The sequence below is a fragment of the Mercenaria mercenaria genome, chromosome 6, assembly GCF_021730395.1.
Source record: "Mercenaria mercenaria strain notata chromosome 6, MADL_Memer_1, whole genome shotgun sequence".
Taxonomy (NCBI): Eukaryota; Metazoa; Mollusca; class Bivalvia; order Venerida; family Veneridae; genus Mercenaria; species Mercenaria mercenaria.
The window spans coordinates 21349047-21421135 of record NC_069366.1 but is presented as its reverse complement, the minus strand read 5'-3'; the positions used below and the strand labels follow the sequence as shown (position 1 = coordinate 21421135).

At 35.4% G+C, this 72089-nt stretch overlaps 5 protein-coding genes across 8 annotated transcripts in view; 2 read left to right on the top strand and 3 right to left on the bottom strand.

Moving 5' to 3' along the window:
- Nucleotides 1–26615, top strand: part of LOC123549447 (D-aspartate oxidase-like) — a 26969-nt gene extending 354 nt beyond the window's left edge. Inside the window, exons 2-11 of one of the 2 annotated variants that reach the window (XM_045337556.2) lie at nucleotides 10414–10861; nucleotides 20436–20550; nucleotides 21165–21235; nucleotides 21750–21815; nucleotides 22804–22858; nucleotides 23108–23209; nucleotides 23575–23639; nucleotides 24101–24218; nucleotides 25008–25106; nucleotides 25937–26615. In XM_045337556.2, coding sequence (XP_045193491.2) covers nucleotides 10668–10861; nucleotides 20436–20550; nucleotides 21165–21235; nucleotides 21750–21815; nucleotides 22804–22858; nucleotides 23108–23209; nucleotides 23575–23639; nucleotides 24101–24218; nucleotides 25008–25106; nucleotides 25937–26062 — 1011 coding nt within the window. In that variant the 5' untranslated portion in view covers nucleotides 10414–10667 and the 3' untranslated portion in view covers nucleotides 26063–26615. Of the gene's footprint in view, nucleotides 1–10256; nucleotides 10862–20435; nucleotides 20551–21164; nucleotides 21236–21749; nucleotides 21816–22803; nucleotides 22859–23107; nucleotides 23210–23574; nucleotides 23640–24100; nucleotides 24219–25007; nucleotides 25107–25936 lie in introns of those variants that run through there. The other variant, XM_045337555.2, reaches the window with a different exon arrangement.
- Nucleotides 26616–29392: 2777 nt separating this feature from the next.
- On the bottom strand, nucleotides 29393–34033 carry LOC123549449 (apolipoprotein D-like). Its single transcript, XM_045337559.2, has 4 exons — nucleotides 33857–34033; nucleotides 33182–33306; nucleotides 31661–31746; nucleotides 29393–29695 (listed from the first exon to the last, which is right to left on the bottom strand). Exons 1-4 carry the CDS (start codon nucleotides 33971–33973, stop codon nucleotides 29466–29468), a joined length of 558 nt encoding a protein of 185 aa, XP_045193494.1. The 5' UTR covers nucleotides 33974–34033; the 3' UTR covers nucleotides 29393–29465.
- Nucleotides 34034–42170: 8137 nt separating this feature from the next.
- LOC123549448 (apolipoprotein D-like) lies at nucleotides 42171–48856 on the top strand. Its single transcript, XM_053545356.1, has 5 exons — nucleotides 42171–42218; nucleotides 46496–46597; nucleotides 47711–47835; nucleotides 48212–48300; nucleotides 48503–48856. Exons 1-5 carry the CDS (start codon nucleotides 42186–42188, stop codon nucleotides 48736–48738), a joined length of 585 nt encoding a protein of 194 aa, XP_053401331.1. The 5' UTR covers nucleotides 42171–42185; the 3' UTR covers nucleotides 48739–48856.
- LOC123549450 (apolipoprotein D-like) lies at nucleotides 42743–45648 on the bottom strand. The gene is made up of 4 exons (XM_053545357.1): nucleotides 45499–45648; nucleotides 44439–44563; nucleotides 43345–43430; nucleotides 42743–43023 (listed from the first exon to the last, which is right to left on the bottom strand). The coding sequence occupies exons 1-4, from the start codon at nucleotides 45616–45618 to the stop codon at nucleotides 42791–42793; spliced, it is 564 nt and encodes a 187-aa protein (XP_053401332.1). The 5' UTR covers nucleotides 45619–45648; the 3' UTR covers nucleotides 42743–42790.
- Nucleotides 48857–51565: 2709 nt separating the features above from the next.
- LOC123549451 (collagen alpha-1(X) chain-like) lies at nucleotides 51566–71684 on the bottom strand. Of its 3 annotated transcripts, none has more exons than XM_045337560.2 (6): nucleotides 71537–71684; nucleotides 68472–68522; nucleotides 64866–64936; nucleotides 60334–60734; nucleotides 54969–55213; nucleotides 51566–54593 (listed from the first exon to the last, which is right to left on the bottom strand). In XM_045337560.2, exons 3-6 carry the CDS (start codon nucleotides 64877–64879, stop codon nucleotides 54483–54485), a joined length of 771 nt encoding a protein of 256 aa, XP_045193495.1. In that variant the 5' UTR covers nucleotides 64880–64936; nucleotides 68472–68522; nucleotides 71537–71684; the 3' UTR covers nucleotides 51566–54482. The 3 variants fall into 3 exon arrangements, with proteins under 3 accessions (XP_045193495.1, XP_045193496.1, XP_045193497.1); XM_045337561.2 differs by having other exon boundaries at nucleotides 54969–55210; XM_045337562.2 differs by lacking the exon at nucleotides 64866–64936.
- Between the last annotated feature and the right edge of the window lie 405 nt (nucleotides 71685–72089).

The window sequence follows — 72089 nt, the reverse complement described above, 5'->3', positions numbered from 1 at the left end:
AAGCTACTCGCCCGCTACGGGTGTTGATTTCTGTCCTGTTTGACATAGATTGAAAAATGATAAGACATTGTCAGTAAGTTAAATTCTATGATGGTAAAAAGACTAGAATTTTGGTGATTGTCTTCATTTTTTCAAAATCATTACACTCGATCTGAACAATATTTTTGCAAATTATTCCAATATCTTGCAAGAATACCAAGGTTACTTTGTACCCGCGATTAACAAGTCGCTTTAAAAGTTAAGTAGTTCTACATGATCAAGGGTGAAGCGACAAGGGAGGCAAAACGTATTTCATTGCATATCGGAAATTCTATCTATTTTTATATGAAAAGAATATTTTTGAAAATAAAAAAGTGAAAAGTAACAGTAGTAAAGTGTGGTGATCTGGTACCCTGGTCATTTACAAAAAATAGATTTCTGGAGGGTCTTTAGCACCGTATGGGAATTTAGCACAGGGTGCCAGATCACCACCCGGGTGCCAGATCACCATTCGGGTACTAGATCACCATTCGGGTGCCAGAGGCCCCTCTAATTTTTAGTCCACTGACCAGGATTCCAGATCACCATCCAGGTGTCAGATCACCATCCAGGTACCAGATCACCATCTAGGACGGTACCAGATCATCATCCTACCTAGACTCAAGAAACACAAATAAGCTATTTTGACGTACACTTAATCGCACAGAAAAAGTGTATCGATGATGTCGTTTATAGTGCTCTCTATTAGGTTCGCGCGTCTTATATTTACATAGCGCAACGCTCAATAGGCTTTATTATCCCCCGACGAAAGTCGGAGGGATATAGTTTTGGCGTTGTCCGTCCGTCCGTCCTTCCGTCCGTCTTTCCGTCCGTCCGTCCGTCCGTCCGTCCTTCCGTCTTTCCGTCCGTCCGTCCGTCCGTCCGGAGCCATATCTAGGAAATGGTTGGGAATATTTATTTAAAACTTCATATACATGTTTACCACAATGAGTTCTTGCGGCCCGTCAAGTTTCAGTCAGATTGCCCAAGTAACACCAGAGTTATGGCCCTTAGAAGTTTCTAGTGTTAACTATATAGGGTACTATAAATATGGCAATTTCTGCATCATAACTTTTGATATATTTGACCTAGAACTATGAAACTTAAACAGAATTTAGATCACCATAATGTGGTTGTGTACACACAATTTCATTTGGATTTATTTGTAAATTAAGAGTTATTGCCCTTTAATTGTATAAAAATCCACATATTTGTACATAACAAACTTCATTTTGTAGAATTTCATTAAATTTCTTTCATTCTTTTCCATGAACATTTATTGTAAACATGTAAAGTTGTGTACCCACATCTGGTCGCCCCCTTCCCTTGATCACACCCCCCCCCCCTCTCCCCCCACCCCCCCCCCCCCCCACCCCCACAAAAAAAAACATTCATTCCTTATTTTAGACTTTTTCAAACAAACTTCATATACATGTTCACCACTATGAGGTTATGGGGCCCATCAAGTTTCAGACAGATTGCCCAAGTAACACCAGGGTTATGGCCCTTAGAAGTTTCTAGTGTTAACTATATAGGGTACTATGGATCTATAGATATGCCAATTTCTGCATCATAACTTTTGATATATTTGACCTAGAACTATGAAACTTTAACAGAATTTAGAGCACTATAATGTGGTTGTGCACAGACAATTTTGTACGGATTTTTTTTTGTAACTTCAGAGTTATTGCCCTTTAATTGTCTAAAATCCACATATTTGTACATAACAAACTTACCATTTGGCAGAATTTCATTAAATTTCTTTCATTCTTTTCTGTGAACATTTATTATAAACATGTGAAGTTGCGCACCCACACCTGGTCACCCACTTGCCTTGGTCACACCCCCTCCCCTCCCAACCCCACTCACCCCACATCCCCAATTTTTTTTTTTTTATTTTTTATTTATTTTAGATTTTTTCAAACCTTCCAAGTTGTACTATTCCCCCACCTCACCTCTCCACCCAGTCATGCCCACCACTGATCATGCATCCTCTGCCCCCCCCCCCCCTCCAACTTCACCCTTTTACCTTTTTTTTTTTCATTTTTAATTTTCAATCAATATTTATAATCAGCATTGAAATTTTGTTTCCTCTCCCGTTCCCTGCACCCCCACCCCCTTAAAAAATAAAATTATACATATATCTATATATAGATATATATATTTCCATCCTTTTTTTTTTTTTTAAATGTTAAAACCTTCAACACGTTAAGTTGTGACTGCACAAACCTTGCCCTCAGCCATGTTCAAGATATCTTATCTGTGTTCTCTTAAGGACATCTGATCTTTTAAGTTCAAATGTACATGTAAAACAGCAACACCTGGTGCCAAACCACTCAAAGACAATATTTCATTCCAGTTAAACTTCAAGCTCACATTTCAATTAACTGCATTTAATTTTAAAAGCTAAGCTTATTACAGTAAGCATATCCCATGCAAAATAAATTCTTTAGTCCGGATCAAAGTATCATACATTTATTGTGTACTCTTTCATTAAACATTTGTTTTCTGTTAAATTGATTTTGACTAATGAAATTATTTGCTTCTTATTAACATCCTTAACTTTTTGCCGGATATATCTTTTTGCCATTCCTCACCACAAACCCTTTCGGCGGGGGATACCAATTCATCGAATTTGCTTGTATAAGAAATAATTTATAGCAAAAGAGTGTTTTAACACTATTTATGCACAATGGGCGGTTATACGTCGGGCGTAATAATTCCACGAGGGCGCAGTCCGAGTGAAATTATTTGTACGACGTATTACCTACCGAGTGTATAAATAGTGTTAAAACACGGTTTTGCTATAAATTATTTTGATTCTAATATGCCCTTAATCTAAAACTGAAGATAAAATATATAAGCGCTCTTTCTTGATCGCAACAAAAAACATTGACGTCACCGCAAGTTAAGGTAGTTCTGCACGTTTGATATACCGGAAGTGATGCTGTAACGCCATGTATCCGGAAAACGTAGAATAATGCCTGGATTCGGCGTATGGAAACAAAAATCAGTTTATGTATTAAGGACAACCAGTGAATAAATGTATTAAAATGGCACTGTTTCTATCTTTCTAAAGTTAAAATATGATATTAAAACATCTTACACGTTAAATAATTCAAATTAATGTCTTAAAATTAGCTTGAAATAGCCGTTCACTTTAATCATAGCTAAGTATCTCAAAAATAAGCTCACGGACCTATATATTTTATTTCACCATGTTATAGACCATACGTTTATTTATGACTGTGAGAAGTTTCATTAAAATCTACATTGTAGAAAAAATTCTATTCGCGAAAAAGTTATAAACGTTGCGTTTTTCCCATAGACTCCCATTATGAAAAATTGCGTGAGGTCGAAATTTTTCAAATCAGTCTAGCAAAAAATCAAGCACACGACCCTATCTTTTTTATTTGCTGAATTTTCTTAGTACATCCCGAAGTTTTGAAAAATCAGAATTTAATCAAATTCTACATTGTAGAAAACATTTTGATCCTAACGTGCAGAAATACCTTAACGTTACGTCATTCTAGCGTGAGTGTTTTAGCAGAGACAAGCATATTAGAATGCATTTTCTGGCAGTAACCACACTGGCGTTCGAAGAAAGACTGAGCTACGTTGAAAGAGCCTGATGAGCATATCCTTACTCCGGCAAGTCATTGATAGCACCCTATGGCATTTTAACATAGGGTGCTATATTCCCATCCAGCACAGTGTCATTTTTAATAGATCAATAGATCTAGACAATATATGAAGAGCAAAATAAATGAAGTGCTGTTGAATTTCTGGGAAATATATAGATACAAGGCTTTTGCCCATATCCCTATTAAAATAAAGAAGTGAAAAACCACAGGTCGCCCAACAAATGTTGCAGGCTTGGCTTGATTGAGCCTGTTCATGGACGGCAGCGGAAGTGTAAGCTTCCGTCCACACCCTCTAGCCCCGGGTTTATAAACCTTAAAACAAAACGAGAATTTATTGAAATATAGTGAATTTCAAAACATTTTTAGCTTGCTGTGTTTGCACTAAGTGAACCTTTGAGGGTACAGTATGCGTTTTCGGAAAATCGATGGACCTTGAGCACTGTTGAACTAAGTATTCGTCGCAGAAAAAAAAAGAATACTTTCGTATTTAAGATAAATTCGTCTTCTAAACGATATTTATAATAGAGCAGATTTAGATCTAACTTGTTGATATCTCTTGTGCATTTACCAAATGAAAACAGTCATAAAAACCATCAATAAGCCGTGGAATGGTGGCCTGTATTGTATAAAAACGATACTGAACCAAGTCTTATCCAAATAAAACCCCTTCTCCTACACTTTTTCCCAAAACAAGAAAGACCTTTACTATTGAATGAGACATAGAACAAAAACACTGTGGGGAAACGGACACTGGATATAGCTAAGAAAGTGATATAAGTAAACAAACAAATGTGCAGTTGTTTTTCTTTACCAGAGGTAAGATCTTGCTGTCTTAAGTAGTGCTTATCTACAGTACTAGTATCCATAAATGAAACCAGTGTTTGAACTAATAGCTGAATGCTAAATTTAGACTATGGCATATTGTATAATGCTTACGATTTAGCAGAGCATGAAAAATATTACCTCAAATCTGAGATGATCTCCTCGAAATTCACAGCATTTCGACTCACCTCGAAATTCACAGCATTTCGACAAATATTGTTATTTTTTAAGAAATATTTGAATAATTAAAAATTCTGAATCGTATTATATTATCAGAAGCGGCAATGTAACTTTTAAATTGTTAAAGTTATACCTTTATAAATGTTCACAATACTGTACTGGGGATAGCCGTATTATGTACTAAGGACTGTATTCTGATTGATAGTAACACTGTTCATATACAATAAATGTCTATTTCGATTTTTTCATTTACTCCAGTCATTAGAAATATTTATCATATGTAGTATCCAAATGGTGTGCAAGTTGTAGCGAGACGTATCACATTTTATCAGAGGCGGATAGGGCCAGGGCGACAACCTTTAATGTCATCTTCGTTACCCAACTATTCGACTCTTGTTCAATTACGTACAAAATTACTTTACTTTCAGAACCTACACTTTATTTTAAAATTTAATTATGTTAATTTTTTTCATTGTGTAAAAATCGGGCAAAATCACAAGTTTTGAAAAAAAGAAATTCGAAATTTACATTTTATACGAAAACATTGTTTTTATGCATAGATATCCTTAAAGTTTCAAAAAAAATCTATTCATCAATAAAGTCATCGCTTTAAACTTTGTTATGGGAAAGGTTGATAAACAGTAGTTTTTTATTGCTGCATAGGTGATTTAGCAAACATTTCATGTTGCTGGTACTTTTAGAAAGAGAAGTATCACTAAAGGATATCGTAACTTTAAAAAGAAACAAATACAGAGAATTACCCATAGAACGGGTTTACGGTGCATTTTTATTGTACAAAATGATTTCACTATTTTCTTTTTTACTGAAATTATGAAGCTGAAACTGTTTACATATTCTGGTTAAAAGCATCTCAATTTTAAATGAAAATATTGAGCAAAAATCGTACTTCTACTTTAATCAACAATGACTTTGGTTCATGCTCTCCAAAATCAACGTGTATATGCAAGCTGCTTAAATATAAAGGTTGGTCGCAATACATAATTTCTCTCTATAGTTTAAGAGCAGAGACCATCTTTCTGTCACTAAGTAACAACAACATCGACCCAAGAGACCAAAACGCGAAGTACGGTCTTAGAAAAAACGTCAAGTGTACGAATTTGGTCAGACAAGCGGACGGAAAGACAGACAAAGAGGTCAGAGAGAAACTGTTTTAAGTACATACAGATAAAAAAAAAGGCTCTCACCCCTCGAAATAGACAACAATGAAACCATATCCCCCGACTATACGTTGAGGTAAAAAGTCGTAATCATTATCACAGTCTCATTATTCAAAAAATCCTCAGTCCACTTAATAGCTATCCCCTGTGCAGTTATTTATTTGCTTCGTTTCTTTAAGACAGAAGACATGTATCTGTTAAATAATTGTTAACTATGTTTATTGAAAAACTTTTATGAACATTGTTGAATAATTGTTAACTATTGTAAATATGTGTTTTTGTGAACATTGAAAAAATGTTATTTGAAAAAGATGTTTGTTGTCATCAACTAGTATAAATAAACATGTAAACAGAACAAAAATGTTATTTGAAAAAGATGTTGTTGTCATCAACTAGTATAAATAAACGTGTAAACACAGAATATGTTGTCCATTATGGAAGAAGGTAGTTTACTTTTTCAACATTCTTGCAATATTCTTATCTTTGGACCAAGTGGTTCTGGTAAAACACAGTTTGTCAAATAATTGATTGAGGTTAAAATGGAAGTGTTTAAAACTGTACTATCAAGTTTGTCAATGGCATCCCAGGGGACGACGAGGAGATGTCAACAATACCAGTATTCCTTATTGGTGGTGTTTGATGACATGCTTGGCGATAAAGATGAAGAAAAAATCAAACTTTGGTTTACAAGAAAAGAACATCATCATAATGCCAGTGTGATTTTTATCACCCAGAACATGTTTCAACATTCCGAAGCAAGCAGAACAATGAGTCTGAATGCGCATTACATGATTTTGTTTCAAAATACTAGAGATAAAGGACAAATCAAAGAGCTGGCAAGTCAAAATCAATTGCCACATTTACTCCATTTTCTCGAGGTCTGCGAGAATCTAAGGTTCCTCAGGAATAACTTGGCAACAGACAACGCTGGTTATGGATAAAGAGAGACGGGTCAGAGAATGAAGATGATGGTAAACTTCCTTCCAATAAGTGTAAGAAAATCAGTGATCAGTACACGTTTAATTGCTGCATTAAATCTTGGGTGTATTCTTCCCCAGAGCGTCTCATTACTGAAATAGATAATACCATTCAAGAAGCACTCGAAGACACTTTACATAGGATTTCCATGGTGTTTCATATTGGGTATTCCAAACCAAGGAGACGAATCGAATTAAATTCTGATACATTGCATGTGGGTATACATTTCCATCCTAGTTTATTACTTAAGCTAGGAGGACATACTAGTAGTCAACATTTGGGAGATGTTTATCCGAGGGATGAAGATCCTTTTCCTAACGGTGTGGATTTGAATGTTGTAACTAATCATTTATTCTTTATTCTGATCTGGCAGATTTTACTTTTCTTGGAAATATTGAGGCACCAATCCTTCGTGTGGTTCCATTTGAACCGAGCAAGAGAGATTCAAATCATGTTCACGAAGAATTTGTCAATTTGCATTACGTCCCAATCTCCAAATCCAGTTTTGATAAAATAGGTATAAATATAAGGGGCGACATTGGACAAACCATTCAGTTTGTTGTTGGCAAGTCTATGGTGAAGTTGCATTTACGAAAGAAATCACGACTTAACTTATGATCACAATGTATCCCGTGTATCGCGGTGTCCCTCGCCAATATTGGTCATGGACTTGGGTCTATCTTTAAATCAAAACAACTTCTCCTTTTGTAAAACCCATGGTTAAATCAGCAATTAAGGCCCTCAAACATGAAGGTCTGTGTGCAGTCAAGGATATCATGTTAGGGAGAAGTCCAAAACAAGTGTTAAAGTCTCGTGGAGAAAAGGCGTTAAAGTCTGTTGGAAAAGCAACAGCTTTATCCTTGGGAGAATCTTTAATGAAAAGTATAAAAGGTTCTAAAACAAACTCTCGTCGTCAGTCTCCATCTAAACCTCGTCGAGAAAGGACGTTGAGACGTAGTCACAAAGGGTTCAGACATTCTAGACCTCTTGATATTTTCACATGATTTTTGATATCTAAAATTGATGATCACTTGTTTCTTGGACAACTTCCAAAACGACCCATCATTGGTATGGTGAGGAATGCAGATATGAATGGAGCCCCAATCCATTTGATTTCAGACATTTCAATTTGTCGAAACTAGACGTCAGTCTCGACGGTAAAACCATTCACAACAAATTTTGAAAATGGAGAATGTATGTGATCGTACATGTCACTTTACCAGGCAACAGGAGCTCTTGGACTCAACCAGTCGATTGGATTGACCTTGGCAGAATATAAAAGTGGCTACACTCTGGGGGTTTGATCTAACCGCAGATCAAGGTTGCGAGGAAGGCCAACTTCATCCTATAAAAACGGGGAACCTGAGAATAGATCTTCAGTTTGCACAAGCACTTCCTACCGTCGTGAACGTGATAGTGTACACAGAATTTGACAATCAATTTGAGATCAACGGGCTGAGAGAAGTCGCCACAGATTATTAAACATGGATGGTCATGCCTATGCCAGAAAACTCAGAAAAGATGCTGAGAAAGTGAAATATCACGAATCGATATTTAAAAGAAAACTACAGAATATGCGAGACACCCTAAACGATCGTATTGTGGAAGAACTTCAAACACTCATCTTCGATGAAGTACATAAGAACTGTTTTGGATGTCAAGCGGATCGTCCCAGTAAATTACAGCATCAACTGTGTTTGTTTACATCTACGGACGAGTGGGTGGAGTTGTACATTGAAAAAGCTCTAAGTCAAATAAATCTCTACAATGGAAGTCCATGGCAGTAAGGAAGTACACGCCCTAAATATGTGGGTAGATATAAAGGAGACGTTAGCCCGTCATCAATTAGATCCAAGATAAAGCTGGATGAGTATATGGGCAGAACAAGTGAAAAACGCCTGGAATCATGAATACCCATGAACGTTAATACATTTATATTGAGAACACTAAATTGAGAAGTGTGCCAATAGGATCATCTGCCAAAGCAGAAACCCTGTCATGTAAAAGCTTACATAATGAACACACATGACTAAGATCAACCTGGAGAACATTGGGTGGCTATCTACTTCAGAGCAAAATACAGCCATCTGCTTTGACACTTTTGGATTACCGCCCTTTGAAGAAGCTATTCGACTCTTCTTGGACAACAATACCCGAAACTGGACAAGGAACAACATACGACTTCAAAGTAGTGCTATGTGTGGTGTTTACTGCATATTTGCTCTTGACGCTTTAGTCAGAGGATGTGATTTAGAGACTATTTTGATTAATCCTATGGACACTTGTATGTAAAAGCTAGATCATTATCTAAACCTGAACATTGTCAGTGTTGTACAGCAGGTCAGTCTGATAGACTTGCTTTACAGTTGTTTGAATTGTATGTGTTAGAACATGATTATTTTTATCCTTAATGTTCTTTTGTTAATACAGTTACTTGTTCATTAAAATATGTGTACATACAAAATTCTTGTTTTGTTATTTTTCCCTATCTACGGGTAGTAGTAAAATTAAGGTGCCATGAAGTTTCCCCGTACCGTCCTGGATGGTGATCTGGCACATGGATGGTGATCTGGTACCATCCTGGATTGTGTTCGCGTACCTGAATGGTGATCTGGTACCCGATGGTGATCTGGCACCCGGATGATGTTCTGGCACCCTCCAGCATGGTGATCTGGCACCCTAAGGCTATGCTAAATTCCCATAGGGTGCCAGAGACCCTCCAGAAATCTATCTTAGTAGCATGACCAGGATTCCAGATCACCACCCTTTACTACTAGTAACATGTTTGATATTGGACAGAGGATATAGACTTGCTATATTCTTAATTTTGAAAATTAAAAAAGTACTAAATCATAGTCTATGGGCTACTGCTGCTCTATCCCTTTTCTCCATTTACTTTAATGAACTGACCTGTGACTTTTTTTCGCAAATGTATCCTATAACTTTATTAGATACAAATTTGTCGTGAAAAAGAGGATTATTAACAAAGTTTCTGAAAACTGTTTTTTTTTTACGATATCTCTTAGACATAGACAGAAAGTTTCCGTGTCAGCACTAAGTTATTTATTAACAAAATAAGAAGATTTTATTACCATGTTGTACTCTTCAACGAAAGAGCTCAGTTATCTGGGTGAGACAGAAAGTGCTTTGATACCGTGTATAGTCCAATACATAGGTAAAGTGTACAAAATTTATGCAAATTATGAATTTAAGTCGAAAGATAGACTAGCTACCAGTCTGATAATAAGATTATTTTTTATATACTTCTGTTTCCTAGTCAGAAGTCTGCTCCCGCTGTATCATCATTACATTCGGCAGCAGGAAAACGTAACGATTTTATAACTATGAAGGGAAATAATTTAACATAAAATATGAGAAGACAAGGAGGATTTGTTGTCGATTTTTAAAGAATTCTGTATCTTTCAGCCTCATCTTTTGTAACATGTTTATTTTAATCATAAAATCAGTCATGGTGCCCTTGTTAAACATGTACGTGCAGTTTATAAAATAAATTCGACACATTCAAGCTAAGCAGGTGTCCACAAAACACATTTTTTGAAAAGCTGTTACTAAAAAGGATATTACAAAAATAGGTCACAGATCCTTATCGGACTGAGTGTTTCATCGCTGTGCGCTGGGTTGCAGTCTACTAAAACACGGATGTTATTGAAGTATGTTCTACAATTCTCATTATATATATGTTAATATATTCGTAACGCGAAAAGAACTCCCGTGAATATCTGCCATGTGTATATCAGAACTCAACCTTGCACTTTCGTGAACTATACGCTGATAAGTATTGATGTATACTACATCGTTACCTGTATGGACCAGTTGAAAGTGAAATATGTACGACATAGTGATTCTAGGGGCGGGGATAGTGGGGTTATCGACAGCAGTAAACGTCCAGTGTCTGCTTCCGGACCGGAGAGTTACTGTTATAGCGGATAAATTCACCAAGGACACGACAAGTGACGGCGCTGCAGGAATATTCCGCCCATCAGTGGAGAAAACACCGGTAAAATCGCTACAGCAATACAGGTATGTCATTATAGGCTTGCTATTTCTGTAAGTTATTACTGTAAGTCAGGTCAATTTCTATTTGTTCTATTTTGGTTTATTGTTGAATTTATTAATATGAACTTGCAGCCCCCTTTAGAAGCAAGAGGTAATATTGATATCTCTTGACATTTCCCTTTTTCCATTTTGAACAACTTGAAACAGTGGCATGATTTAGAACTGTTTAAATAATAAAATCTGTAAGAAGATTGATTAAATCTTAAAATTTGATTAACTGCAACAATGAATAAAATCTGTAGTTTAAAACTTTAGAATGAATATTTTTACCTCATCTTGCAACCAAAATAGAAAAAGGAAAGTAATTTAACTGATCTATTAAATTGGTACTGTGCATATTATGCTGGGTATAGAAGTCTTTTTAAGTACTCTAATGAATACCTTACGTGTTTCAAATACTCTGTGCATATGAATAGATGTAGTCATTCGTTAAAGTTTCGAACAAACACTATGGCTATGTATTTTTCATTTTTCATAGAGTATTATTGTTGTATTCAGATTTATAACAGTATAATAAAATGTGTAAAGGCAATATAGGCAAACGTATTTATTTAAGTACGTACTTGACTTCCATTTATACAGGATCTTGTTTTTATGTACTTAAGGTTATAACACACTAAATAGTTGTTGTTCTTTATTCTATATAAAATTGACCTATTTCCAATGGCCACAGCACACATCAGGACCCATTTTAAATGTCTGTAACCTACATTTTCTTTTGAAGAATATTGTCAGTGCTAAATAAAAATCGAAAGAAAAGTGTGTGTGTGGGGGTCATGTTTGATGCAAGAAAAATAATTTCAGTCAAACACACAAACTCCAAAATCAGCTAAAAAACGAGACCCCAAATTATACTGGTGGTGTATGATCTAAGTTTCCATTTTTGTCATGTTGTTATTCCATTATGAAAATGCTACCTACATGTCAAGCATAGATCTGTCATGTGATTTTAGCAAAAAAATTGCAAAGAAAATAAGGAAAATAGCTCTACAGAGCAAAAAAAACTGAGGACTATTTGTATCCGCCATTATGCGACTACCATTTTTTTCGCGCCATTTTTCTATTTAGTGTCCGTGTGCCTATAAGGTACGGTTATTATTATAAAGTTAATTAGTTGAAATGTTTTCCCACATTTTGTTTAGTAATAAAATATGCACATATCACTTTGGTTTATTTGTAAATATCTGCTAGAAATATGAAATGATAAACATAATATTAGCATATCTCTCATAGCTTTTGAACAAACATGATCTCAGAGGACTTATTTCAATTAGCCATTTAGTTTTATTTTAGTTTAGTTTTATTTTGATGTTATTGCATCAAATTGCATCAAAATTACTAACTAAAGCTTTTTCACTTGATCCGGGCATGTTGTATTAGCACAAAAAATTCGTGCATAAACAAATTAGATTCTAATCCATGTGCTGTTATACCTCTGTTTTCTTATTTTTCAAATGTTGTGTCAGGGCCGAATATTTATTCTTGCGCAAATGAAATGTCTTGTATCTACGTCTTGTTTTTTTTCCCTTATAGTTCAAACATCTTTTTCAACCAATGATAAGCGAAGGATTTTCAAAAAAGTAACCAACTTATTTTCATATTATTTCATAACGGGGAAAAATGAGTCACTTAATCACGAAGTGGTTCAAAATTAATGGGAATTCATAGATACGCCTACTTTAAATCAACAACATTCAAGGAGGCGGATCAACTGCCAAATATCACGGGGGAGGAAGTGTTACACGAAGGATGGAGTTCTTCTAATAACCTGTCATGTTTTCGTCTGATAACTGTTACGGAGTTCCTGGAAAACGTTACAGAGTTCTTCTGATGTCTGAATGACGAGCCAAGGAATCGGTGGATAAAATGGTAATTATTTATCTTTAAATAGAGAGAATGGGGTGTAAAACTAAAGTTTGATGATCAAGGTTGCCTGATGTCTTGTGCTATGCGTCAGAAAAAACTGTTACGTCTAATAATCATCACCACTTCTTTGAAATGAAGACATTTTTAGTAAAATATCGAAATTGTTTGCTTATTCAAACATATTATTCTTCTTGTTCACGTTCTTAATCCTCTCCACGTGCAATAGAATAATTTTAGTGCAAGATGCAAACATAAACCACTTTCTAACAATTTTATGCCCGATTTTTCAAATGTTACGGAATTCAGGTGATAACTCTAAAGATGTCACAGAGTTCTTATGATAACTTTTATTACTGCCAGGGTGTTTCTTGAGCTATGTTAGGATACTTTTTAGCTAATTTTATTATTTACAAATGGTGTTAATGATCTTCTAACGTAATATATTTATCCAAGGCAAGTATTGTGGTTATATAATGTATGGTACGAGCCTTTTGTAATGTCTAAAACTAACTGCAGTATAATGACAAGTATAGTAAAATACGAATAGATAACAAAATTAATGCAGTAAATTGTATTTTTCGTTCTATCAATTAATGTGCCAATGTTCAGTTCGCGAAGAACGGTTTATTGGTTTCCGTTTTGATTGATCACTGATTTGAAAACAAATCCGTTGTAGGGTACATCTAATTGCTCATCTGCAGATGCTGTCTTTTTCTGAAGCGGTTTATCAGATTAATATATATGACTGCTGTTGTCATCGCATGCAATTCAATTGCTTGTGTAGTTATGCATATTCATATTATGACCTTTACGCTGAGTTAATATGTGGTAGGTTGAAAAGGCCAATATGCTAGGTAAAGCTTTAGATAATTGTCCTTTGTTTCAGGATGCGACAGTCAGATGTAAATACTGTCACAAAATATTCCTGACGTCTGAAGCAGTTGCTCATGTTGTAAATATTCATCCTGAAAGGAAAGTCGCAATTACAACATTGAGGCCATGTGGCAAATTTAAAAGAACTGTTTATGCACAGTCTTGGTTGGTGTATTTATTCTTTTCTATTTTTGTACAGGACATTCTGTAGTATCTTTCGTCAACACTTGTATCAAACCACTTTCTTCATCATAGGATATTTTTGATTCGTCCTGTCCGATGTCTTCGCCTAGTAAATCAAACGTACGTGTTTTAAATTTGCCACAGTCATACATATTAATCCGATAAACCGCTTTAGAAAAAGACAGCCTCTGCAAATGCAGCAAATAGATGTATCCTAAATTAAAGATAACGGATTTGATTTCAATTCAGTGATCAATCAAAACGGAACATTGGCACATCCATTGATAGAAAGAAAAAAATACAATTTATTGCATTTGTTATCTATTCGTATTTTACTATATATGTCTTTATACTGCACTTAGTTTTAAACTTTACAAAAGACTCATACCGTACATTATATAACCACAATACTGTGCCTTGGATAAATATATTACGTTAGAAGATCATTAACATCCTTTTTAAATAATAAAATTAGCTAAAAAGTATCCTAACATAGCTCAAGAAACACCCTGGTAGTAATAAAAGTTATCATGAGAACTCTGTGACATCTTCAGAGTTATCACCTGAACTCCGTAACATTTGAAAAATCGGGCGTGAAATTGTTAGAAAGTGGTTTATGTTTGCATCTTTACACTAAAATTATACTACTGCATGTGGAGGGGATGAAGAACGTGAATAAGAAGAACAATATGTATGAATAAGCAAACAATTTCGATATTTTACTAAAAATGTCTTCATTTCGAAGAAGTTGCGTTGATTGTTAGACTAAACAGTTTTTTTCTGACGCATAGCACAAGACATCAGGCAACCTTGACCATCAAACTTTAGTTTTACACCCCATTCTCTCTATTTAAAGATAAATAATTACCATTTTATCCACCGATTCCTTGGTTCGGTATTCAGACATCAGAAGAACTCTGTAACGTTTTCCAGGAACTCCGTAACTGTTATCAGAAGAAAACATGACAGGTTATCAGAGAACTCCATCCTTCGTGTGACACATCCTCCCCCGTGAATATAGGAACTGCCAATAAAATTATGTTTTTGTGTATAAAGGATCAAGTTCAACAAAATAAAATATAAATAACAAATAGAACGTGATTTTTTCCCTTTTAATGTTTGCAATTAGTACATTCAAAGCTCAAGCTTTACCTTCTTTGTGCCTTTCTTTCAATTTCTACATTTTTTATGTCCTCCGGCACAACAATTTTAAGAATTCCAATGTCATTCGATTTTATGTTGTTATTTAGGTCCAAGTTTTCCTCATTTTCCTCACTGTCATGTTTAATAACTTTGACATCTTGTTGCGGAGGTTCGCGTTCTTCAAATGTTCCTTTTCCAGAAATATTTGATTTGTTTTCTGGCAATACTGGCTCGATAGTATTTGAAATCGAAGTCCTGCCTTTGGTAAGTTCGCACCGCGTTTGAACAGTGCTTGGTTCTGCTCATCACCGATTTGTCACTGAATTGGTTATTGTATAACGTTGAGCAAAGTGTAACCCTTCCAGAATGATTTGAAATGTTTCTATTATCCATAGAAATTCCGGCCTCATCGTTTCATCATACCTTTCCAATCACGCTGCGAAATGTTACCTGCGCTGAACCTTAATCCTTCCAGTGGTTTTTTGTTAAATGGCACACTACGTGGTATCAAATTTAAGTAAGTTTCAAAAATTCTATAAATAGAACACTCGGACCCAGGCTGGTCAAAATAAATAATTGGAGTCAATATAGCTTTCACAGTTTTTAATTGTTTAAATCCTCCTTGCACATTTTTTCTTATCCATCCCCAGCTATTGTTATATTTGACTGGCTTATCATAGTAGGTTGTCCCCCTTGAAAACTATCCGATAATCAATATTGGTTTCCCTACTGATATTACTTTGAGCAATAGATTATATAGGAAATTTATTTTCAATGATTAATTTCAAATATTTCTTTCGGTTTGTGAATAGTTTACCAGATATGACAGTAAACTTCAATTTCTTCTCTTAAATTTAATGTGAAAATATTTATTCTAACTGAACATCTTCTTGCTTCCAATTTTGTTTTAAAAGTATCACCATCGCTTATATTGAACATATAGTGAAAAACACTAAACTTTTCAATTTCTTTTACTTTAGATGCAAATAAATTATATTTTTCAAAGCATGACAATTTATTATCACATATGTAGGTATTCTTGACTTTATAAACAATACAATAATATAATTATAAGTGTAATAGGGTAAAAGCTTCTTGCTTCCATTTTACTTCAAAGTGTATCAAGAAATAAAAACAAAAAACTTTAATCTTAAAGTTCTGATGTAACTTAAGCCGTGTTAACTTACGGAACTGCATATACAAACAACTGATGTACGATTCCATATAGTCTTTTGAAATAATAACATTCATAATTGTCTAATTAATAAAAAAAAATAGAAAAAAATGAAAAGAACAGAATAGAACAGAGCTTTGATTTTTTCACCAAACCGTTTATGAGAACAATATGAATCAACATAAATTACATAATTTCCGACTGAAAACTAAATATCTTTGGAATATTGAAACATTCGACGACAGGAGTAAAACTACTTAAAAGAATAATTTTCTTATGCAATAGTGTAATTTGCAAGTTAGGCGCTCATTGAAAGCTGGTGAGAGGAGGGTGGGGGTGGGGGGGGGGGGGGGGGGGGGGAGGGAATGTGTACATTTATTTAAACAAAAGACACAGCATGTGCAAAGAAAGGGTGAAATTAATAGACGCGCAATATCATGTCTATTTCAGAAATAAAATCCAAGATTGAAAAAAAAAATGACATGCTTTCCATGATTTTGCACGGTAGGATTATCTCTTTAGTACGACCTACATTTTTGTCACGGTTTTGTTCGTGAAAAGCATGCAAAATAGCCACTTTTACAGCTAAAAACTTTAGTTTACACGATAAATTTGATTTCATGATTGAATTGTACGTATAGTATGTGCAAACACATATCTGAATGGCATATTTGATTTATGTATATCATTGATTATACAAGTTAGACACTATAAATAAGTAGACAGGGTGAATCAGAGCTAATTGTTTAAAAAAAATGAGTTCGGATCTCTATGATACACAAAAACCAATGCTGATCAGAAAAATCAGAAACTTGATTCATAATTAAATAGATTCTTTCTTTCTTATATTTCTATGGAAAACCTTGGATCAAGGCCACTTAATAAAACATGTGTGTCTGTGTTTTGGTAACATGTATGTTTTTTAAGTTTGTTAAATTGCTCGGGTTTTTCTTTGCCATTGCCTGTCAAATACAGTACTGCTTAGTTTATTACTTCATTTTATCATGTTTTAAATGGTAAACTTCTAGGCATGAAAGTTAAACAAAAGTACCGTTATATGGACAAGAACAATCAGACAAAATGGAAATACACGTATTTTTACACAAGTTTCGTTTTTCTCGAGGAAAACTATTATACATGTTTTTGTGGGAAAGCTCGTTTATGACATAATTTTCGGATTTCAATGTTTAGTGGGATTCAAAGTTTCAAAAGAAAAGAAAAGAAATTTATTTAAATGTTTTCATTTTCTGTTACATGACAACACGAATTTCGTAATATCATATGCTAACATAATGTGTTTTTTTTTTACAGAAATGGTTTATATCTTTACAAGAATATTATTTCTTTATGAATCTATAAAACAACATGATTTATATCAAAAACTGGCTACTTGTTGCTTTCTATGGAGTAACATTCGAGCTTAATTTCCGTGTATTACCTAAAGCAAAATTTTATATCAATGCAAAATCCATGACAAAATATTATTGACTTGGGTCATGAATGACATGACTTGAGCTAATGTAAGGGAGGCAATGCAATTTGAAGGGAATTGCTTTAACACAGTCAATAATTAAGGGAGAGAATTCTTGCAAATTCTCGTTAAAAGCTGACCATGCGTGAAATAAACTTGATGAAACGGCGTTTATTTTCCTCATTATAACCTAGTTCAAATTGTTCTGCCATTACCTATATGTTCCATTCCACCCCTGAATCCAAACACTTTTCCATTATTAAAAAACCGCATTTGATAATCCTCTAGTACTGTTCATTGAGAAAACACCAGAACTCCAAAACTGTTTTTCGTCCTGTGAAGAAATAGGATCAGAACTTTTCTTTTCTACACCTACACCCTGGTTAGTCAACTCCCTCATTCTCGTGTCCAAAGCACGGCGAAATCCAGCAAAGGTAGGGTCTTCCTTCGCGAAAAAAATGACATGAAGATACCGCTGAAGTCCGGCGGATATTTGACACAAAGTATCTGGTGGATAAGGCTTACTATCCTTCCTACGAGTCCCGTGAACAAACCTTTGTAGCCAATAATCCATTATTTCAAATCTTTGAAAACTACCAATATCCCCGGGAATAGGATACCCCGGCTCATTAAATGACTGTGGCTGTAAATTTCGAAATACAGCCCAATCCTTCCATACGGCTATAGTCCAATTGTTTGACGACTGAGTAGTGCTTGGCGTAGTTTTACGCTTTTTAGCCTCGAGTTCTTCTGGCGCAACAGGCGCATCATAACGTCCAGATCCTGTCGCCAATGGCTTCGAATCTTTCAAGACCGTCGGGTTTAGGTGGCACAGATACTGGCACCGTCGGCACTGTAAAGGAAGTGGATGCCACAGTCTCAGGAGCAGTGATTTTTCTGAAAAGAAAAATTTACATTTATTAGATATATTTCATCATAATAAAAATTATCGTTAACTAAATAATAAACTTTCAGCACTGGTTGGCACCGAAATGACCATGTATTAGTTGTAATAAACATGTACTTCTCGATCGTGAGTGAAGATAAGACTAGCCAATGAATTCCAAGAGACTGAAGAAGGCTTTTTGTTGCTTTAACCTGTCAGTAAAATGAAACGTGGCGTTTTAACTTTAAGTCGGTTATAGATACACTTATTGAAATTCTAATTTATACATACAATCTCGCCAGGCATACGTATGTTTCTGACAACACAGAAAATGAGTCAGATGACGTTCAGCTTTTCCCGTAAGTAAAGAAAATGAAAGTACACAGGCTAAACGTCGCATTTGCATTGGTCACTGGTTCATGCGCAGGGGTCACCCCGTCTAAATGTATGCGCGTGGACTTTTTCTTTTTGCTAACGAGAAGTCAATTTTCAGCAATTTCTAACGATTTGAAAATACCTGGGCTTTAGCACGACATGTCAGCTTTTCATCTATGAAAAAAATTTTGTACCCGGAATAAACACAAATCCCACAGGGGTCCGTAACGGAGCAGGGGTATTTTTGGAACTTCTCAAATCGTTCAAAAGGTCCTTTTTGATGTTGTCTAAAAGTGTCAGTATATGTCTCGGATGTCAGGTATATCCGTATTTGAGAGCTGCAGACCTAGACTTTTCAGAAATATTTTCAAAATGAATTTTGTTTAATAAATGTTGATTCTACGGAAGCGTGAACGGGCATTCAGACGCTAATACGTTTTAAATTAAAACGGCTTTATATCCTTTCCGCGGCCTTAACGTATTAAAACTTTTAATACGTTAAGGCCGCGGAAAGGATATAAAGCCGTCCTCTCTGTACTCTCTTAGAAAAAGAAGAGCACTGAGTTTTTGCCAATAATCGTGAATATATTGAATCGCAGGTAACATGTGCGATTACTTATTTTTAGGAATCATAGCAACGATGCTGTGAAGTATTAACCCGTGTACATTTTTTTATGTTAAACCGTGTCACTTTTTAATGATTTGTTTTTTAAAAAATGCAAAAATATAGTGAATCTTATGATTTTGATTAAGAGAAATAAAAACTATCGATTAAAAACATTATTACATGCATTTGGTAGTGTCGTTGATTTGTGCACCCCACAAATGGGTTGTTAAGATTCAAAAAATCAACCAGAATGGTAAGGAATCGTAAAGTTATCACAAATAAAAACGATACATTTAGTGTTTATGAGATGTTTTTTTTTTGTTTTTTTTTTGTAAACGAAGATGGGGCATGATGGTGACCTCGACTTTCGGTCTCTGTCACTAACAATTCGTAGGGCGTCTGTAGACATTAATACAAAAAAAAAAAAAAAAAAAAAAAAAAAAACAACGTGTATTGTCCTTATACGAGTAGTATTATAATGTTTAAGTTTTACCAACATGGTGATTTTCAAGCTTCTGTAATGTATGGAGATATCGGTACCCGTCCTGGTAAGTTATCAGACACGCATGGTAGAAACTCCAAACTAACTCGATGGCTAAATTATATGAAATAATTCGACTTCTTTGCTAGGCTCGAACCCATAGCAACGAGGAGCCACTGATTCGAAATGAGCCGCACCATGAGAAAACCAACATAGTGCGTTTGCGACCAGCATGGATCCAGACCAGCCTGCGCATTCGCGCAGTCTGGTCAGGATCCATGCTGTTCGCTAACGGTTTCCCTAATTGCAATAGGCTTTGAAAGCGAACAGCATGGATCCTGACCAGACTGCGCCGATGGTTTTCTCATGGCGCGGCTCAAATAATTAACATTAATCTATAATCTTAATTTCATCATAAGACTGAAAAGCGGATAGAAAACAGTGTTGACACGAATTGTTTTTGGAACTTTCTGGTACAGGAAGTGGTGTCAGGAGTCATTCCAATGGTACCACACGCTGAACAGAGACAACGATCCTGGAGAAACAGGCGTTATAAGGCTCTCAGGATACCACTTTGCTACGCCGAAATCAAAGGTTAGAACCTTCACTTTAGATTTGCTATTCATATCATAAGATGTTTTAAAAGAAAATGGTGCAGTTTTCCTTCCAAGACAAGAACTCTTAACAATTAAATTCAGTATGTTTTGTCCATTTTAAGGAAGGAACATTTTGAATGTTTAAATGAATTAAGATGTTTCAACATGTATCCAGAAGTAGCACAAATGATGCTATTTGTTGGTAATATGAAATCTTAAATTCATTAATTTTCGAGATATTCGTGTCATAAAATATTTAAATTATTCAGACATCCTTACTTTAAGTGTCGAAAATTACACTCGCCAAACTTTATTACCACTACATCTTTGTTCACCATAAGGATTATAGGGAAAGTCAAATTTGTTTTTGTATCTTATTTTCCAAATGATACAGTATGGCGGTGATGATGATAATGATGATGATTATCATATCTCATGAACAGACACAGCCAAACCGAGTCTGCTATTATTTTGCTTGGTTGCATTTTATGCTTTCAAATGATCTTCTTATAATTTTTTAGTAACAGTTGGGTCATTAACAGTGGTTATACAAAAAGCTCGCTTGCTTGCTATGCAAGTGTTTGGTTAAATATTATTCCAAATCTATTTCAGCCTCCTGAATTTCACTACGGTATTACCGAATTAACGGAACGGGAACTAGCAGATCTGCCTGGAAACTATAGGTAAATAAACGGTCTTTGTTGAAAAGAATTATTTCTGGAAAACTTCTCAAAAAGATGGATTTCATAATTTTGTATTATTTCATTTGAAGAAAACTTGAAATTATGGAATTTGCTTTGGCAATTCTAAAAGTTAAAGTAGTATCATAGTTTATGTCACGAATACTTCTATATAACAACAATACTACAAGACTTTAAATATTACCAGCTGCATGTTTATATGTTGAAGTATTATAAAACATTGGGAAACAATCTTCCTTTTTTTTAATAAACATGTACTTTGTATCGACAAAATGGCTGTAAGTGTGTTGGCGATCACTTGCGTGGATGGGGATACGTCAGAATATAGTTACATCAATAATTTATGTCAAAATAATATTATATTTACGTTCTTCGATGGGACTATACTGCCGGACAAAAACACTGCGATGTTAAAATTTTGACGTAACGTTATTGTGACACAATACACATGAAGATTTATCTTTTACGTTAGGCTTCATTTTTCCCTTCTTTCAAGGTATGGCTGGAAATATACAACACTTATGATTGAATGCAGAAGGTACTTACCATGGCTTACGAAAAGGTATATCATCATTCATTTAATTGCGATCAATATTAAGTAAACCAGCTCAGTATTAACGTATTAACGTACTGTTGAAAAACGGCGTTAAACCCAAAACAAACAAAAACGTATTAACATATGATTCAGCAAACTTGACCTATTAGATATGCTTCGTAGGAACAAAATATATAATTGTTAAAAACACGGAAAACGACAAAAATGCAATTTACAACCCTGTGTGGATGATATTCAGGGTAAAAATGACAGAAATGATAAGGAAAGTGTTGATGAGGCTTTCAGGAACCAGAAAAATATGAAGCTTAGAGCGGTAGTTGAAAGAGTGTTTGAATGTGGGAAGGTATATCCTAAAGAACAGTTAAAGGATACTGATAGCGAGGGCATTATATACAGCTACAACACAGATAAAAAACGAATACTAAAGATTAAAGAAATATGTTATAGTATAAAAAGAAGAAAAAAATGTGAAAAATGAAGAAAAAGCAGCAGAATTTAGAAAAGATGAGGAAAAGGAAAAAGATAATAGCAAAGGTGGACCTTGTTAGATAAGGTAAACAGAGAAGATATGCAATGGAGTATCCGAAGAAGAACAGGTGAATGGAAATGTTTAAATGAACAGACTCAATCAAATCGACTCTGCTATTATTCCTTTTTGGTTGCATTCTGTGCTTCCAAGGGATCTTTTTACAGATTTTATAAACTATCACAACAGCAATCTTTAAGTGCCGTGTGGCGGCTGTAAAAAGTCTCCCCGTACTTGGATTCAGTATTGTTATATTTTCTGGTCCTTTGGGATCATGGAGTCCATCCAATAAATGTGTAATAGAGTTCCGCTTAGGCCGGCGCTAGGGGGCATGAGAAGTTTTGCACATTTTATAACCTCACATGAACAGACTCAATCAAACCAAGTCTGCTATTATTCTTTTTTGGTTGCATTCTATGCTTCCTAGGGATCTTTTTACAGATTTTATTAAAGTATGATGTTTTATAGGTTCATATCAAGAGGTGGTCAAATAGAAAAGAGGAACATAGAAAGTATACACGAAGTAAGTATTTCTATGTTTGATAAAGACAGTAATGTTAAACTTTCGTTTGCGTTAAAAAATTGATTCACAGCGGAATGAATTCATTTTAGCCAGTCTGGATATATGCTGTTTTATGTATCAAGACATGTTTAGAGCCAGACAATAGCGATAGTTTTATCTTCCAAATGCTTGAAAGGTTAAAAAGCTCGTTGATTTTCAAAACAGGATTTGCAACTACCTGGTTATCTGACTGTGTTTGTGTTTAATTAGTTTGCAGGCAGATGTTCAGTTTTTGTGAATTGTGCTGGGCTTAACTCGAGAACTCTATTCAACGATAAAGAAGTGTTTCCTGTTAGGGGTCACTTACTGAGGGTAAGAAAGTTTGGCCGACTGGCCGTTTCCGAGAGCGAATACCTTTGTAGATTTCTTCACATGTAGAATGACCTCTTGGTTTAAATAAAGAATAAAAATTGTTTAAACTGAGGGGATGTCCATTCTTATCCGCCAATGGAGTCTGAAAAGTCAAACTCATGGCTACCACTAACACTTTATTTCTGTTACCGTGGTTACGGAAAGTCTAGCGCAATTACTAGACAAGCAATGGTACCAAGGATGTACGAAAATGCATTGTATAATTTCAACTTATTTAATAATGTCAGGATGTATGTTCGCAAAAGTTGGGATATTGTAATGTCTGCTACTTCCTAGATGATGAAATATATCATATCATTGAACAGGTGAAAGCACCGTGGATAAAACACTTTTATGTTTGGGACGACGCCTCAAGCTACATTTACCCAGGGTAAGTCTGTATCACTTTAAAAAATAACAAGTAACCGTTACATGCCATTTACATAAATGTCTTTATTTCACAATTTCAAGTTCGTTCGATGTATTATTTTCATTACACATCACGGTTACTATTACAAAAGACACATGTACAAAAAGTGTGATCATATAATACCCAAAGTTGTCAGGCTGTTATTCAGTGGACATTCAGTACAATTGACGAAAGGGGCGTCTTCATAATATGATGTATGTCAGTGTATGAAAGCATGACATTTTTTTAAACATACAGCAGCTTGTTTATAAAAACATCAAGCTCCTCCAGACATCACGAGGACGAAAATAAAACGTTTCTTAATTGAAGCACCCAACATCCAGTCCAACAACATGTACAAATCTCTTATCCACTTACTTAAACACTGAAAACCTACATTTCTTTAATATGAAATAAGTAAAAGTCTCGATAACAATTTTCAGACAAGATAACGTTGTTCTAGGCGGTACACGACAGAAGGACCAGTATGGAACGTCAGACGGGAGAGTATGGTTTGATGACGTAAAAGCACGTTGTGAAGACCTCCTGCCTGGATTAAAAGTATTCTATTCAAATTTCAATAGAACTTATTGCATTAATTATGTCTGTTTTTGTCTATAAATGGCGATACTTTTATTTCATTATTGTTTAAGTTTATCGTAAGAACAAATGATCACTTGAATAATTTGAATGAGCCAAATTAACTATTTGCTGATGGTTGTGTTGATTAACCCTTAGCCTGCTGGCGGCAATTGGTTTTGCCTTTGCGACCAGTGCAGACCAAGATCAGCCTGCACTGTTCGCTATTCAGTTAGTAAATTTTCAGTGAACACCCCTTCGAATACTAAATGGTATTGCCCAAACTGAATGATGGAACAGTCCATTTCAGAAATTTAGCAGGCTAAGGGTTAATATATAACATATCATAGCGTAGTGAGTATATTATTTCCTGTCAACCGTCAGGACATCCGTTATTAGTATTGTAAGTTTTGGTTGTCAGAGCTAAAATTTGTTTGCTTTTAGATGTTATTGATATTTGACTAACCTAGCATGAATCCATCAAAAATGTAGCACAAAACCCCCCTTTCTGAATTTGACCAAGACGGATAAAATCCCCAGTTTGATTTTGTTGAATAAAAATCTTAAAATTGAATGATGATGAACAGAAATGAAAAATATAAGTATCAATTCTAAACGGAATGAAGAGAAACTTAAGATTTTATATAATTTGAAAAAAAAAGAATGAAAGGTTGGGGAATTTTATCCGCCTTGGTCAAACCGAGCTGGAGAGATTCCAGCAAGAAAAATACGCGGAAAAAAGAATGATGTCTTGTACTTTTATATTTTAAGAATGTTGAGGCTGAGAGAAAATGGGTGGGGCTTAGACCGCATAGAACCTTCATCAGATTAGAAGCAGAAAACATAACACTCAATGGAAAACAGTTAAAGGTAGGTTAGCCGTGCATATTGCACACATGTCCACGGTATATAAAATATAAATGTTGCCAAGTATACAAGAATATGTACTGCTGTAGAAAACACGACTACAGTTCTAATTATGTACAACAGTGCTATTTTGATGGGCGTCAACGGTGTGTAGGACGCATTAAGACTTTATACTGTCCTTCAAACATACCTGAAAACGGTATTTTGCGCATTTACGTAGATGCTTATGGTCAGGCACTGCTGTGGACTTTTCCATATTCCGTTATAAGAAAAGATCCCGTAACACACCCCAATGTTGAGAGATTTCTACTGAAATGTGATTTCTTCAATAAGATAGCATGCTAGACACTAAAAACTGGAAATTTTCAATAGGTTTTCCTGATCCATTTTCTTTTTAATTTTTCTTCGAACACACCTACCCCCCTTTCTTGAATGGCATTTAGAGGCAAATAAAATGCTCACTGACTGTGTCACCTATTATTCTAAAGTCACAACTAAAAAGTAGTGCATTAAGCCTGGCATTGTAAAATATTCCAGATTTCAGAGAAAACACTGAATTGCTTAGTTCTGACACACATTTTATTACTGTAAACATTACCTTTCTATTCCACCAGCTTATGTCAAATTAACCTTCAGGGCTTCACTGCATTTATTTTTCAACTACTAGTATTCCAAAGCTGTACAAAGCCGCTATTTGATAAAAAATTCTGGATTAAAGCCAGATGATGTAGACATGCCAGTGGATGGAAAAAGTAATGTCACATGATAACCTGATATATTTTATTATTTTATACAATGCTTTTACAACAATAAGATAGATACTCATGTTTTAGGTTGTCCACAACTATGGTCATGGTGCAAATGGAATAGCTTTAAGCTGGGGAACTGGCTTGGAAGCCTCACAGATGGTCAAGAAGATCGTCATGGAAACACGCAATGAAATAAAAGCAAAATTATAACAGAGTATTAAGACGTTTATTAGCTAAAATATTGATTGTGAACTTTGTTGCAGTTCACTAAAACATTGGTTATTTTGTAGGGGTAATCCTGACAGTGCAATTTAAAGAATATGTCAAATAGGATCATTTTCGGTTACCATGTAATCATAAATACTCCTGGATGAATAATTTCGTGTGTGTCATTGTTGTATCAGTCCTAATAAGCATATAAATTCCCTTTCATTTTATATTCAAAAGTTTAAATCCATGAATTCATATCCTCATGATATAACAGTTCTGACCACGAAATTTAAGACACCGAAATTAAACGAGTTCGCAGTGTTAAGTCAAATTGGTTGCTGACTGGTATAACATATTTATTTACTTTATGTTTTTCATGATTTAATGTGACTTACCAAACTACGAACTGTATCATCGTTTGTCTCCTGTTCGAGACTTTAAACACATTTACTTTATACTTTCGCAACTTTTTGTTTATACTTTGGCAGTTGATATAATTATGTATGTAGTAGTTTATTTCTGTAAAGCGTTAGATATAACACACCGACACGTTTACCTGAGTTAGTCTTCTTTTTAAAGTTCTCTTAACCTATGTTAAACACTTTCTACTTGTACATTACTGCTTACTATGGTGGTTGATTTCTGCCATTTCGTGTTTCGTGTTGGCGGGGCGAAAACACGACAATACGAAAACTCGAAAAAAACCTAATTTGTCGAGTTGTCGTGTCGGCGGGGCGAAAACACGATACATTTTACACGAAAACTCGACGTTTAGAGGGCGACGACATGACAAATTTATCTGTCGAGTTTTCGTGTTGGCGGGTATAAATATGTCGTGTATATTCTTAAAACGATAACTGACATCTGACATATTATTGTATTGTTTTATAATCTCAGATCTCCTAAAGCAGCTTTAGTGAATATAAATAAATTCTGAATGCTTCTAAAACCCTATGCCACTGGTTTCAGAATAAGTTAACTCCATGTTTTATTAGAGATATCTGAAAAGAATTTGTCGTGTTTCGTGTTGTCGTGTCGGCGGGGCGAAAACACGACAGCACGACAAATAAAGGGCACCAACACGACATATTTATACCCGCCAACACGAAAACTCGACAGATAAATGTGACGTGTCGGCGCCCTCTAAACGTCGTGTTTTCGCCAAAAATGTGTCGTGTTTAGTGTTTTCGCCCCGCCGACACGACAACATGAAAGCATGAAAACTCGACAAATTAGGTTTTTGTCGAGTTTTCGTGTTGTCGTGTTTCGACCCGCCAACACAAAACACGAAATGGCAGAAATCAGCCACCATAGTTAACTTATTCTGAAACCAGTGGCATAGGTTTTTCTTTCTATTCGAACGAACCGGCAATTCAGAATTTATTTATATTCACTAAAGATCTGAGATTATAAAACAGTACAATAATATGTCAGATGTCAGTTATCGTTTTAAGAATACAAAGTGTATGTATAACAGACCCGGTTCCAGAAATATTTCATTGGGGTGCGGTGATGGGCAACAGTTAAAGAATGAAGGCGGCATCGGCGTGCCGAGTGGGGTTAGGTACGGAAGGCGGTAACCCCTCATGTTAGGTAGGTCAGGGCGTGTCCGCCTGGAAATGTTTGAAATATATGAATAAAATGGTGGTCCCTGCTGCATTTTTTTAGTCCAAAGTTTGAGGTACGGGGGTTAACCCCCTCCTGACAGTGGAATCACAGGGTCTCTCCCTTGTCATTTTTGAAATAAAGGTATGAAATGGTGGTCCCTGCTGCATTTTTGTCCAAAATTTGAGGTACGTGAGAAGGTAAGATGGTATTCCCACGGACATTTTTGAAATTTAGGAATGCAATGGTGGCTTCTGATAGAAAGACCAGTCAAGTAAAGTACATCCTGTCTATTGGAAGATCATCATTAGTTCTTAAAACAGAATGAGGTTGCAAAATAAATTAAGAGATATCACAGCTATTTTCAGTTTCGTTCAAATTTCAGTTAGCGAGCACGCAGAGCTGGCCCGGATGACCTGCTCGAGAAGAGAGCGAGAATACTACCATACATTGATTGGTTGAGAATTTTCGCCTGGAGTTGTCAAGACTCACCTAGCGGATAGTTTGTCAGCTTATCTAAGACATAATCATCACAGAGATACATGAATTATTTCATTGCTCAAAATATAATTTAAGGCGTAGGTATATCCGTGCTATGGTAAATATGTCCAATACCTAGACATGGAATGTGGCAAGTCGCTAAAAAGCGGTGCTGCAAGTGGTTGTGATGAGTGGCAGGTGAACTTGGCAAGTACATGACGCGTAAGAAAAAAAGTGTGGTATGGAGTGAGATGGAGACAAAAGGGTATTGCCAGAAGTCGGTAACCGTAATGTGGCGTAGCCATAAGTGTGAGTGGGTAAGGAATACGTTGAAATATTAATGTCGGGTGAAGAAGTGTGGTCGAAAATGTTTGCTGGTAAAAGGTGACGCCGTCTGTGGAGGTTGGTGTGACATCATCGACATATAGTAGATGTTGTTATTGCTGGGAAGCATGCATCCTTTGAAATAATTGTATTGCTAGCTTCTGTGCTGATACTACTTTTGGTTGTCGGTAACATACAATCATTAAAATAATGGTAAAAGCTGGGAGTTGTAGCCAAGTCTAGCTGTTCCCATGCATCACTACGCGTCAAGGTTATCGTGGTTACACCACGAGTACTCATTTCGGTCCAACTACGAGAGGGCAGAAATATGTCGGTAACAAATCTAGTCCAACTCATGAAGTAATTATCACTACGGACCGTCAGGTGAGGTAACTAGAGTCACGGATTGGGACTACATTTGTATAACAAATCTAACCGTTCGTTAACGCAGAGGCAGTAGGTGTCACCAAGCTATAACGAATCTTAATCTCAATTGAGGTCCGATTTATGAAAGGTTGACACAATATATTTTTGGTTTTCGGTACATGAATAAAATGACTGTTAATAATTTGCCTTTATGTTTGTGTTTGCATTGGGTTAAGCGACGTTTTTCCACAGTATTTCAGATACGTAACGGCGGGCAGTTAACCTAACTAGTTTTCCTAGATTCTGTACCAATACCAACATACAAACATGTTCTCCACTTCCCCACATAAATCAGAGGTGGAAGACGAATGAATTCAGACACAATGTCCTTTGTCGATTGTCACGGAGAACATACGCCTTGCCTGGGGATCGATCTACGGCCCTGCGATCTGTAGATCTGCGCTATCACTATTTAGCTGAGCGAGTGGACAAATTTGCCTTTACTGATGATATATTATCTAAAAGACATTATACAAATAACTCTTTTATTTCAAATTTAAAAAACAACAACAACAGATAGACATATAACAAAAAGAATATTAATATTACAAAATATTAAGCAAGTGTATCAGTACGGACAGTTATCTTGCACAGTATCCCTGAAACTGGACGTGTTGATGCCGAACGATCCAAGCTTGTTAACGAGTTTGTCAACAGTCTGGGTGTCAAGAGTCTTTTTCCGGCTGAGGATCCAGGCGAAGTCAGTCTGCACGAGACCGACCAGGTCAGTGCACGACCACACGAGAGAGTAATTAACATAATCAGTGTCGACGATCCAATAAGGGACACGCGGTGAACCTGTAAACAATATTGAAATACACTATTAAATATTGTGAAACGTGAGTAACTAAGTCTTAGTTAAATAAAGAGCGCCGAAGAAGAAAGCCTGTAAATCGGACAACACACACATTTGGAATTATGACGTCATATTACATTCATTTGTATTCGTCACCCCCACTCCCTAAACCAATAAAAAAAAGGCTATAATAAAGATTTAAAGCAAGTATACATAGTGAACAGCAAGTATCAAATATATTTTAACGTACTCAACATGGTTGTCTTAGTCAGTATTAACTAAGCCAATGGAAAGTCAGAAGGATTGATGTTATTGACTCGTAGTGCACCGAATTTAACTTAAAATCAACCACTCTTGTTAAAAACCATTTACTACAAATCTTGCAAAGGCCTCTGCGACCGAATGATTTAGAATCACTTTTGGATGAAATCAATAGAGGTCTTCCTCTACCAATAACACTAAAAAGTCACCTAAGCTATGGGCCTGACTTCAAAACATAGACTATTTTCCAGCAGTAAAGTCCCCTACTTGAAGGGGCATTTGTCACATTTGCTGCTATAGGAACCATCTTTATTACCTTGAAAACTTAATAGAAGGACCTGTTTTATATCCAAATAACCCACCATCCATAAACCAGGTGTCTTGTACCATTAAAAGTAACATAGAAGCTACCTTTTCTGACTGACGGAGACGCGAAGACAGACAAGTGGAAACAATAAAACGATATACATATATATCACCTTGTATCTATGTCTCAGGTTTCATGAAAAATTCACGTTGTATTTTTAAAGTTATGACAGACAAGTGAACGGACAGACCAACATAAAACAGTGGTTTCCACACCGTTTTCTATCTATATACAAATAATAATAATAATAATAATAATAATAATAATGATAATAATAACTTTATTTTCTGAAGGTGACATACTAAGTGTACAAATACAGATATTTTACAACTTATTTCCAGTATGGCCTTCAACTGATATACATTCACACATACACACAATCATACAGTCAATTTATAATTTAACATTTATACAAAAATACACATATCAGAATTACTTAAATTTTCTCGACAAACACGTCTCAAATTAAAGAAGTCTTAAATAAACGTAATGTAACAATAACTATGTTTTAAAAGAATTACCATGCGTCACAAAGATTATTCATGACAATTAAGATACATACAAAAAAGAAAGTCTGTCCCATAAGATAATAAATAGTTCCAGATTTGAATAATAAGATAGTATGAATATTATTATTATTATTATTGGAATAGGTTCGTGAACAATTTTTTTTTATACTTTATAAGTTATCGCAAAATCCACTTCTTGTCATATTTTTGAACTTTTGGTTGCCATAGCAACTACAATTATTACAATAGCAACAAAATAAAATGGCATGCATAATCTAATATTGCAGTATTTCATTATTCCAAGTTTCATGAACAATATTAAATGTATTTTAAAAATTTATCGCACTATCTCCCCCTTCTTTTCATATTTATTGGACTATAAGTTGTCATAGCAGTCATATTTTTTACCATCCATAGCGTCAAAATAAAAGGGCGTGCATATTCTCTGCCCTATATCCATATACCAAGTTTAATGAAAAAAATATCTTGGACGGACAGTCGGGGTGGGGATCAAACCACAACTCCTCTCTGGTGAAACACCTGTAGATACTTACTGTATCCAAATCTGGCTTCAAGTAAAAGTGCTTTAACCCATAGCCTGCTGGCGGCAAGTGATTTTGCCTTTGCGACCAGTGCAGACCAAGATCAGCCTGCACGTCCATGCAAGCTATCATGGTCTGCACTGTTTGCTATTCAGTCAGTAAATTTTCAGTGAACACCCCTTTGAATATTAATAATTGGAACTGCCCAAATTGAATGATGGACCAGTGTATTTTAGAAATTTAGCAGGGTAACGGTTAAAATGAGTCCAAATATGATAAAACACTCACCATTGAAGGTCACAGCTAATTTTGCAGGGACACTGGTATCTGGTGGGTAGGCATCACCAATCGCATTGTCTTCGCTGCCGTCTGGACTGCATGATGGAAACATATTTTCTGTTACTGAACAATATATTATTCAAATAATATAGAACACTTCTTAGTAGAATGGAACAATAAGAATAATATGCAAGCACAATCATTAAAATACTATTGCTTATTAATGCAGCGTACCTTTTCAGAATAATATTTTGCTTTAAAGCACTGTTCATATGGGAAAGACAAAAAGCTTTCGTCTGTGCAAAGGCTTTACGTAGTATGTATTTTTGCTACCTGTAGGTCCTACGAAAATTCTGCGCAGTGGTGTTGTTTTTTTTTTTATCACGTGAACGAAAAATAAAAGTACATGTTACACCCAGCGGAAAGTGGGTAGAATACTATTTTGGGATTAACATTTTATGCATTAAATTGAAAAAAAAAACAACACTTTACAAAGGAAAAATTGAACGTTTTAATATGTTATTGTTTTAGTTTCCTTTATGGAAACAACATTATGATACTTTTGAAGCCTACCTCCACATATGTAAGAAACATCATGTTGACGCCACATATAGCAAAAAAAAAAAAACAACAGTTAATGAAAAATATGTAAAATCAATTTCATAAGCCAGTTAATAGTCAGAGATGTATTTTCACACAGAACCCTTATCGCATTTGAACCAAATCTGAAACATATACTTAATGAATCTTATAAGTGTACATAATTCAATTCAGTATGAGGCCGCGATCATATTGAATAGGTAAAGTATATGCGCGCTAGGGAAAATATTTCATGATGGACCTGTGAATTCTTTACTTATGGGTGAAACAGGTCTGCACAAAATTTTGAGTGTTTGCTATTGGCTACATTCCAAGTATTATCCCTCATAAAATTTATAAATTTATATAACACGGCTCGGTGAACCATGCAACAACGAAATACACACATTGCACGAGAAAATCGTGAGTTGGTGCGAAATAATTTTTATACTTCTATCGTAAATGGGTTATCAATCAACACATCAGGAAAACACGGAATGGGACGGACGTGGAATAGTCGTCGGTTTATTGAACGCCGGCGTGCAGCAAGCAGAGGTACGTCATAATTTTAATTCGTTCTCATTAATTGTAATTATGACATTGACTTTTTTCACTCAGTTATATTTTTCGTTGTTTTCTATCAAATGGAATAAACGGATTATCATAACATGCATGTCATCTGTATTTGTTGAAAATTTCAGCATGATCTGGCCAATATTGACGGATGATCCCATTTATACAAGCACACTTTTTAAATTTTTAAATATTTCGTTATGTGAACGTGTTATCAGAAAGCAACATGTTTCTCTTTTTTAGAAATTAAAAGCTTAATTCGGAGGTAGTGTTACGGTTGTGACTGTCTCTAAGGTGGATCGAAATCACCGCCATTGTCCTAATTATTCCTCCTCTCACAATATCCAGTTTTACATAACATACACTCATTTTACTTACTTGATTCCCCGGTTAAATACTTGGATATGACCGTCGCCCTTCAGGCTATAATTGGCTCTGATACAGGTTTCCGCACCCTCGATGAAGAAAAAGAACTTTTTGATCTCATACCAGTCACCTAAATACTGAAAGAAATTTTAAAAATTGATAATTGTTGGTCTACTTAGTTTATTTTACAATTAATGTCCTATTGGTCTATTCCACAGGGGCCTGTATCAAACTCTTTTTTTATGGAAAATGGCCTATATATACTAACTTATAATATTTCCACATTCATAAACACAAACAACATTATTATCACAGCAATCAATCGCAAATCGTTCTTGCCAAATTTTCAGAAAAAAAAAATTCCCATCTAGATTGAGCGACCCTCAACAAATTGACAGAAACATTCTGATTAACAAAGAATAAAATATGCTTTCTTCCCACTATTTATGTCTTTGTATTGCAGCATTGGTTCAAAACTTCCCTTTTTTTTGCCAAAAAATAAAAAATATAAAAAAAAAACCGTGTGTGAAAATCAACAGAACAATATAGATATAGATCAAGTCCATTAGTTTATCTAAATTTTTGATACTGAGTAGCTATTTTCTGCGCAGATTTTCTGTGGAAATATTTAAAGCATACTCAATTCGAGTACTGCTTTTTAAAGAAAAAGAAAATTAAAGAACTTACTTTGTCTACGTCGAGATTCTGCACCACTTGAACATCCGGGCATTTCCCTAAATGGGGTACCTGTGCGTTGCAAACTGCAATAAAAGCCACAAAGACAAAGATAGGCGACATTGTCATCCTGGTGACTTTGTTCTAGTTATACTTAATGGGACGAGTGGTGTAAATACATGTATTTATATAGTACTGTCCAGTATTCTTATCAGTATCACGACAAGGGTCGTACAAAGCTCAACATTCTGAAAATGGTCAACCTTTGTTTATCAGTTATTTAAAATCTTGTCAACACAAGTATTAGTCCAAATAATAGGACGTTTCGAGACAGCGTGATCACTTTTGACTGTCGCTGTCTCCGTTGAGGGGTGACATCCTGATAGGCCAAATGAGTAGGGCTACACAAGTATGTAGCCCGCCCGATTAACTCAATAGGGAGAGCGCGGGGTCACGAGTTCGAGCCCTGGGCGAAGCGCATGTTCTCCGTGACGATTTGATAAAAGACATTGTGTCTCAAATCATTCGTCCTCCACCGCTGATTCATGTGGAGAAGTTGGCAGTTACTTGCGGATAACAGGTTTGTACTGGTACAGAATCCAGGAACACTGGTTAGGTTAACTGCCCGCCGTTACATAACTGAAATACTGTTGAAAAACGGCGTTAAACCCAAAACAAACAAACAAACACATGTATGTAAATACGTTTTATGAAAAGGATGCTAACTGCACACAAAACTTTAACTCTCTGAAAGTCGGAAAAATCCAGTAATTCCCAATCATGAATTTGACCATTAAATATCTTACCTGCATGGTTATTCAAGTGTGAACGCTTATGTCAGAGATACGTAGGTGCTACTGAGGTACAGCTTGATAGTTTAAGTAATTAATTCCAGATAAATGCAATCAAGAGTTGTCTAACTTGATTATGTAAGTAGGATTGGTGACTAGGAAGTCTTGTATGACGTCCACCATATGCAATGGTTACTGAACTATTGCCTTGCACGTACCTCATTTCAACTATAGCATCGACTTCGACGTCTTTTGAACGACCCTTGTTTGTGCCCTGTATACAAGTTGTGCCGAAAGATCATGCGTGGTCCAATTCGTCCTTCTGTACACATGTCTAAACACGAGACCTGTCAAGTTCCTTCTTTGGGCGTCTTCGTAATCAGCTGTTTTCGTACAAATAGAATTTAACACGAGTACAGACCTCAATCGTCTTGCTTGTGTCAAACTTTCTTGAATTGTAAAAACTGAGTATGCAGAGTTTAGAAGTAATTCATATGTGATGCAGTTATTAGATAATCGTTCTTGTAAATGAAATGAGCCGCGCCATGCGAAAACCAACATAGTGGCTTTGCGACCAGCATGGATCCAGACCAGCCTGCGCATCTGCACAGTCTGGTCAAGATCCATGCTGTTCGCTATCAATGCCTATTGCAATTAGAGAAACCGTTAGCGAACAGCATGGATCCTGACCAGACTGCGCGGATGCGTAGGCTCGTCTGGATCCATGCTGGTTGCAAAGCCACTGTGTTGGTTTTCCCATGGTGCGGCTCAAATGAAAAATAACCTTAGCCGTAGAAACTACGAATCTGGCTCCCTGATTACAGTCCTTCCTGTACCAGGACTTGCATTATGTCCATTATAAGGTCATGAGGTAAATGTACCAGCGACTAAATCCCAGGTCTTGGGTTTGAGCCCCACAGGTGGTCCCGGCCTTATCCCAGGTTTTTGGTTTGAGCCCCACTGGTAGTCACGGCCTTGCCTCATATCACACCACTACTGTTTTTTTTACAGGAAGCAGACTCGACAATGATTCAGTGCCTCACAACAGAAATAAAATAGATTAGTACCAACTGTCTGTATATAAATATACTTGTTGATACTTAGATACTTAAAACAGTTCATTTACAGGCAAAGGTTAAATACACTACATATTCTAGAGTTCATCTACACTTTGTACTTCTAGAGTTCATCTGTACTTTGTACATACATGTACACTTGTCTATGTATAGAAAGGGCAGTTCTATGGTGGCATACGTCTACCACGAGATAGCTAGGCAGCCTTGCAATACTTAAATTTCAGAAATGATTATCCCAATGGTTATAATTATGTTTCCTGGAAATATTATTGCAATAATTTCGAAAGTGCCCACAGCTGCCATTTCTTAACTTACTTTATACTTTCAGGGATTTCGATTTTTTTGGAGAGTTTATCTCAGTAGCTTAAAGTTTCCTGGAAATGAAAAACCTATCTAAAAAAATAACTTAATACTATAATGTTGTTTTTTTTTTTAACTTTCCACAACGTAAATATTATCATGATAGTTACCAAGCATTTCGTGGCAGTTTCAAGTATTAACGCGAAATTTTGCGCTAAAACGTTTTCAAAACATGAATACAATACCCAAAAATATTATTCATTGCTGACATATTTTCAGAAAATTGCACACATTTCCTGGAAAGTTCACAGTATTTCTACATTTTTGTGATAACTACGTAGCCATCTCGTGTATGGTGGCTTACTTCTACGAGATAGCTAAATAGTTATCGTGATATGATAAAGTGACGTTTTCTGAAAATGCTACCTCAATAAACGAGTTTCCAGGAAATGCCACTGCGACAATTTACATTATTGTTAGTGCTCACAACTAGACAGCTAAATTTATCTCGATATTTCGACTTTTCTGAAAAGTTTATCTCAACAGCATAAAGTGTCCAGCATATTAAATTTTCTTAGAAAGATGCACAACTTTGCTGGAAAGTTTAGAATATCATCGTGGTAGCAGCAAAGCATTTCAAGCATTAAAGCAAAACATTTTCGGAAAATAAATGAAATATCTAGAAAATATCATTTATTGCTGAGATGTTTTCAGTAAATGCGTACATTTCCTGGAAAGTTAACAATTTTATCATGATAGCTACCTAGCTATCTTGTGCCGGGCAGAAATATGCCTCAGTACTCGTGGCAGATATATGCCACCATACAATTCAGAAGGTATTCACTTTGTGGAAAGAAATACTGGTGTACGTCTCCTTCATATGAAACAAAGAGGACCAGAGATCGGTTGCCAATCTCATCTCCGTAGTGAACGATTCGTTCCTCGATTATTTTTTTTGTACACTCGGAAAAAACTCAGAAATGAATGTGTAATTGTAGGTTAGATAACTTTTGTTCAATGAATTGTCTTACCATTGTTAACACTTTGTTTCTGTACAACGTCATGTCTGCCGAAAGTGATATATATTTACAGCTTTCATTTTATAAAATGACCTCCAGATGCCCTTCTGGTCGTTATTTCAAGAACGGGCGGGCATTTAACTACTTGCCTTCTGTATACTATAGTAGCTGCTGACTTCCACAAGCGACACAACAAGAAACAAACACAAAACCATAAAAGATGGGTGGTTCAGAGTCTGAATTCAGAAACATGTATGAGGAATATATTTTAATAATGCAGCAGCATATACTAATTATTTCACTCGTACGTATGTATTATTCAACACCCAGTCAAGTACCTTCATGTGACGCACCAGCTATTGGACTAATAGCAATATTACAACGCTTGTAGTAAATACAATTACAAATTGCAAAGTTGGCAAAAGACATGCATTTTACAAGAGGACATGTAGTTTTCTTATTGTTGTTGTGAACTTGACTTGTGAATGTTTGTATATATGACCACGTATAATAATAACATTTTAAATGCTTGTTTCTAAGAGAGCTGTGCTTAGGACAGATGAAAAGAAAATGGTGCTCGGTTTCAATCATATCTGTATTACAGATAATGTAAACATATTCTTTCATTTGAAAAGGCTATTCTATATTCGATCTAAATTTATTCTCTTGAATTCAAGGTGTTGTGTTTTGTTTTTGTTTGTTTTGTTGTTTGTCGTTTGTTTTTTGTTGTTGTTTTTCATCTCAGAAAAAAACTGTGTGTTTTGATAAAAAGTATGTATTCAAACGTCTTAATATATTGATAGATGAATACAAGCTTTGGTAATATCACGGTGGGGAAACCAATAATGCAACGTCATCAAACCCAGCGCAAATGAGCTGACCACACACAAATTTACACCGATTCAGGTAAGAAAAGTCTTGTAACTTTTTTATTACTGCAACTTTCAACTCGAGATAAAGAGCACCGTACCCGGCCTGGAGTATACTATTCTACGGTGGTGTTCCATCTTGTATATATAGCTTGGTTTTTCCCCGAAAACGCGAACAGTTGGCAAAGAAGACATGAGCAGTACCACACTTTAGTCTAAGAAAGTGAGTTTTGACCGTATTTTCGTGAAATGAGGACAGATTTGATGCTCATTTAATATCAGTGACTAACATAATACTCAACCATTGTTGTATTTTGCTGTTTTCAAGGATATCCGACGATATTTTACTCAAAACAAACAAAATTATTAAAATGAGACCGTCCACACTGACGACCTTGTTGGAGAACATCCACACTCTTAAGTATCTTGCACTGTTTAGAAAAAATCTAAGCCATTTTTTTCTTATCTGACATGTATACAGTAAAAGTGATAAGTTTTGCTGCATTCTGTGCGTCACTTGCTATTTTGTTTCGGATGACAGTATTTGTATATTTTCATGACATACAGTTAATGACGACAATTTGAAAATATCGTTGCAATCCGTAGGGCGTTTGATCTATATAGTTGAGTAGAATCTATATGAATAGGACCATGTTACTTTTTTCGAGAATGATCACATCTTCCCGCTGTTGTTTTCTGCTTTATATAATTTGCAAATAATAGTCACTTGACGAACTTTGCATTTTCAATAAACTATATTATTGTTTTTGAACTCTTTCATTTGTTTGTTTTGGGTTTAATACTCAACTCAACTCAACTCAAATAGTTTATTGCGTTAAACATACAATTATATGCTTACAGCAAAAACATATATATATAAGCTGAAGACATGGATTTACAAGGAGTATAAACTACACAGTAATGGTGAAATATAGGTTAGACTAAATTCATACGACGGAATTGACATGTTCATTCTCTACACAAGTTTGCAAAATGTAAATATTTCGATAAACCTTTAACAACTGTTTTTGAATCTGACATTAACAAATTGGTAAATTTCTGTAGTGTAGGCCAAGTATAATAGTAGTGTTTCAAATGTTTTTTTCTTAAATCCTTGTAGATCTACTTATTACATGTAAGCAAAAAGTGATATTCATTTTCTATTTGTCCAAAATTGCAGTTTTTACAAATTCTTTCATTCCTTGGCATACCTGTATATCTACCCTTTTCAATAGCCAAGTCATGAGAGGACGTTCGAAATCTTGTTAAAGCAATTCTGAATCTTTTATCTTTTATAAAATCTAGATATTTTTCACACAGTATTTCAGTCATGTAACGGCGGGCAGTTAACCTAACCAGTGTTCCCGGATTTTGTACCGACGCTCTACCTACTGTGCTAAGAGGGCGGGCTTTGAAACGTTTTTTTAAAGCCCCATAGGCCAACACCGGTGACGAGTTGACAGACTAAGAGACAATAATATTTCAGTTGGCTGAAATCACAAAGAATGACTCCGCAGCATGGTACATGTTGAATAATAAGGGACACACTTAACTTGGACAATAAATGTAGATCTTATATAAAAAGGGAAAAGAAAACATATATTTTTTTCCACCTTTTTTAGTTTTTGAATTTATTTTTGTACAGTGGCATTGTAACATTTTTCAAATTTTTGGGAAATTATTTTCGGTAAATCATCATTTACTTCCAGTCGTTTATCAACCCGGTAAGTCACATACTGTAGGAGGAGCTTAAATTTGTAAACAAAAATAATACCAAACACTTAACAGTATAGCCAGTAATTAGACAATAAAACTTCTCATCCCATATAAATTATTTTGGCACCAGTTACATATGCGAGACAACAAAGTATTATGTAAATTTCTTTTGCCAAACCAAAATCCTATACTTAAAATTAACATTTAATAAGTACTTACCTTGATCCGGAGCGAACCATATAAATGATGATATTATAAAGTTCTACCTCCCGAATGACGTCACGATGCAGCTGAACGTGAAATTAATTGCAGCAAGTGCAATTTAACGTTAAGATAATATTTTGTATTACAAATAATCTACAAACAAATTCTCCTATTAAAATCTTATATAATATACAAAAATCATGAATGTAAAACAAGATACATATACATACAGTCAGTTAACAAAATACTGTACAAAGAAGTGAGTTTTTAGCAGGCTTTTGAAAGCAGCTAGCAGGTCAGACTTTTTGACTGAAGTGCGTAGTGGCGTAGATTTAGCCGGAAAACTTGCTCTGTGGGAACACTAGTAACATTGGAGAGAAAACCCCAAGATGTTAGGAATGTGGAATGGTGCATAAATACTGGCGAACTTTTAAGCAGTAACATGAAATCACACCAAAAAGCTTAGAAGAATCTCTTTCCCGTATGATGCTTATGGTAGTTCTATAAGATCGGATATATTTTTTCCTTCACTGATTTGAAATTTGATTGAAGCCCTGCTCCGCGGCTATTAAAGTTTTATTGTGTATGCAACCCATGATTACAACAGGTAATAGATGACGGCTACGTGCCACACTTTAGCACGCAAAACCACAAATATTTTTGCAGAATTTTATATAAAATAGACTCAATTTTGATAGGCGTCACTGTTCATAGTCAAGACTTTCATGCCTTTTCAGTGACAATTTAAGGTTAAAAGGTAGGACTAGAGCAGGTCTTTAAAACCCGAATGTTTTCAAAATTATAGAAAAAATGTAAAATAATAGTGTCATGTGCTTATTTGCTAGACAGAATGTTTTAGCCTTAGGCAATTTTTAGTAATAGGTGCCTATGGGAAATCATCTTTTAAAAAATAAATTGTCCCCAATGCAGCTTTAACTGAAATTTCTCTGCCGGAAATATAAGCTACGTATCTTACGATATCAAATCAAATGTATAAGTCCGTGTGTTTTTATGTTTGCCTTCAATTTTTAGATCAGCGCATTTCAAGCTGGTTTAAAGACACTATTTAGAACTATTTAACATTCTAACAATTTTAACATTATATTTTATGTTTAGAAATATAACACTGTTGTCATTTGCCATACAAGAAATGAATTCGAATCCGGGCTTTAGCCTATGTAATGCTAATACATTGTATGCCTTACTTCCGGTTTATCAAATGTTCAGAATAACCTAAAGTGATGGTGCCTTTTGAATGTATTAGGTCAGATTGTAGTCGATATTCGACTTCCCTTTTTTCAATTAATGTTTAAAATATCTTACAGTTATAATATTTAATTAAAGTAATGAAATAACTAACCGTGTTTACGCACTATTGGATGGATATAGTTATAAACAAAATTACAATATACTAAAGTACAATAACTACTCCAATCCACTATTAGCTTTTTGTGTGCAGGACTTTTAATCGAATTTATCTTGTTATCCTAAAATAATGTCTTCGGCCTAAGATAGCAGTCAATCTGAACGCCGTATGTCCATGTTACACCATACACATTGATTAATATTAGCCTAACATGTGCTCAGCTGTTCTTATATGATTTTGCAGATCTATTTTAACTGGTCTACAGCTCCGCGGTAAAAGGTTTTAACTGATGATTGTATGTATAGACGATATTTGTTGTTGACATAGTGACTGTCTAAGAGACGTCTTTTAGGAAGCATACCTACAATAATGGCAATTAAGAGTGTGAATGTTCTCCAACAATGTCGTCAGTGTGGAAGTTCTCATTTTAATAATTTTGTTTGTTTTGAATAAAATATCACCTGATATCCTTGAAAACAGCAAAATACAACAATGGTTGATTATTATGCTGGTGACTGGTACTTAACGAGCGTCAAATCTGTCCTCATTTCACGAAAATACGATCAAAACTCACCTTCTTAGACAAAAGTGTGGTACTGCTCATGTCCTCTTTGCCAACTGCATTTTCGGGAAAAAACCAAGCTATACGTACAAAATGGAACACTACCGCAGAACAGTATACTCCAGGCCGGGTACGGTGCTCTTTATCTCGAGTTGAAAGTTGCAGTAATAAAAAAGTTACAAGACTTTTCTTACCTGAATCGGCGTAAATTTGTGTGTGGTCAGCTCATTTGCGCTGGTTTTTGATGACGTTGCATTCTTGGTTTCCCCACCGTGAATATATACTTAGAATTATTTGCTATGATTGATTTAATAGTTGTTGCGTTGCATGTGAACAGCTGATTGTGAGCGTTGCTTCAGCAAGCAGAATGTGATTATGAATTCACTCAGAAATAGATTAAGTGAACAACCTTGGAAAAAAATATGATGATATCGACAGATGGCGCGGAAATGTCAACATTTAACTTTAAAGGTAAAATTTAAACTTTGGTCAAGGCGTATTCTGTAACATTGATGAATAAATACGACAGCGGTATAAGTGATGTTAATTTGTGTGGTGCATATTTCATAAATTGTTGATGTTTGTGCATAATGGAAACATGAAGATAAAACAAAGAAGCTTTTAAATTATACGTTATATATTGTATATGTTGTGCATAGCGACATATCAATAAATCAAATTTTTATTTGGTGTTTCTACAATATTACATAACAGTGTTTCTTTTAGTGTCCCAGTTACCCCATTTTACCCTAAATAGATTTTTTCAGCTATGGACAGTTTGTATGGGTTTGCAACTGGAGAGTGAATTTGAAATGTCAGTCCGAGCAAAAGTTCAGCACAGTGTGGGCCATGTTATCTTTCGTATCCTCGTGGTGTTTGGAGCACGACTTCGGTCAAAACTTTGTTTAAGGAGTATCTTCGTGTTTCCCCACGATCGTTTGGACGAAATAGCATTGAAAATCAAATTCTGTTCTCTTTTATTATCAACACATGTGTACTTATATTTTTTATTTCAATATAATAAGTTTATATCATTCCATCAACTACCAAGGACAATTATCAGGTTGTGACGTTTTGTAGAATTGCTGATATTGCAGTCCAATGTCAGTCAATTTCTTCTTCAGCCTTTCTTTCAGATTCTCGTCAAGGGTTTGTTTCCGGCCCAGTATCCAACCAATATCTGCGTGCGCCAAACCCACGAGCTCAGCGCAGGACCAGATCAGGGAATAAGTTTCATAGTCCGTTTCAACAATCCAGTAATTTGCTTCCGGGGATGCTAAAAAATATATGCATAATTATGTATATTAGGTTTTTAAAGAAAAGTTGAAGAACAGAATATTATCCAGCAATATGGCGCTATATATGTATAATTGTACAAATGTGTTGTTAATATCGATCGAATGAGGTTTGATATGTACAAAGCTTTTTTTAACACCTCTTTGACATTTCCTCCTATATAATTACTAATGAAATATAACAAAATCGAAAGTAAATGAAGTACAATCTACATTAAATCGCATTAAAATAGTTAAAGTAAATATAATTTTTATGTCTGCCTACTTGAAAGTTGGGTGAGTAAGAAAAGTGTTTGACTTACAACCGAGTTGAACTGTCAACTTTGACTTGACGTTCTCATCTTTGTAGAAAGCTACCCCTGTGGTATTTTCTTCTTTTTGATCTGAACTAAATCAAACAATGAAAAGAAAAGTGTTTTAGTTAAAATAAGGGTTCAATTTTACATTATCATTCCGTTTACAGCGATGATTTAAAAACTTTCATTGTCAAGGCATAGTGTCAAAAGAAGAACATAAACTCTTATTTCTTCGAGGATAGTTCATGTTCAGATATTTGGAAAAAATGTTGGCAAACTAGGCAACTTCAATCAAAACTTGGAAAGGACTGGCCATATATAGATAATTCGAATATCATGAATCATTTTCTGATAATAACTTTATCTTTTTGAATCTATGGAAGCGTCCTTAGTAACTCATATGTACGAGTTAGTATTTCATACGTACGACTCAGTATTTCATGAGTACGATTTATCTAACTCATACTTACGACTTAGTATCTCATACGTTTGACTGCTTATCTCATACCAAGGACTAACTGTCTCATACATACGACTTTCTAACTCATACGTACGATCTAGTATCTCATACGCCGTTTGTCGCTGTCCGAGTCCCTATTTCACCAATACATGTACCCCTTTGTGCAAACATGTTATTGAATATCAATCGTCGCAATGACATCCCGCGCCCTAAGGTTTGACTTTATACCCCCACCCTCTTGGAGGAGAAAATCAGTCTAATGAAAGGCCTTCGTCGTAAGGGCCTTCATACGTATGAAATATTAAGTCGTACGTATGAGTAAGAAAGTCTACGTATGAGAAACTAAGTCAACATAGTTAGTAGTGTACTATAAAAGATATCTAGTATAGTAAGTCTACATCAGACGAGTGACTAGTTACGATGTATTCGTAACGTTAATAAATAAGTCTATGTATGAGTTGAACTGGTTATACTAGTTATAAGTCACTACTAGTCTGCGCACCAGGTAGCTGGTAAACAACAGAACAGAATAGACTTATGGAACTAGGGAAAACCTAATTATATGGAATCGAATCAGGGACAAAGAAAACACGAACATTTAAATGGAGAAACTTTAAAATTCATTCTAGATAGTACTTACGTAAGGTCTTCATTGATAACGTTTATTTTACCGTCTGGTCTCAGTGTGTACACTGCTTTGGTACAAGATTTATCCATCTGCCCAGCGAAATATGTCTTCTCTATGTCATACCACCCTCCAGCATACTGAAATATATGTAACCTTTACCTTGCTAAATTCCTAAAATGGACTGCTCTATCATTCGATTCGGGTAGTACCATTTATTATTCGAAGGGGTTTACACTGAAACTTTACTGACTGAACAGCGAGCAGTGCAGACCATGCAGGCTGATCACTGGTCGCAAAGGCAGAATAACTTGCCGCCAGGATCGGATGCGTGATGGAATATTTTAGGAAATTCTAAATACTTCAAGACTGAAAATTGCTGCTCTATAGAAGTCCCAATATGTAATAAAATATTCTTAAAATTAATTACTATGGTAAACCTGGGTATTTTTCTGAATGCGATTGTATTCATTAATGGTATTGCACTGGTTAGAGGTAGTAATGGCGAATCTACGTGAAAGCGGACAGCATAATATTCCTGTATCAAAACCGAGTTGTTGCAAAAATATACATGTTCTAAATGCTTCTTCTCCGACTATTGCATCATTTAATACACTCTGGGTTTTTTTAAAGTTAACTTTTTAAAAAATTTCTCTGTCATTATTTTATAACAACAGATTGTAATGTAAGAAATGTTTCAGCCGTATAAAAATTATATGGAAAAATGCCGAAATCTGATTTGGCGTTCGTAAGTCTCAATAGAAGGTTCAAATAAGTATTAAATTGCCTTTATTTAGGACAAATACACAAGCACAGAATGCAAAGCTTTGTCAAAGGTTTCCAATCCATTCTGCTATCAATCCATTCTGCTTAATGAAAATATTAACGTCACAATAACGTGAACAGTGAACTTACATTGACCTTACTTAGACCACAACTTAAAAACTGCCACGTATTTATCAGCCTTTGGTGACATAGGCGACAGTTGCGTAAATGAGTTCAACTTCTATTGAAAACAAAGCACCATTATGAAACATGACTGACCTCAAAATTACTATGTGAAGAAATTACATACCCTTTCAACGTCAAAGTTCTCTTGTGTGGTGAAATTCTTACATTTGCCAAAATGAACCTCTTGGCCTTTGCAAATGCTCAAGGTTGCGCCGAGGAGAAGCAGAAGTTGCAACAGCATCATATTTTAACCTTATTCTCTACTGATGTGAACAGATATTACTTTTTGGTCATACGTACTGAAACCTTAGTTCTCACAATTATACAACGATGATTTCAGAAATTCCTTAAACTCTAAGGTCGTTATCTTTGGTCTCACATTTAGTCCCATGTGACAACAAGCGTATTTTTCAAATTTAATACCAGTGGTCAGATTTTAATACATAGATACAGTGGACAACAAAAGAAAGGAGTTTTTATACTGATAATTTTCAAAATGAGAGTTAAGGTTTATAGTTGACTTCATATGATTTTACAAAAATGACAAACCTGAAATCTCCTATATTACCGCGGTCTTCCCTTTCCGTAATATATCTTAAAAAATCATGAATTTGAGAAACATTAAGCCCTAAATACTTGAAACTATTATTGAGTTTAAAAAGTTTACAGAACATCGGAATACGTTTGTTTTTAAATTTCTTTTCAACAAAACATCTCTGCAAAATATCTTTGTATTTTTTTATTCAACTAAATTGTATATCTTTACTTAAATATAGGGGATCTTACATGTACCTCTTTATAAACAAAATTTAATTGAATATGTATTTTATCATTTTTATTCACCGAGTTTCATTTTGTAAATTTAATGTGGAAAGACGAAGATGTAAGATTCCTTTTTTTATCACACATTAGGTTTTTTTTACATCTGAAGGTTAATGCGCCAGATATCCATTCTTTGGAGCGCCTAAGTATCGTTGCGTTGTATATTTTAGTGTGTCATTACCCTTCTGTTTAAACATGTGTTCAGTTACACAACGCCAAGATCGTTGTTTGTCGTGTATAAAAGTTGGCATTCTGCAACTGTCCCATCAAAACAAAAGATCGCCATGAATCCATTTCAGCTTGTCAGTGTATTGTTATGCTTGGGGTATACCAGTGCCCAGGTATTTGGAGGCGGTGGATGTCCTAATGTTAAGGCACAGTCGACTTTCGACCTAAACAGGGTAAGTCGTTTGTATTACTCATTTAGAAAATGCATATAGGAAGTAATAAGCTCACAAATAAACTTCATTGACGCGAAACTTGAAGATAAATTGTGGACCGTCCCTTGACAAAACCTGTGTTGGTGACAAAAATAATCAAAATTAAGAAAAGACATTCTTGATCAAGATTCTTTCATCAATTTAAAGAAATAATCTCCACTAATGCTTTTAATTAAGTGTGACGTCAGTAACGTCGTGAAAGTATGATGTTGTCGTGGATTGTATGTATATTTCATGTCATTTATGTACCAAATAACAACGTTACTTGCGGAGAACAGGTTTGTACTGGTACAGAATCAAGGAACACTGGTAAGGTTAACTGTCCGCCGTTACATGACTGAAATACTGTTGAAAAACGGCGTTAAACCCAAAATTAAATGATTTTACTGAAACAAATCCGTGTACATTTAGTTTCATCACGGGTACTTTATTTATAAACCCATGTGTTCTCATGGTGCATGTGTGTTTTGGAATTCCGGTTGCCATGACAATACAAACAACATTTATTTGTAAAACAATGTGAAATTTGATTTGTCTTAGACAACTGAATTACAGTTTAATAGTTTCTTGTTTCAGCATGAACACAAGAATAATACAAAATAATGATATATTGTCACTAATACAAGTTTTTTATGGAATGGAACATATATTTTATATGCAAATACATTGCAGAGAAGGTCTTTGTTACTATACAGTTTATACTGATGAATGCCTTATTATTAAATCTTTTTATAACGTGTACAGTTTGTAAAAAAAAAAAAAACGTCAGCTTAGTTCGTTTATAAGTGATGTTATTGTTATTTTGTTACTGTTGTTGTTGAAAACCGGTTTCGTTAAACGTTCGTCTCTTAACCAAGCTAAGCTTGTTAATTTCTTTGAGGACTTATAACACGCTAGACATACGTTGACACCTCAGACACCATGCTCCGAAACGTCTATAGACAACTTTTTGATAATTATTTCAGTAAAATAAGACTTTAATATAGAAATTAAAGAAGACAGTTCGAAAAATTCAAAGAAACGGTTGGTTTTACATAAGAGCGAGTACCAACAGTTGTTATTTTATTTTTGCAGTATTTGGGAGACTGGTATGAGGTTTACAAGTTCTACGCTGCCTTTGAAAGCGGACAGTCTTGTGCTAAGGCACATTATGAACTCAAATCTGATGGCCACATCAAAATTGTTAACAGTGGTTTCAAGTAAGTGCATTTGGACACAGTATTTTTGGATTTTCAATTATACGTTTGATACAGTTTTGAGATATTTAAATATCGACTTCTTGCCGATATGCCCAGTTAATTTATTTGAGACAGGATGTAACCGTAAGTCAAGCTCACCCAAACTTTGACAAGCAAGTTTATCATATGTCTTTTGACAGAAGCTAGAAAAGACTACTTTTACCTTGGGTGTTCAAGTAGATACTAAATTATCTGGAACAAGTCGGATTCAGCTGTCAGCTGCCAATTGTCTTGCGTCCGATATACCGGCGCATGTCATTTTGCATAGAGTCTAACAAATTAATACAAAACGCTATTGACGATAGCATACACTTTCCTTTTTATATTCTGACAATAGGGATGGCAAGGCTATCAATGCGACCGGTGATGCTTTTATTCCTGATCCACAGAACAACCCCGCCAAACTGAAACTGAGATTCTCATCTCGTAAGTATACTCTACATTTTCATATTTACCTCAACTAATGTAGTATAATTGCAAACGATCAAACGCCTTGACTATCGTAACAGACGTTCCATAAATTGACAAAAATAGCGTAATCTGTCGATTCTGCGTTTTTGTCTCTAACACATGTAACGTGAGAATTCCATTTTCAGGGCATACATTGTGTTGTTCGTCTATTTTTCAGTTGCTCCATACGGCAACTACTGGGTTCTAGATACAGATTACGATAACTATACCTTCATTTACTCGTGCAGTGGAGTGCTCGGGATCACACATTACGAGTTTGCATGGATCCTTACAAGACAACCGAATATAACCGAGGACGTTAAAACAAAATTGTTTAATGAGGCGAAAGCTTTTGGTATTGATACAACAAATTTCAAACTGCAGGACAGATCAGGTTGTCCAAACAACCAATGATTAACTTATTATATTTAAGTATATATTTGTACACTTAACATTTTAATACAAATGTATTGCTGAAGTTATCGACATTTTTGTACTTGTTAAAATTTTCTATAAAATACATATAAACATACACGCAATTTTGTTATTCATTCTAACACGATCCGCAGCAGCTGCTATATAAACATATAGCGAAATCGCCTATACATGAATCTACGATAAAATATAGCTCTTCCATTCCGCCCTACGATTGTAACATGACTGAGATTCTACTCTGCTTCCATTACATACCGTATAATACCGACTAAATATTCGACTTTTTCAGTACTAGTAGATCTAGTAATAAAATGTACATCAAATTTTCTGAAACAAACAAATTCTAACTGATGAATTTATTTGTTTATATTTTTACCGTAAGAAAATGTTTCAGCCCGGTAAGTTTCAACTTCACCACCAGTGCATCTATGTCTGGTCGTGTGTGTAGTTTACAATTTCTGCGTTGTAGGCACCACAAATGTCAACTAGATTCTACTTTGACAGTAAATAAATCATAATTCATGTTCCAATCTTCCAGACTCAAGTGTTTACGTGTTTATATGCCGCCGCAATGTCCTAGCGTGTATGTTTCAGTGCCATCATGTAGATGACGTGTACTATTTTTAGAAACTGCATATATAAACTCTAAATTAAGTATTTACCTCTGATTTCTATATCCGACCTTAGATGTTATTAAAAATAACATTTTCACGGCAATAACTACTTAATAATTTAATTAAAATTTATTGAATATCGGAAAATTCCGTTTGATGCAACGCTTTTCATTCGTGGGGAGGTTTTTATAATAGCATATGGCCAGCCGAATGACATATCGCGCTAAAATGTAGTGCTGTAAAATGCGAAGAATTTGCGTGGTTAGAATCGAAATAATAAATATGTTCCAATAATTTTATCAGTTAATAAAATATGGGCAGTCGTTCGGATGCGAATATTAAATCACTCGAGCTACGCACTCGTGATCTAATTATTACGCATCCGAACTCCTGCCCATATTTTATTAACTGATAAAATATAGGCACATATTTATTATTTCTTAAAAAAAAAAGCGACCACGTATTCTTGAGCATGCTTCAGGCTTGTCCCCAATCTGACCGTGTTTTTATTGTTCTTGCTGACTGAAGACTGAGCCTAACAGTTTCAGGAAAGAACTGGAAAAAAATGTTAGTGTGTTAACAGCCGGAAATCCCTTTCGTACATAATGTAATATATTTGAGTGTGTGTGTGCGTGCGTGCGTGCTGAACTACTTAACCCTTACCCTGCTAAATTTCTGTAATGAACTTGTCCATCTTTCAATTTGGACAGTACCATTAACTGTTAAAATGGGTGCTTACCAAAAATGATACTGACTGAATAGCGAACGGTGCAGATCTTGATCAGACTGCACAGATGTGCAGGCTGATCAAGATCTACACTGGTCGCAAAGGCAGATTCAATTGTGTCCAGAATGATAAGGGTAAATCATGAAATGTTCTTGGGAGTCCTTGAAGAATATGATATTTGCTACACATCTGCATACAATTACAGACCTGTAAACCTCTATAATTTCTATGCCAAGAAGGGCCCCGATTGAGAATCAATGCTAGAAGCAAAAATAATGTAACTCCAATGTTGTAAGTACAAAATTTAGTAAGAACATAACTCTTAACAAAATCATGTTCAAGATATGGAGATGACGGAGTACAAAATTTGCAAGGTTTTAGTTTATGCATAATTTATTTTAGGTAGATTGTGAAGCAAGTTCTACAACTTACATTAATTAATTTCGACACCTCATTCCCGATGGAATCCATAGCAAAGAGAAGCCAGTTTCCCTTTTAATGCCGAGCGCCAAGCAAGGGAGCTACTGGTACCATTTTTCTCATCTTTGGTATGATCGAACCCACGACCTCCCGCACTCGAAGCCAACACTCTACCACTAGACTATCGAGGCAGTTTCAGAAAACGCGGAGAGTAGGATGTTGTAAAAATGAGGGTCACTAGGGACAGGACGGAGGTGAAGAAGTAGGAGAGAAGTGTGTGAGGGATACTACAAAACAATGCACGAGTAGATGCAAATGTGTCAAACAAGTGAGGGGTTGGCGTAATGGTGGGGTGTACGTTGAGGTATGGGTATAAGGCATACCAAGAATATCAGATAGTTTAGGATACAGGGAAATTGAGAAACTGACCATACCCTAATCAACAGTATTACAAATTTGAACATAGTGACTTTGTCCTTTGGGGGATCTGACCCAGAGCCCAAACGATATGACCCTTGCCAAGACCAATGCTTTTGCGAGGTATGATTATAAAGGCAGTAGTTAATATTGGTGCGATTGAAAAGCTTGCCATTAAACCAATGCTGTAACAGTATCTGAGGCCAGTGACCTTGACCTTTAACGTCTGCCCCATACAAAGACCAATGTTATCCAAGTTTGATGATTATACAGACAGTAGTTAAGATGTAGCTTGCCAATATTTATTTATTTTGAATGCATCATAGTCCTCATTCATCAAATTGTCGAACTATCAATTACAAGTATTTCAGACCAGACTTTAAATCCAGGTCTTCTGTAGGGTGCAATACATCTTGCATGTTTAGAACTAAGGGAATATTTTGGAACTGGAGAATCTACTAATCTTGCAGGATGCAGCTACCATAAATAAACTCAGATACACACTTTTACAGCAATAGTTAATTGGACACCAAGAACAATTTTGTTACGATCTACACAAGTAGTTCTGAATTTTTAGACACCTATTCCACTTAAAGAAACTTCTTATTGTTATAAACAAGAACAAAACTTATGTATCATAGAAAATGATTTATTGAAAGCAAAAATATAAAACAAGGTTGTCAAAAATAATGACAATAGTGTAGATTATCAAAAAATGTTGATGCAACAAAAATAACAATCTTTTTTCTGTTCTTTTTAAATATGTGAACACATACAAAAAAAGTTTCTACAGGATTTCACAGGTAAAGAACTGCATTAATAGAATGAAAGGAATCACTCAAACCATTGCATATACTTGTATAAAGTTTTTTATCTTTAAAAAAAAATCTATGAAAATTGTATGTCTGTAAATGCGTAGAAATAATTGAATGACTCCGGCGGTACCTTTACATTTTTATATATATTCTTATTTTCCTTAAATTCTTCTCATTGTTCACCTTACAGATACACTTCACAAATATAAACTGGTCAGAACACATAAAATTTTCAGATCTAATGTATACAGTAGAGGTGGCAAAAAAGCCATACATTTAACAAATATATTCCTCATTTCTAAAAAAAACCTGGAGACTGAAGACATGAAGAATCATTTGAGTAGTATAAACAAACTGTGTCAGATCTATTGCGTTACCCTGAAACATTTCTGCAATGTTTTTGTGCAACTGGCCCTACGAGTGTCAAAACTGTACAATTGTTTCTTTGACACTTGGTCATCTGCTACAAAAGGCTCAAAGCTTGATTTAGCAGTAGGATAAATTTACACATTTCAAATATATGTAATTTTTCAGAATTTTAATATCTAAGGAAAATCATTTCTTGTTTTGCATTTTGTTCCTACTTTGTAACATAACTTCCAATCTTCTTGGAATTAAGTAATTTGGCTAGAAAGTAGTTCACGTACATGTATTTTCAACACTTGCTTTACAACCACCTTTGAGCACATGAACTGAAATTCAAAGTAACGGTAATTTAACAACTTTTATCCTACTACCAAACTCACTGATAATAAATATTAACAGATATATATTAAAAAAAATCTGTTTTCACAAAATGAAGCATCAATTTACTGACAACCGTGTGGCATAAGACAAATGGACACTCTGATAAGTTCACCTTTAGTACTACCTTACCTCACAATTACTGACTTCCATTGACTTTTTTATATGGTACATTCTTGTAGCTTGGCTTTAATTTTCCTTTTACTTTGTAGCAATAGTTTTCCAAAAATTATCCCTACTTTCTTAACCTTCAAAAAGGTTTAACCTTTACGCTCCTAAATTTCTAAAATGGACTAGTCCATCATTCAATTTGGGCAGTACCATTTATTATTCGAAGGGGTGTTCACAGAAAATTGACTGAATAGCAAACAGTGCAAACAAAGACGAGCCTACAAAGGCAGAATCACTTGCTGCCAGCAGACTAAAAGTTAAACAGTAAAGTCTCATTAGGGTTTGTTCCGAATCATTTGTAACTTTCACTAATTACTTCATTTTAGTGTTTTTCTTACTCAGTTCAGAAAGTATTCTTTTCCTCCCTTTCTGAAAACATTTGGTCCTAGTTTTCTCGAGGGGAAGAAAATTGCCAGCACAGAAAACTAGCCACCCTGCACTGCTCAAACTAATTTCTAAAGTGCTCCATTACTTGATATAATACCTATAAAATAGCGTTAGTTAAAAAGGCTGGATTTACGATACTTCCGAGTCTGATTTAGTGATATTTCGCTGTACCATTCCACGTTTTTTGTTTGTTTGTGGATGACTGTTACTGACAATGCAGGCTAACAATAAACATTTTCTGTACACACAAGACACATCTAAAAATTCATTTCATCAACCAGCAGATTTCGTTTTTTCGACAGACAATAACAGGAGTTTGATGTCACATGACCAAAGACAAGATTTCTAACAAGTAAACAATTTAACCCTTTTCAAAGCACAGGGTTACACTAACACAAACCATGCACACGTTTTAGGCACACTTTTTAGCTAAAAATACATCTTTTCTTAATGGGTATTACCCCTTAGTATAAATATAAAATACATAAATATGACCCAATATGTAACATTCACCATAGTTTAAACAAAGGTTATTCTTTTTTGATATGCTTCTATGACAAATGCCCGATGATCGGTTTCTATTAAATTCTAATCAATGACAGCATTTCGAGGGACAAATAAAATGTAAGAATGAGAATAAATGTAGAACACTTGTAATGGAATTTGAATTGCAGATGTAGTTACCTTTTCCCAAAAAATTAATGAAGGAATTGCAAATTTTAAAACCAGCTGTCAAGATGATATCTTAATTTCAAAAACATGAAAATCAAAAACCGAAAACAAATACAGTGGAATAACAGTTCATTTTTTTTTTATATACGAGTCAGTACTGATTATAAGGAACCCTTCTAACTGCAAGTGTTGATAAACTATGATAAAGTGAACACTGAAAAACCCAAACCAGATGTCACTAGAATACCTTGGTTTTTTTCTGCTTATGTATGAGACATTTCCACTTTCTGCAAAGCAAAGCTGCTATTGCTGGTACTGGGAATATAACAAAAACTACAACTTCTACATTTTTTTCACCAGTTACAGAAAATAACTTAATTGGTAAAATTTGACATTAAAAAACAAAACTTTACATAAATATTTATCCTTTCTTGACTATTGATTACTGACATTTAGCATTTTCTAGAATATCTGGTTTCCTTATACAATGTAATTAAGATTCATTTTCAGCATATATTTACCTTTCAGCATACAGTTATATATAGTGCAACAGAGTCTTTAAAATAAATGTATTATACCATACATGTAGTCCAAAAGATAGTTACATGACACATAATTAGTTATATTCCCTCTGATGTATAAATGACAGCAATTTGAATACAATGGATCACTATGGCAATGGCTATAGCACTCTATGCACTATATCGTTCCCACAAGGCATGTATTTCCTCACTGATAAGCCATCCGGCTGGGCACTCAAGGGGCTGGGTAAAAGCCTGTTGATCCAATATGTGATGCTGGATAGCCAAGAGGCAACCCGGCACCTGCACTAGCTGGGCTCCTGCCTGGGATCTGCCCGGATGGCATCTAAACAGATAAATATAACATGACATTAGGTCAGCATCAACTTCATAACTTATCCTCGGTACATCTGTTACAATTTCATGAAGTACATGTAAGTATTTATATTATCCGAGTTTATCTGGCTCAATAATCATGCCAACATCTTATTGTTTTGTAGCCTGCATTTTTAACTGGCAAAGTTAAGTGCTGCTTTTTAGAAAACTAGGCTCACAGTCCTTTAAATATTTCGTAAACAAGAAGAAATTGCCTTCATACATTACTGCTTATCTATTACTTGTCACATCTTACTCTTAGAAGCATCAATGTATTCCCTGGGAATAGACCAGAGATTGATTAAAATATACTTTTTTCAAGATCATGCTGATAATGGATTTATACCTGTGCTCCAGCCATCTGTAGACTTGCGTATGGAGAGCCAGGGTACAGTGGATGTCCGGTAGCCGAGGCAGCATACGGGTTCTGTGAGGGACTAATCTGCAGAGGTGTCAACTGTGAGCTTATGTATGTAGGGTACTGTGACTGGCCAGGCGAAGACACTGGTACAGGTTGTGCGAGTGATGACGGCTGGGCAGATAGGGAATATCCTGCCCCTGCTGTAAGGGGGTAGCCAGCTGCAGCACCTGCTTAAATGTACAAAACGTTTCCAAATGAACATAATACACCTTTCCCTGTGTCTGTATACATGTGAAAGAGTCAGTTTTCTAAGACAACCAACTGATATTGGTACCGTATCTGAATGTATCTAATTATTAGCGGTGGTTATACGCATTTAAGCAACAATGACATAATTCTCCAACACAGAGAAATTGTAAAAGGCCATGACTCAAGAGAAAACTAGAAAATGCTTTTGTAAAAAAGCGCATGTCTCCCCCAATGCAAAGTCCTATAGGCAAGAAGTCAATAGGGGTCAGGAGCGAAAGTCAAAGAGACACTGATGGTTGGCTGCAATAGGGATTATCTACTTGGCATGTCCAGTCATCCCGCTAAATTTCAACACTCTTGGCCTAGTGGTTCTCAAGTCACTGTTCAGGCTTCTGTGACCTTGACCTTTGATCAAGTGACCTCAAAATAAATAGGGGTCATCTACTCTGCATGTCCAATCATCCTATTAAGTTTCAACATTCTGGGTCAAGTGGTTCTCAAGTTATTTCCAAAAAATGATTTTACATGAACAGGCCACTGTGACCTTGACCTTTAATAAACTGACCCCAAAATCAACAGGGGTCATCTACTGTGCATGTTCAATCATCCTATGAAGTTTCAACATTCTGGATCAAGTGGTTCTCAAGTTATTGATCGGAACTGGTTATTAATGTTCAGGCCCCTGTGACCTTGAACTTTAACGGAGTGACCCCAAAAACAATAGGGGTCATTTACTCTGCATGAACAATCATCCTATGAAGTTTCAACATTCTGGGTCAAGAGGTTTTCAAGTTATTGATTGGAAATGGTTTTCTGTGTTCAGGCCCCTGTGGCCTTGACCTTTAACAGAGTGACCCTAAAATCGTTATGGGTCATCTACTCTGCATGACCAATCATCCTATGAAGTTTCATCATTATGGGTCAAGTGGTTCTCAAGTTACTGACCAGAAATGGTTTTCAATGTTCAGGCCCCTGTGACCTTGACCTTTCACAGAGTGACCCCAAAATCGTTAGGTCATCTACTCTGCATGACCAATCATCCTATTAAGTTTCAACATTCTGGGTCAAGAGGTTTTCAAGTTATTGATTGGAAATGGTTTTCCATGTTCAGGCCCCTGTGGCCTTGACCTTAAACAGAGTGACCCCAAAATCGATAGGGGTCATCTACTTTGCATGTACAATCATCCTATGAAGTTTCAACATTCTGGGACAAGTGCTTCTCTAGTTATTGATCGGAAATGGTTTTCCATGTTCAGGCCCCTGTGACCCTGACCTTTAACGGAGTGACCCCAAAATCAATAGGGGTCACATCTTATACCCTCTCTATGAAGTTTCCAACATTCTGGTCAAGTGGGTTTTCTAGCTATCGTCGAAATGGTTTTCATGTCAGCCCTGTGACCTTGACTTTGACGTGACCAAAATCATAGGTCCTATCTTCGGCAATTATCCCATGAGTTTCAAATTGGGTCAAGTGGTTCTATATGCGAATGTTTCATGCAGGCCCCTGTGACCTTGACCTTTGAAGGAGTGACCCCAAAATCAATAGGGGTCATCTACTCTTCATGGCCAATTATCCTATGAAGTTTCAACATTCTGGGTCAAGTTTCTCAAGTTATATGACGGAAATGGTTTTCAATGTCAGGCCCCTGTGACCTTGACCTTTAATGGAGTGACCCCAAAATCGATAGGGGTCATCTACTTTGCATGTACAATCATCCTATGAAGTTTCAACATTCTGGGTCAAGTGTTCTCTAGTTATTGATCGGAAATGGTTTTCCATGTTCAGGCCCCTGTGACCTTGACCTTTGATGGAGTGACCCCAAAATCAATAGGTGTCATCTACTCTTTATGACCAATCATCCTATGAAGTTTCATCATTCTGGGTCAAGTGGTTCTCTAGCTATCGATCGAAATGGTTTTCAATGTTCAGGCCCCTGTGACCTTGACCTTTGACGGAGTGACCCCAAAATCAATAGGTGTCATCTACTCTTCATGCAATCATCCTATGAAGTTTCAACATTCTGGGTCAAGTGGTTCTCTAGTTATGATCGGAAATGGTTTTCAATGTTCAGGCCCCGTGACCTTGACCTTTGACGGAGTGACCCCAAAATCAATAGGGGTCATCTACTCTTCAAGGCCATCATCCTATGAAGTTTCACAGTTCTGGTCAAGTGGTTCTCTAGTTATTGATCGGAAATGTTAATGTTCAGGCCCTGTGACCTTGACTGACGGAGGTGCCAAAAACAATAGGGGTCTCACTCAGCAGCCATACAACCTTACAGTTTGAAGGTTCTATCAAATGGTTTCCAGTATGCTCGAAATGAAGTTGTGACTACGGACGACGGACAGGCAAAACAATATGTCTCCTTGGGAGACATAATCACTGAACCATTACATTTCAAATATAGATCTATATAGAACTTGGATTGGCAGTGGTTACTTATATGAAGTTTGGTGGAATTCAAACCAGTGGTATCAGAGTAGAAGCAGAGATCAAAGAATTTGACAAATCAACAGTCATGACTTCTGGAAATAATCTAATCAGAACACATTGATAATATGCACAGCTAAGCTTCACACTAATTACCTGCAAGGTTTGGTGAAATTCAGCCCAATTTTATACAGAAAGTAGTGTGAACACTGTAAAATACAACAAATCAAATACCGTAACTCTGCTGAATATCGATGAGCCCCAGAACATGCCGATGATATGTATAGCTAGGCTTGGCACTAATCACTAAGCTTTGGTGAATATCTGCCCAATAATATGGGAAGTGGCCAAAACATTGATGAATAAAAGGCCATAACTCTTCTGAAAGTCATCAAACCAGCAAATGCTGACAATATGAATAACGCGGCTTGCTCAATAATATGAGCAATAGCCAAAACATAAAATTTGATGAATCAAGTGGGGGGAGGATGTAGTGGGGTGTGGAATCAGTATGTCTCCTACACTACATATGGCAGACATATTACACTTCATGAGAAAGACAAAGGTGTAACTAGAAGATGCTTTTGTAGAAAAGTCCATGTCTCCCCCAATGCATAGTCATACAGGCAAGAAGTCAATAGGGGACAGGAGCAAAAGTCAAAGAGACACTGATGGTTGCATGCATAGATTTCCATGTTCTGTCCACTGCAACCTTGACCTTTAATAGGGGACCCCAAAGTAAACAGGGATCATCTACTCTGCATGTCCAATCATCCTATGAAGTTTCAACATTCTGGGTCTAGTGATTCTCAAGTTATTGATCGGAAATGATTTTGCATGTTCAGGCCCCTGTAACGTTTAATAGAGTGACCCCAAAATCAATAGGGGTCATTTACTCTGCATCCTGTGAAGTTTCAACATTCTGGGTCAAATGGTTCTTCAGTTACTGACCGGAAATGGTTTTCCATGTTCAGGCCCCTGTGACCTTGACCTTTAACAGAGTGACCCCAAAATCTATAGGGGTCATCTATTCTGCATGACCAATCACCCCACGAAGTTTCAACATTCTGGGTCAAGTGGCTCTCAAGTTATTGATCGGAAATGGTTTTGCATGTTCAGGCCCCTGTGATCTTGACCTTTAACAGAGTGACCCCAAAATCAATAGGAGTCATCTACTCTGCATGATCAATCATCCTATAAAGTTCCAACATTCCGGGTCGTGGTTCTCAAGTTACTGATCGGAAATGGTTTTCCATGTTCAGGCCCCTGTGACCTTGACCTTTATTAGAGTGACCCCAAAATCAAAAGGGATCATCTACTCTGCATGACCAATCATCCTATGAAGTTCCAACATTCTGGGTCGAGTGGTTCTCAAGTTATTGATCAGAAATGGTTTTCCATGTTCAGGCCCCTGTGACCTTGGCCTTTGATGGAGTGACCCCTACGAAATTTGAAGGTTCTAGGTCAAATGATTCCTTCCAAAGTTATTGGGAACCCGGACATAATGATAAACATATTGTGTGACGGTACGTCGATGCGAAATTTACTTCATGGCAAATTCGGTTTTTCCCCGCAATTTTGATATTACCGCAAAATTAGGCGGCATATTGATGACCGGACTGAATTGATCGGAACCTGATTGTGGAATAGGACGAAGCTGTCATCTTTGTTCCCAACTGTTTCGTACCAACAGTAGTATCAGTAACAGACTACATCAAAGAAAAGCGGCTTTTTGACACTAATTGGCAGCAGACGGTTTGCGTTTACATTCTGTTGTCATGCAAGTTTAAGTGTGAATTGTTTGCACAGCAATTATAACACCTTTCCGTGTCATGTAATTAACCGCGTTCTTTTGATTTTGAGTAAAAAGATTAACAAAATATCTGTTTGGATTTTTTTCTTTTATTTAAAAATCAAAAGTAAAAAATTATCTTTCAAATTTTTTAATACGCTAAGAATTAGTGTAAACAATTTGTGGAATGGAGGACGGATTTGTCCGGATTTTATCCAACCCGGAGTACATGTCAATGGCGTCCAGTAAAACGAAAGTAGAAACAAACGTAATTCAGACTGCAAAAGCATCTTTGAATTAAAGTCATTCGTAATTTTAATAGTCTGTATGGGTTATTTACGATATATTTTATTGAAAGTAACCGCTATTGGTTGAAAAGCCGCCGAAATTGTTATTTTTTATCCATTTTGTTCGTTCGTAACAGATGCACGTAATTTTGCGAGAGCTACGGTCAGAAAATTGGCCCGAAAAAAAAAAATGCTGGCAATGTTCTGTCGTATAGGTCGCAGGAACTTTTTCAGGCAGCAAAATGGGTAGAAAAAGTGCGACCTATACACACCAAAATACGGTATTGATGGCTGCAACTGTGTACACTTAGGGAAGGCTGACCCAATTTCTTTTAGTTCCTTTCAACTATGTTCTTCAGCCTCATTATCCGTAATTCTTCAGACTAATGGTGTACATTACGCAACTGCATTAATATCATGAAGTAATATCTTTATACATAACTGAATGACATAGATAATGAACTCCTGTAGTTATATTTGGTAAGTAGTGCATAACATATCATAGCTTCTAGATTTTTGCAGACTAACTCAATGAAATTAAGAGTCTGAATACTCATTTAAACACAGAGTGTAAGAGATTTGCATATTTACCTTGAACCATTGATGGTGAGGTGACCAGGGAGCCAGCACCTGGGTAACCAGCAGACACCATGTATCGTTGCTGTGTAGATGGACTCGTCACTGGCAGGTATGTTGGATGCTGATTACATGTTCCGTAGAAAGCAGCTCCAGGTTGACCCAATGATCCAGCCTGACCAAGAGAGCCAGACTGGGCTAGGAAACCCTGCTGTGCAAGACTCTGGTAACTCGGATTTGCACCTGGGTATAGGGCGGCCGATTTCTCTGACTGATACATGCTGCTCATTCCGTTAGGTACCCTCGATACCTGTACCTGGGTCATACCCGGCATACCAGGCATTGCAACCCCTGCCATCCCAGGTACACCTGGAATCGGCTGAACTGTTGTCATGCCATACGGCAAACGATTTTGACTGAAATAGGTAACAGGTATACAGTAAGTATATGAAGAAACTGACGTCTACAAATCCTGAAACAAAGACAACGCAATTCAATAAGAACACTCAAATATCACATTGAATAAACATCTGCATTAGAAAAGCCAACTAATTATCAACACCTCTCCGATATATTTTAATGCTGTTTACTGTATCTACTACACTGAATATTAAACAAAGATATAATAAAACACATGCTGTTATGTTTCAGAAAAAAAGCATGCATAAAACCAGAGCAAACCAACACCACAACTAAACAGCTGTGTAGTCTGCAAGAAATTTCTGTTTTCTTACAGGCTACACTTAAGATTCCTCCCTGATCAGCTCAAACTCTTGCTCTTGGTCTGAAAATGGTTTTCAAATTCCTTCATTATGCAACTACAAGGTTTCTTTCTTTTTGTACGAGCTGCATTTCGAGTCAGAATACATTATTTCTTATTTCAATTCTGTTTTTCTTTCACTACATATAAATGTTTCCCTTTTCGTCTAATTCAACAAAGATATTACTAATTTATCAGAAAATATAGGTTTTATCAAAAGAAAAACTCAAATTTCCAAAATATTTCGGAAAGTATAACAAGTAACATTTTTTTGTTTATTGTTACCTTATTTAAAAGGAACTTCAATTAATGGTTCAGTCTGATACAGTTTTTGAAATGATCCAATGACTGAGGCACTGTTTTTCAATTTTTTTTCTTCTTCAAGCATTTAACATTTTTGTGCTTATTACAATCTGACAGTTATTTTAAACAAGTTTATCTTATCTAAATTTATTTTGACATTTTATAAACTACTTTTATCTGCTTAACGAGTCAAGATGTCTATGAAATTATGTCCATGAACAGCAGTGAGCTTTAGCTGACCCAAATGCTCATGAGTTTGAACTTATGTGGGAGGTATGTTCATGCGGGATATATGGGTGACAGTGGAAGAACACAACTACACAGACAACATGGAGACTACACAATATCTACACAGTGAAGTGAGTCTAGTGGTCATGATGATATGAGGTGATGGACAGTGGAGTGTAAAAAAAACACATTTGATGTGAAATACAGAATGTTCCACATCTCAGCAAGTTTTTGCATGTAGAGCTCATATACTGAAGAAATCTAATATTGCCTAATATAAGTTTTGTTATGATAGTTTTCCAACAACATTCAGATCTTTCATCCATTGTCTGCAGCAAATAAAATGAGCCTAAATAAAACATTCATTATTTTCTTTGGAAATGTCTCCATCATCCTGAATATGTTCACTTTGCTAGTTTGAACTTCTGTATTTCACACTGTTAGAAAGGTTGATTTCTTATCTTAAAAGTTAATCAGTAAAAAACAGGGATACGTAGAAACACAGTGCAGAATACGGGACGCAAATAAGCAGTTCAAGCTATATGTACAGCACTACACAAGTATTCCCTCATTTTTATTTCAACTGTTCCATAATCACAATTCAAATTTCAAAAAACAGTGAAGATTTTTTATCCTTGAATATTCCCCCCCAAATTTAGTGTTCTACATTTGATTGTTCTGCTAAGGGCATACTTTTCTAAATAAAATACATAATAGCAAAATAATATGATAAAACTATAGCATACAATTTATTTGAAATAAAATCATGTATTCGAAACACACATAATTGCCACTCAATGCATTCACTTACTAATATGACAAATATATTAATTTTGTATTTAAAAGATGGAAAATATTCCAAAATCAAATGTTTTACACTTTCTGACAGAATGTACAAAGGTGATCTCAAGTAATTCATTGGACTAAAAAATCTATCTTTTTCTCTTAATGAAAAAAAAATTCAGTTGAAATTATACTCACCTCTGCAAAAAGTCTTCCACATATTTTACAAAATTGGTTTTAGGTATTCCTCCAATTTGGACTTCAAATATTATTAAACAGGATTTCTAAAACCACTTTTCACGAGTAGAAAAATATGGCCAATTTTTGCATGGCTCTTCAAGAATGATCACAACAAAATTTTCAAACTACTTTTTTTTGTAAACTTACCTACTTTAACAAAAGGACCATGATGGTCCTGAATCGCTCACCTCTTCCAACATGACCCAGTTTTGAGTATGACGTTGTTTTTTCTGTTATTTGACATAGTGACCTAGTTTTTGAGCTCATGCGACCCAGTTTTGAACTTGACCTAGATATTATCAAGATAAAAACTCTGACCAATTTTCATGAAAATCCATTGAAAAATATGGTCTCTAGAAAGGTCACAAGGTTTTTCTATTATTTGGCCTATTGACCTAGTTTTCGAAGGTATGTGATCCTGTTTTGAACTTTACCTAGATATCATCAAGGTGAACATTCTCACTAATTTTCATGAAGATCTCATGAAAAATATGGCCTCTAGAGAGGTCACAAGGTTTTTCTATTTTTATACCTACTGGCCTAGTTTTTGACTGCACGTGACCCAGTTTCGAAACTGACCTAGATATCATCAAGGTGAACATTCAGATCAATTGAAAAATATGGCCTCTAGAGAGGTCAAAAGATGTTAATAATTTTAGACCTACTGACATAGTTTTTGACCGCAGTTGACCCAGTTTCAAACTTGACCTAGATATCATCAAGATGAACATTCAGACCAACTTTCATACAGATCCCATGAAAAGTATGGCCTCTAGAGAGGTCACAAGGTTTTTTTATTATTTGCCCTACTGACCTAGTTTTTTAAGGCATGTGACCCAGTTTCAAACTTGACCCAGATATCATCAAGGTGAACATTCTGACCAATTTTTATGGAGATCCATTCACAAGTATGGCCTCTAGACAGGTCACAAAGTTTTTCTATTTTTAGACCTACTGACCTAGTTTTTGACCGCACATGACCCTGTTCCGAACTTGACCTAGATATCATCAAGATGAGCATTCAGACCAACTTTCAAACAGATCCCATGAAAAATATGGCCTTTAGAGAGGTCACAAGGTTTTTCTATTATTTGACCTACTGTCCTAGATTTTGATGGCATGTGACCCAGCTTCGAACTTGACCTTGATATCATCAAGGTGAACATTCTGACCAATTTTCATGAAGATCTCATGAAATATATGGCCTCTAGAGAGGTCACAAGGTTTTTCTATTTTTAGACCTACTGACCTAGTTTTTGACCGCACGTGACCCAATTTCGAACTTGACCTAGATATCATCAAGGTGAACATTCTGACCAATTTTCATGAAGATCTTGTGACATATATGGCCTCTAGAGAGGTCACAAGGTTTTTCTATTTTTAGACCTACTGACCTAGTTTTTGACCGCACATGACCCAGTTTCGAACTTGACCTAGATATCATCAAGATGAACATTCAGACCAACTTTCATACAGATCCCATGAAAAATATGGCCTTTAGAGAGGTCACAAGGTTTTTCTATTATTTGACCTACTGACCTAGATTTTGTCAGCACGTGACCCAGTTTCGAACTTGACCTAGATATCATCAAGGTGAATGTTCTGACCAATTTTCATGAAGATCTTATAAAATATATGGCCTCTAGAGAGGTCACAAGGTTTTTCTATTTTTAGACCTACTGACCTAGTTTTTAATGGCATGTGACCCAGTTTCCAACCTGATCTAGATATCATCAAGGTGAACGTTCTGACCAATTTTCATGAAGATCTTTTGAAATATATGGCCTCTAGAGAGGTCACAAGGTTTTTCTATTTTTAGACCTACTGACCTACTTTTTGAAGGCACATGACCCAGTTTCAAACTTGACCTAGATATCATCAAGATGAACATTCTGAACCAACTTTCATAAAGATCCCATGAAAAATGTGACCTCTAGAGTGGTCACAAGCAAAAGTTTACGGACGCACGGAGGACGACGGACACCGCGCGATCACAAAAGCTCACCTTGTCACTTTGTGACAGGTGAGCTAAAAATAGGTATTGAACTAAAAATGCAAAAGCGGACAGTTGCCTTACAGACAAATTCCGACCAAAACAGCCATAAAGACTAAAAAAATAAAGACCATACTAAAATTAACAGTTTACAAAAAATCTCTCAGCGATACCAGGTTTACCAGAAAATTGTATGAAGTCTTAGACTAAGTCATTTTGATCAATGTGGGTCAAACTTGCCTTGGGTACGACATCAGGTTACTTGGCTCTTCTCGATGTTCTATTGCTCGGGTGTGTTTGGACTATACCGCCTGGATTATTGGAATAAAATCATGGTACAATATCATGACCTAGTGAAAACTATTTAAAAACACTAACTAAATCAGATACACCACTGACCAAAGGCATGCATGTACACAGCCCAAACACTACCGCAGTCTGAATATTTTAAGGATTAGACTTTGGCAGTCCCTGGATTGCTTATCTGTTCTTGATTAATTCCTTTACTTAATTATTCTCAGTTAAAATGTACTATACAGGTACTTATCATTTGTACCGTTATCAGTTCTAAACTGTTCAGAAAATGAAACAAAACAAAGACCTCTTCATTGAAGTTCATCTTTTTAAAAACGACTTTCTGTTTAAGTGCTCAAAACGGATAGGGTTTTGCCTTTTTAAACAACTGAGTAAACTTATTATCATGACTCTGGTCACCGGAGTATCTTATTAACCTTATCCATTAACTATCGAACATGCAATGTAAAACTCTGAATATATAAAATTTACATCTAGGGTAAATATAGATATGAGAATGATGCATTTCTTATCACTAAAACAAGGAATTCTGTTACCTGGAAGCAAGAAATGTGTATTTTTACCACAGAAACCAATCATTAACTTTGTCTTGACAATAATTTAACGAAATAATGATCACATGATATGGCATATACCTCACAATGTTTTTGTTAAATGAAAACAGAATTTTCAATTCATCACTTGCGTAATTATGTAGTATCAACAGAATTCCTTTCCCTGGCATTAAATATATAAAGCTGCTGGAGTCAAGGTGGACTATTCTATGATGCCTTTCTCAGAAAATCTGTTTAGAAAAGGTTAACTATCTCAACATTAAATTTTTTGTATTAAATTCTAGTAATTGTATCCTTCTTCATCAACGCCTTGACAACAGTTGCCTTATTTCTAAAAACTTCTAAATATTATATATGTAACTGTGTAAGTTCAAAAAGGTAGAAAACATTAAAGCAAGCAAAACTTCTGAATTCTATTTCATCTACATGTAAACTTCTATAGAGGCACACAGAAAAGCTTTAAAAACCTATATCATATAGCAGAAACTCTCTATCCATGTTTAATCATCCTATAATATGAACTCTATCTTCAAAAAAATCTCTTAAAACTGTATGAACTTAGTTTTTCTTTTCTTTTTGTCTGTTATAAACCTGATTAAACAGCTGCTTTAAAGTTCTGGAGCTATTTCAATTATATTTCATCTTTCAAGCAAGTTAAGACTTGTTACTCTTTAGTGAATACCGGTAGGTTATAAATTTGTCTCTTCCTGGTTTTAAAAATATCTATCTAACACATGTAAAAACACTAGTGATAATACAAATTTTAAAACCTATAGAGCAGCTGGAAAGGAGCCAGTCAGAAAGCAGGTAAGGTATAAAGATACATCTTATTGTAGCAAAGACAGATCAAATACAACTGGATCAAACAATAAGGTCACTTCCCACTAAGTTGTAGATTTAGGGCAGTAACCTCTAATGAAACAACTTCCTTCTCAATTAACCCTTTCCCTGCTAAATTTCTATAATGAACTTATCCATCTTTCAATTTGGACAGTACCAGTAACTGTTAAAAGGGGCGCTTACCAAAAAAGATACTGACTAAATGGCGAACAGTGCAGACCATGATCAGACTGCACGGATGTGCAGGATGATCTTGGTCTGCACTGGTCCCAAAGGCAGAATCACTTGCCTTCAACAGGCTTAGGGTTAAAATGCCAAAATTATTAGTGAAATGGAGATATACTTTGACATGAAATGGGAATATTTAAAATCAATAACATCCACAAAAGATAAATGAAGGAAGTTATTTTGAACAATAGTTTAGAAATTTGAGACAACAGTCACACAGTTTGGGACAGAATTTCTCAGCCATGTATTGTAAACAGTTTACTTTATGTATTTTGTCAACTATAACATTTTTTATCACAAAATCCATAAAAATAGGTGCCAGTCAATCTCAAATTTTCAAACTGGAAAATTAACTCTGTCAAGGAACTTTTCAATTTTTTTATGGGCAAACACAGTGTTATCATCTAACATATTTTTTACAAATATGGTTATCAAAAATGCATAGGTATTACGATACCGTGATCATCTTTTTGTTTAAATATTACAGAGAAATAATAATTCACAGCGATCAAAATCAACATCAAAAACATTATATTTCAGTCAATGATGTTTAAAAATGTATCTTACTATAAACTGTCATGAACATCTTCTATATCTTCAAAAGTTTTAACTGCACAATTGTTGAACTATTTTTTGAAACTTTAAAAGTGACAGAATTTTGTTAAATCCAAAATGGTTACACCTGAAATTGTCTGAACCAAAAAAACACACAACAAAATTGAGAAGTCCCAAGACAAAAACCTGTACCTGTCATGACTGACGGAACATATCATTCGTGATTCTACGGAGTATCGTTCCTGATATGCCGACACTATCAATCAAGATACTTAGAGTTACTGAACATGATATGTGGATGTATCATGCAATGGAAGTTGAAACTCTAACCCAATGTAACAAAGAAAACTGTAGAATGCAAAACACAGGTTCACTTGATCATGTTTATACCCTGACAAAACTATCAAATTGTAACAAGTGTAACAGTAATGATTAATACAGTACTGCATCAAGAGTGATAAATGACCAACATTCAAATTGTTTTGCACACAACATCCAAATCTATATGAACTTTCATTGTGCCTACATTTATCGAAAAAGAAAATCATTTAGAATGTGGACATTTCTAATATTTATAGTTAAATACAAAATTAATAGGACAAAGAAGTTCACAACTTCCATCCAATGAAAGTAAGTAAAAAACATGACCAAATAACCCTTTTCCAGAGGTGAATATCTACTGTTGATACAAGAATAGTACTTGTGAACAAATATTAAGATACAATCATGTCTTCAGTGCTATACTTTCAACACTACATCAAAATCAAACCACATCTCCAAAAAAACACTAACACAGAACCTAACTTTAGCAGAGGGCACCTACAACCTTGTCTAAGGGATGCCCCTTCCAGATGGCTCAAATTCAGCCTCTCCAAAGTAAAAAGGCCCTCATGGCTTTCCAACTTATCAAAAATTGAAATTTTACACAAAGTGGAAAAGGACTGGCATATATAATCCTCCAATTGTCTAACCTTAATAAATGTCTGAATAGATTACTGACTGTGCCTCTGAAAAATTAGATTCTGTGGCTTTTTTCTCAGTCCTGAAAATATTTGCTGTTGTCACGAATTATTTCTTTTTAATAAAAATATATTGCTAAACAGTGTAACATCTACAATCTTTTCCTCATAATGTAAGATATTCGAAAATCCATTACTACAAAATTGATAAAATACTAAGTCTTGTCCTCTAGTGGAACAGAAAGCATGAACAAAATTTTCTTACATTATAATATTGATATAAAACAAAGTATACCAGCTATCCAAAAGTAGAAAATGTAAATTTCTGAACAAAACTTTTTATTTCTGTCTATTTATCATTGTTGAAGAGACACTTGATTTTCTATCCCACATACCTGTACTGAACACATGTACACAACAACCACAGGTCTTCTCAAACAAACAGTCTGAAAACAGGAAAATAAATACAGTGAATGTTAGTATTCAAAACTACAGATTTGTCAGTGATAAAAATTATGATGATAGCCCAGTTTGCCTTTTTCTAATCAAATCAGCATAAGTCCAAGCTTCAAATTAAATTTCAGCAGGTCTATATATTAATTATGCTGTCTGACTTTACTGTCCATTTTGCATGTCTTGCATTTGTTACATCATTTTCTTTGCATTTTCTTGAATTATTGATAACCAGACCTCTGGACAGCCTATAAATGGTATGTCAATATATCTGGTCACTGGACCTCTGGACTTGGGATGAAAACTACAGCTTCTATCGCAAACACAAGGTTTTTTTGATCTGACCTGATTGCCTAGCAGCATTCCCATTCACGCAAAAAACCGCGTAATTCACGCATAAAAAGTCACTTGCACGCAAGTTTTAAAATTCCACGGGGACAATGCACGCCTAAAAAAACTGACAGAAAATACATTGTACGTCGATAAAGAGCCGAAATTCAAGTAACCAGACATTATTTTTGATCCGTACACGCAAATTACCGCAATACACACTGTTGACAATTTGCTACATATCAAGACGAGTTTAATTTACATGCCCATGGCATAATTTAAGCTCCGCCTACTCCAGGTACTTGTGAGATTTTTGCGAGAACTGTGACAGCGAATCAAATAATTTGTAAAACTAGATGTGATAGTATTCAGCCAATCCACGACGCAGTTACATCCTTAACACTTTCGGATAATTGTCAACATGTGCGAGTGCAAAAACAACGATTTTGAACGTTTTTTCAATAAGTTGTTAGCTGGCATCCACTACACAATTATTTGGTCTCCATTGTAAAAGAAAGACTCGTAAGCTGCTTGTTTATATAATTTTTACAAAATGACCGGTTGCGGACTGACTTTCATCGGGCAATTTTTCATTTTTATTCGAGTCCGATACTGTTCATGCTAAATAAGTATTACCCACCGAGTTTTTATTTTATAACATTATTTTTGTTGCTATAATGTTGCAGCAAGATATCGCAGCAAAAAACTGTTATAAAAACTCGGCGGGTGATACTTATCAGCGTCTGCTTGAATTTTTTAAAACGATTTTTTTTTCAGAATTATGGAATAAAGAAAAACTCTTTGCATGGAAAATGATGTATCTAAGAAAATGAATGGTCACATCAATAGTTTTCAACCATATTGAAACAAGAAAATTATAGCCATCTTTTCAAATTGCTTCACAAGCTTGCTGGGGGTGGGGGGTATAGTGAGTTAGAAATGATGTTCATAAATTTCTATTTTTCAACTAGAAGTCTCTCCACTTTTCTATAAGAAGTGACTTTTAGCTGTATCCCTGTGTTGCATGTGTAAAACAAACCACTGTCATTAACACAGGCTGAATAAAAGTGTCACTTCCCATATACTTCTTTATAATTTTGTTTCAGTTGGAACATTTTTTTGAATTTGTACGGTTTTGTACCAAACTTTTTTATCATGTACCCACATTTTCTAAAGTATGTGGGTACATGTACCCACTTTTCAAAAAGTCAGTGGGAATGCTGCCTAGTTTTTGATACTAAATGACCCATATTCATCCGCAACCTAGATTACATCAAGGCAATCATTCTGACTTAATTTCATAAAGATCAATTGAAAAATACAGCCTCTACTCTACTGAATACACAAGGTTTTTCTTTGATTTGACCTCGTGACCTAGTTTTTGACCCCAGATGACCCATACTCGAATTCAACCTAGATTTCATCAAGGCAATCATTCTGACAAAATTTTACGAAAATCAATTGAAAAATACAGCTTCTATTGCATACACAAGGTTTTTCTTTGATTTGACCTAAAGGGCCCACGCTGTCGTTCGTCACTTGAGCCATTTGGCGAATCTGCGATGAAATTGGTGAAGAAAAATCGCGAGTGGCGAAAATGAAAAATCTTCGTAATTCGGACCGCCATTTTGTTTCGAACGTTCTAAATCGTAACCTCCGAGAAATTATGTGAAAAAAAAACAACAGTTGACTGGTTCCGATAATGTTACCTTATAAAGTTAACTTATTTCGGGATAGTACTACCCAGTCTGCGTTCACTTTACATTTAACAATGTGTAATAAACATCTTGACACAATGCAATTTGCAATCAATTAGCAACTAATTATCGCGTAAGAATAATCTTTTTGTTTTGTTGTCATTACGGCAGATTAAATGTTTGATGCTTTCAATTTCCATGGATCAAATAATTAATAAACAAATCTGCGAAATAATGAACGTGTTTGATGAATTTTTGAGCGTTGTTGCCACTGTCAGATCTTAGTAAGTAAATAGTAAAGGTATTTGTCATGTTTGCTATATATATTTTTTGAATGTCTTTAAAAGTTAGGAATGGATTTGAAATGTAATCCTGTATTGGTTTTACAAAAGTTACCAACGCAGGACTACATTTTAAAATACAAGACTTGCTTTAAAGGTATACACACTTTCATTCAGTAGAGTAGAGGCTGTACTATAAATAAAAATTTGTACCTTCAAAAGTCCCCCTATATAGCTAGAATATCACCATTTGCTTATGGGAAGTGAAAAAATTTTCAATGGGCCGCGGGAAGGGAAACCCCTCCAGCACCCTCCCCCACCATTCCCGACAAAAAGGTGGCTCCAACTTTTTTCAGCCCAGTGTGGGCCCTGACCTAATGACCTAGTTTTTGATCCTAAATGACCCATATTCAAATTGGACAGGTCTGCAGATCTGTGCACACTTTGGGCCATATATGGCACCAACCCCACCACTGGACGCTTTGATTTTAGACAGGACTGGCGCATATCAAAACATACCCAAACTAAAATCATGAAATGTACATTAATGGTTAAATTCTGACATCACTATGTGAGTCCACTGCAGTCAATTTTGCTATGGGGCGGTTTTGGCAACAACCCGTAAAAAATTTTATAGGCAGTCGCCGTTGTTTGAAAATAAATTTTAAAAAAACAAAAGAAACAAAGTCAAACGGTTACCAGTTGATAAAAGTATTCGTCTGTATTACATTTACATAGATATTTTCGGCTAAGAACGTCTAAATGGTGCTTATTCCGATTTTTTTCTTCGTTTCTGCGGCACAAAGCAATTTTAATTGCATCCGGGCTACTGCATCTAATTTCCGGTATTGACGAAAATAATAACTAACAAATAATTGTAATATTGTTGTCAGCTAGGCATATACACTAGACCACTAGACTGACTCACGTCCATCAGCAAAGGCCAATTAATCTTGCCAAAGAAACAACAAATTTCTACCTGAAACCAAAACTTCATATGGCATTTCAGCATTTGCCTAAACCAGAGACCATTGATGGAAGGAGATCATCCACGCATAACAATAATACAGTATGAAGTATGAAAGTATGCGGTTTCCAAATTACGTGCTGATCACAGAAAATGTAATCACTGAAAATATACAAACATTCAAAGTTATTTGCTGTACATTTATTTTAAGGCAAACGGATGCGTTGGAATTCTATAAACTCATGGTTTAAATTAGATTTGTTTCATACGGTTATTTCACTCAGA

What these genes read in the sequence shown, in the direction of transcription:
- LOC123549451 (XM_045337560.2), bottom strand. An exon ending in CTCACCATCAATGGTTCAAG is followed by an intron (nt 55,214 to 60,333) that starts GTAAATATGCAA and finishes TGTACATTTAAG; the next exon opens with CAGGTGCTGCAGCTGGCTAC. An exon ending in TACAGATGGCTGGAGCACAG is followed by an intron (nt 54,594 to 54,968) that starts GTATAAATCCAT and finishes TTATCTGTTTAG; the next exon opens with ATGCCATCCGGGCAGATCCC.
- LOC123549448 (XM_053545356.1), top strand. Translation starts at nt 42,186, where the DNA reads ATGGCGCGGAAATGTCAACATTTAACTTTAAAG. An exon ending in GTCAACATTTAACTTTAAAG is followed by an intron (nt 42,219 to 46,495) that starts GTAAAATTTAAA and finishes AATCCATTTCAG; the next exon opens with CTTGTCAGTGTATTGTTATG. An exon ending in CGACTTTCGACCTAAACAGG is followed by an intron (nt 46,598 to 47,710) that starts GTAAGTCGTTTG and finishes TTATTTTTGCAG; the next exon opens with TATTTGGGAGACTGGTATGA.
- LOC123549450 (XM_053545357.1), bottom strand. Translation starts at nt 45,618, where the DNA reads ATGATGCTGTTGCAACTTCTGCTTCTCCTCGGCGCAACCTTGAGCATT. An exon ending in AGAACTTTGACGTTGAAAGG is followed by an intron (nt 44,564 to 45,498) that starts GTATGTAATTTC and finishes CATATATTTCAG; the next exon opens with TATGCTGGAGGGTGGTATGA. An exon ending in GTTATCAATGAAGACCTTAC is followed by an intron (nt 43,431 to 44,438) that starts GTAAGTACTATC and finishes TGTTTGATTTAG; the next exon opens with TTCAGATCAAAAAGAAGAAA.
- LOC123549449 (XM_045337559.2), bottom strand. Translation starts at nt 33,973, where the DNA reads ATGACAATGTCGCCTATCTTTGTCTTTGTGGCTTTTATTGCAGTTTGC. An exon ending in GTATTTAACCGGGGAATCAA is followed by an intron (nt 31,747 to 33,181) that starts GTAAGTAAAATG and finishes TCCATCATGCAG; the next exon opens with TCCAGACGGCAGCGAAGACA. An exon ending in ATTAGCTGTGACCTTCAATG is followed by an intron (nt 29,696 to 31,660) that starts GTGAGTGTTTTA and finishes TATTGTTTACAG; the next exon opens with GTTCACCGCGTGTCCCTTAT.